General features: G+C 36.7%; 1 protein-coding gene across 1 annotated transcript; it reads left to right on the top strand.

Annotated features, from left to right (window-relative positions):
- Positions 1–31,356: 31,356 nt before the first annotated feature.
- On the top strand, positions 31,357–44,717 carry DSEL (dermatan sulfate epimerase like). The gene is made up of 2 exons (XM_003914466.5): positions 31,357–31,464; positions 32,318–44,717. The coding sequence occupies exon 2, from the start codon at positions 33,173–33,175 to the stop codon at positions 36,839–36,841; it is 3,669 nt and encodes a 1,222-aa protein (XP_003914515.2). The 5' UTR covers positions 31,357–31,464; positions 32,318–33,172; the 3' UTR covers positions 36,842–44,717.
- The last annotated feature ends 27,372 nt before the right edge of the window (positions 44,718–72,089 follow it).

Here is a 72,089-nt window from a genome sequence, read left to right as displayed (position 1 = left end):
GTTCAATCTTTTCTTTAGATAGTATAGATTATACAGAGTAGTTACAAGTTGACTGATAAAAAGAAATAAAGTTTAGCTGCTGTTACCCTTGAGCACATCCAAGGGAAGGGACCGTAACAGCAGAATCTGTGGGAGTGAAGTACATGATGGAACATAATTGTTCATTTGACCTTATTTAAGAAAAAATAAATAAAACATCCAGAAATGTATGCGTCTATCCTTAGCTTGGCACTAACTACCCCAATAGCCTTTAGGCCCTTATCTACAAACGTAGGTAAAGCAGAAAACTGCTTTAGCCATCTATCTTTCTAAATTCATTTTCCTCTAATTCTGTCCAAGTTTTTAACCTTAATGTTCTATATCTGTACATGATTTAACACAATTTGGATGTGAAAGATGAAAATGCATCATTAATTTTGGTCCTAGGTAAATAATGATAACCAAGTAATGGAGACTTTGAGGGACGATGGTGAGCCCTGTGAATTCTGAATCATACATCATCACCAATGTACAGAAGTACATCCAGAGAATTCCACACACATCTGCTGAAAACACAAGATTCCAAGCTACATATCATCTTATCTGATGATGGAACTGGAATTCAGACACCAAAAATATTGCCTCCAAGTTCAGTAACTAATAAGCAGTACACTACTGAGGGTGCATCATTGTGGACTAAGCTAGTGTACGTGAGAGGGAATCTATAAAGTCTATAAAGGGATTTTAGAAAGTTCACTGGATTAGGCCGGGCGCGGTGGCTCACCCCTGTAATCCCAGCACTTTGGGAGGCTGAGGCAGGTAGATCACTTGAGGTCAGGAGTTTGAGACCAGCCTGACCAACATGGAGAAACCCTGTCTCTACTAAAAATACAAAATAAGCCGGGCATAGTGGTGCATGCCTGTAATTCCAGCTACTCGGGAGTCTGAAGCAGGAGAATCGCTTGAACCTGGGAGGTGGAGGTTGCGGTGAGCCGAGATCGGGCCATTGCACTGCAGCCTGGGCAACAAGAGCTAAACTCCATCTCAAAAAAATGAAGAAAGAAAGAAAGAGAGAAAGAGAGAAAGAGAGAAAGAGAGAAAGAGAGAAAGAGAGAAAGAGAGAAAGAGAGAAAGAGAGAAAGAAAGAAAGAAAGAAAGAAAGAAAGAAAGAAAGAAAGAAAGAAAGAAAGAAAGAAAGGAAGGAAGGAAGGAAGGAAGGAAGGAAGGAAGGAGAGAAAGAGAACTAGAGAGAGAAAGAGAGAAAGAACAAGAGAAAGAGAGAAAGAAAGAAAGAGAAAGGAAGGAAGGAAGGAAGGAAGGAAAAGAAAGTCATTTCACTGGATTGTTAAAGGACTGAAGGAATAGCTTTTCACCTGAAGTTTTAAGGGGGAAAAAAAGCCCATTCTACATAACTGCCCCTGGGGAAAAGACTGTGGCTGTCACTCACCTGGGAACGCTGCTGCCTCTGCCTCTCTGGAGGGTCTGTGGCTATCATCACCACCTCAGGAGCTTGCTATCTTTGATCATCTTCTTCATACCAGAAGAAGGATGCCTCATGCCCTATTTCCTCATAAACTTGCTAGCAAATCTGAGTTTTTTAAGGGAACATTGGTTTAGCATAATCGAAGTCACATGTGTAAATTCTGGTGACAAAGCAAATTGAGAAATGTAGTTTATTAGATTCTCTGCAGGATATGTATGGAAATTTCTCAGTAGAAAAAAGGATTGGAACATATTTTAAACATTCCAGCCTTTATAATCCCGTCACAAATTTCTCAATATGAACAAGCAGCCCTTTTCCATACTTGAATTTTCTAACAATGAAAATAATAGGCTCCACCTTCCCATCTCAGGAAAATACGATTTTACTTACAAATGTGAAAACAAGTTCACATTCTTGACAAATCAAAACATCCTCAAAATCATCAGCTTCTATCTCTGATATTTCTTCCTCATCTAGTTCAGTTATATAAGCACTTTGATATTCTGTAACATGAAAGTAATTTGAAATTTTATTTTGCCTGCGAGACTTCCCATATTGTATACTTTTAAATAATAACGGCATGGTTGATATTATTTGAAAGTACAAAATATGGGAAGTCTCAGGCAAAATAAACTTCACAAATACCATATGTAAAATAATTAGGGTGAGAAAGTGAGGTGGATGTTAATTAATGTACATAGGTAGACACATGATACAGAAAGCAATTAGAAAATATAAATAGTAACCACCATTCTGATTTCTCCAATGGGTTAGGAAATCACGCTTGTGATTTGTAATTTAACTCTTCCACCAATTATTCCATATTTCCACTCCCTGGATTCATTACCCCTAATATATTTTAGTGCATGATTGTCCAGTCTTTATAAGGTTATTGTAGTCTTACATTAACTGTTAGCATTGAACATAGCAAAACTGAGAAGCACCCTTAAAATTCCCTGATTTGATGGCATACTCTTTCCTATCCCAATTGCATAGCAGCAACCCTATTACTTTGCTTCAAGTTCCATGCAGCATTTCTGAGCAACTACAGATACCCCAGGCAACACTGGGGCTGCCAGTGTAAGTGGCCCAAGTGTCTATGCTGCTTATATTGCAGGTTGGACCAGCTTAAGAGTTGTCTCTTTCTCTTAGCCTTACTGATAGATAGGCTTAGTAATTTGGCAATAAATGGGTTGGAGTAGTACAATCAAATGCTGATATGTTTCTCTAAGATTTAGTGTGATATAGTTTGGATGTTTGTTCCCTCCAAATTTCTTGTTGAAATGTGATTCCCCAGTTTTGGAGGTGGGGTCAGGTATTTGGGTCATAGGGGGTAGATCCTTCCTGAATGGCTTGGTGCCCTCCCCATGGTAATGAGTGAATTCTCACTCTGCTAGTTCATGCAAGATCTGCCTGGTGAAAGAGTATGGGACATCCCCCGTTTCCCTCTTTTTCTCCCTCTCTCATATGCTGGTTCCCCCTTGGGCTTCTGCCATGATTATAATCTTTCTGAGGCCTTCACCAGAAGCAGATGCTGTCAGTATGCTTCATGTACAGCCTGCAGAACTGTAAATCAAATATATTTCTTTACACATTACCCAGTCTCAGGTGTTGCTTTATAGTAACTCAAATGGACAATCACACAGTGTGACCTGCCAGTCTTCATGCATCATTATAAGTGGTGAGAATCATAAGGATTTGCACTTTGTCTTTAACTTTGGAGGGCAGATCCTGAATAGGTTCCTGAAATTTCATGTTTCATGCACTCCATATCAAGATGATATACTGTAGTGGGTACATATAAGATTCTGTAGGATGCTGAGAAAACAAGTCCCTGCATACTCAATAATGGCATGACCAGTGAGTCACAGCTCTTTTCTACAGGAGTAAAATTGCTACCAAATGGACATAAGAAACATTTTATCTTCTTAGTCAAGATGTCAGTGTTATCAAAAAGCAAGTTGATTATAATAATGTTTTACCTATATGGTTTTTGCATTTCAACACTGATTTTTATTTTCTAAATCAGTAAAGGGCAAGTCAAAACAGTTATAATACTTTTTTTTATTAGATCACTGCTTTGATCTTAGTGGGATATGTAAGATTAATATATTGCAATCTCTATCTTCTATTCAAAGTCTATCAAGTATATATCTTGTTTAAGTAGTACATTAATTTTAAAATTAATATTTATAATCCTGGTTGTAAAATAAATGTCCTGTCACAGTGAATTGAATAAATAATGTCTGTATACATTATGAATATGCATTTTAAATACAAAACTGGCTATTCTGATTTTCAAAGATAGTTTTCAAATTAAATTTGTCTTGTAAGTCAAAATTGGTCTACACATTTTTATTCAATTCATTTAAGTCTTATTTTAGAAAGTGTTAAATCAATATAAAAGTTAGCCATTGGACATAACTTGTCTATGGTGTTTCTGAAACATCAGAAAACAATCAATAATGCAATAGTTAGATTGAGTAGTAGTTATAATTGAAAATTTAATAAAATATGCTATATATATAAAATCTAATTTATGTCACTTGTTATGCATGATTGAATGGTTAGAATTACTTAATTCAAAATCCTTTCCATTCAACAATGAAAACAATTCAGACAGATTGGTAGTTTAAATTAATGAATCAATTTAGTCAAGGTAAGTGAAGCCCATCTAGAATAAAGTTGGAGTATCCAGCTTCCATGAAACTTTCTGGATGTTTTTATCAAGTGGTTCAGCACTTCAAGTTCAATATCTTCAAACATGGGTAATTTTATACACCAGCCCAACACTAAAGACACCTAGTAGATGCTTAATAGATATTGATGGAAATTAAGACTAATACATGTACCTTTTACCTTTGGCATCCTAAAGAGAAAAAAAAAATTCACAGAGCATCTATAGCATATTTCTGAATCTTATGGGCATAAAAATAAATGTTTTACAAACTGTTATAAAAATTTTTAAAGCTATAAAATGATTCATAGGAATGTATGAAGTGAAGATATATCTAATCTTCTAATCAAAGTTCTGTATATTTCTGCAACGTGACAATTCTTTTTTGGAGATTGTGTTTTATTTTTATTATTCGCAGTTAATTACTCCCTATCAAATGCAATCTTGTTTTTTAAAAATACCAGTGTTTAGATCAGTAGATATTAAATTTTTAGCCACAGAATCACCTCACATACATGATTATCCAACCGTGGAGAAATTCTAGTTTAGACATTGTTAGTGGTGTGCTTCAGGTCCTTGCCAACTTCCATAGCTGCAATATTATCTCTTTCTCACAATTACTGCTTGGTCAAAAACCACTCAACCTAGATATCTACAAATACTGAATAAGAGATAGTATTCTTAGGAAAAAAATAAAAATAATAATTAGGATAAAATCAGTAATTCTAATTAAATAGCAATTCTCTCTTTCACTCCGTCTTTGTCTATCAAGAGAAAGCTACTATTTCTCTGTAACTTTCAAGATACACAAATGGCCAAGAAACATATGAAAACATGCTCAACATCACTAATTACCAGGGATGTGCAAATCAAAACCACAAAGTGATACCACTTTACTCAGGAAAGAATGACCATAATCAAAAAACTACAAAATAATAGATGTTGGTGAGGATGCAGTGAAAAGGGAACACTTTCACGCTGTGGATGGGAATATAAACTAGTACAACCACCGTGGAAAACAGTGGGGAGATTCCTTAAAGAACTAAAAGTAGAGCTGTCATTTGATCCAGCAATCACACTACTGGGTATCTACCCAGAAGAAAAGAAATCATTATACAAAAGAGATACTTGCACACACGTTTATAGCAGCACAATTTGCAATTGCAAAAAAAAATATTGAACCAGCTCAAATGTCCATCAATCAATGAGTGGATAAAGAAATTGTGGTGTATATACACACACATATATACACACACACATATGTGTATATATACATGTGTATATATGTATATATACACGTGTATAGTATATATAGGCATATACATGTTTATATATGTATATATACATATATACATATATAGTATGTGCCTATATATACATATATAGTATATATAGTATATGCACATATATAGTATATATGTGTATATATGTATATATGCATCTATATAAATATATGTGTGTATATATGGTGCATATATATGTGTATATATGTGTGTGTATATATATACACACATACTATTCAGCCATAAAAAGGAACTAAATAATGGCATTTGCAGCAACCTGGATGGAATTGTAAACCATTATTCTAAGTGAAGCAACCCAGGAATGGAAAACCAAATATTGTATGTTCCCATTCACAAGTGGGAGCTCAGTTGTGAGGATGCAAAGGCATAAGAATAATACAAAGGACTTTGGGGACTTGGGGAAAAGGGTGGGAGGGGGATGAGTGATAAAAGACTACAAATTGGGTACAGGGTATACTGCTCGGGTGATGGGTGCACCAAAATCTCACAAATCACCACTAAACTTATGCATGTAACAAAACAGAACCTGTTTCCCAAAAACCTATGGAAATAAAAAAAAATTAAATTAAAAAAAAAGATGCTAGGCTGGTCTTAGATCCTGTTCTCTCTGTGTATGTCCATCGTAGTGCATCTCTGCTTTGGTATCACCTCCTTTTTCCTGTTTCCTCCCTTGGTGACTTCCTCTCTCTCTCATCTGGTGATTCAAGCTGATTCTTTTCCTGTTCTTAATTTTTTCATATCTAAGTTTGTTACCTTCTCAATCCCTAGTGTCTCTGAGTCAGCTCTGAGATGTTCACAAAAACAAGCTTCTCTAGTATAAGCATTGTAATTTACTTTTAGACCTCAATAATTCAACGAATCTCAAAGATCTATGTGTAAACAAAAACAATTATGACTCATTTTGAAGATGTAATTTAAGAATAAACATTAAACATTTTTATTTCCATTCTGCTTTAACATTCTGTGGAAATCACATCAAGAAAAAATACTCTGTCAGAAAAATTAAATTATGTAAGCTGTGTTAGAGACAAGATAGAAATTTTATCTAAGGAGAGCAGCTGGCTGCACCATGGTCCCGAGTCTTATTCTCAGTTTTGCGGATCCAGCAAACCAATGTACCAGAAGACAGAAATCAGGAAAACTGAATCATACTCTTTCAGGAATCGTTTTGGTCATACACACACACACACACATACACACAGACACACACACACAGACAGACACACACAGACAGACATACACACACAGACACACACACAGACACACACACACACAGACACACACACACACACTCACATATAGAGGCACATGGTGTTTGGAATTACTCTACCCTAGCCATCTACTCAGCACTAATATGCATATTAAATTTGTTAAAGACTAGATGTTTAAGGACTGATTTACTAGCATTTTGATAAGCAATGACAGTAAGTATGTATTTTTGAATCCTTCAGAATCTATGACCTCATATTTCTTTACCACAATATAGGGGGAGAAGAGAGAGGGAGAGATCACTGTTCATTTCTTTCTGACATGTCCACAGGGGACTGATACCCTTAATGTTTTCACAACCTTGATATATTTTGTACGAAACGAGTAAAATAGGAGTGGTCCAATAACACAGCAAACCAAAGGACCAAAGTAGCTTTCAGCAATTTCTACCTCCCCGCTTTATCACATCCATTAGACCTACTTTTGAGGAATTGCTGGGAAGTTACCATTTATGGACATAAAAGCACACACCAATAGTACTAAATCTGCCTCTTAACCTGTGCTTTTTTTCCTCCCAGACTTCGACATCACAGTTTAGCAACGTTACTGGGCTCAATAATGTACTGTTTTTCGTCAATAATATATTTTATCTGATTTGATTATCTGATACACACAAACACACCCAAAATGCTCACTGATTTTTTTTCCAAAATAAATAAATAAATAGGCAGCATGGATTATTTCTTTCCTCTGAATATAAGCACCCAATCTAGATACTTTATACACTTTTTAAAATTGAAAAAGTATTTTAATTTACATGTTTTCATCTATATAATCAACCTTTTCATATATTATCAGCAAACTAAATTTTTATTTTTCCTCAGAAATCAGCTCTTCCTCTAAAATTACTTTCTTCACTTAATAGTCATGATCCGTTGCTTTGTTATCTTTGTCAGAATTCTAGAATTTTGACTTGCACCATTTCTCTCCCTGGGAAGAAATCACCGTTCTTAAGTTTTTCTTGAATATATGTCCCCACTGTACCACGGATGGCTCTTTACCACACGAAAGACCTTACCACTAAGGACTCTAGAATTCTAGCACTCTATGAGTGTCTTGGGCCTCCTAAAAGTCTCTATCCAGGCAAATCTTTTTCTCTTCAACATTAATCTCCACCCTAAAGGCAGAAAAATAATTTCTAGAACACTGATAGTCAAAACAATTTAACTTATACAAAATAGCACACCTTTGTTTCACTGCAGTGTGTTTCTGGGTTGATTTGTTTTATTTTTTCAACACATATTTAATCTGAGTCTCAAGCCTGAGTCTTCGTAACATCATCCTATAAAGAGGTAAGTGAAAGGCTCAGTGCAAGCATAGGAACAGGATGAGCAAAGATAAGCTCTCAGGTAAATCACCGGTATAGTTGGAAGCCTGGTGCCTATGGGTAGATGTGGATAGAGACTGGAGGGCATCGCTAATCCACGCTTGTAAATTTCCTTCCCGTGAAGAAACAATTATCCTTTCTCAGTGTTCCTGAAGTATGTGTGCACACTCAAAATAGATGTTTCCCCCACATATTGTATTAGTTGTTGTTAGCATCTGACTTCCCAGTTAGGCTAAGAACAATTTGAAAAGCTGGTCCACTTTTACATAGTTCATTAGCTCCCCAAATCACCCAGTTCCTAGTATATTGTACAGTAAACATTTATTGAATGGATGTGTGAAGCAATGTGCTTTCAAATTTCCGAAAACAACAACAAAAAAATCATTGTCGTGTATTTCTACCGTTGTGAATACCTGCAAAATAATTTCATCCATAATCCAATTATTAACGTATGTAAAATCATTGCCACCATACCAAATTTTAACATAAATAACAGAAACTTATAATACTTTTAGAAAACTGGTTGACAGGGACATATTAATTATTTCGTCTTCAATGAAGCCAAGAAGCATTTTGACTCACTGCAGAACTGAATTAAACTGGGTGGGGTTTTGTTGTTGTTCTATTCTATAGATGTCTTTTTTCAAAATGCCATTTCCCATTTGCTGAGGCAATTTGATGAACACAAGGTTTCAACTAACCTTTCTTAAATACCTCATCAACATCCTAAATAATTCATCCTCCTCATCTTGAAACTCATTTCCATTCCCTCCCGAATCTGGTGGCTCAGATTCCTTGGTATTTTCAGGACACTGCACTGTAATCATATGTTTTCAATTTTTCCACTGACAAATACTTAACAGCTTTCTCAGCTATGGTAAGTCATTTATTTTCTATATTTCAAAATTTGGGTTTTTTTCTTACATTTTCTTCAGTTCTTCTGCTCTTGTGGTTTTAAAAATCCCATTTCTAAACTCCAATAAAATATCAGGTGGGAACAAATAAGACATTTGTATTTAATCTGATACCTTACTTGGTATTCCCTGTGATAGTCTTTCAACACACAATCTAACATTATTGTAAACATTCCTATGGAAGCCAGACTTCAACTTTTCCTAAAACACATTGAACTAGTCCATACCAATGTCTCCTATTTCATTATTGCCATTGATAAAGCTAAGTGGAATCTCTGCATATGGCGTTGTGTCAGAGTTTATTTTATAACATTTATAGTATTTAAATTTTTTAATTCTGTTATCAGAATATAAGAACTGCCAGCTCACTGGCAAAATATTGCCATCTAGTTTGGCCAGCAGGGTATTTGAAAAGAATACAAGATTATGGGATATTTGCTCTTAGCACTTAGAACATTTACTTATCTGGCCCCTGGAAGTGAAGTCTCTAAAGAGGTTTATCAAGAATGAAAAAAATGAATTAGTGAATAAATCATGCTTAGTCAACTGCTTTCTGTCCCAAAATAATAATTTTTGATCATTTTTTTCCTTTTATCTATACATTACTTTGGCTAACTCACATTCTGTCCTGAAGAATGTGTTACTTAATTTTCTCTAACAGCAATTATAGATGTTATCTGTTCATATCTTGAAAATGCAGAAAAGTTACTACTAATTTCAGTGTTTGCATTTACTATCTTTGTATCCTTACACATGTACAATAATACCTATATTCAGTCCCTAAACACAATGATTAACTCAACACTTCAAGTTCTAGCTTTCTAACATAACACCATTGCCACATATTGTAATTATTTCTCTTTCCTCAATAGATAGTGACTTTTTCAAGGACAGTAACCGTGACTTACTCATTTTGCAAAATCTTGCCTCTAAATCTATTAATAACAAATTTACAATGTTATTTAGAGCATCTTAGGCCTATAATAAAAATTCGTTAAATCAACTCAGTCAACTGCCCTTGTGCCACCCTAACAGACATTTGCAGACTGTAGTTTTGTTTTTACTGATCTGACTAGAATACACAGTTATATAGATAGTTTCTCTAGAATGCAAAAACGTTTGGTCAATTTGGTGGGAAAAAACAAAAAAAGTTGCCATTGTGGATGCAAAATTGTCAGTGTCTTCTTCCTTTTTGTCTCTTTTCGAAAGGTAGTTCTGGTATGATAAAAATAAAAATAAATACTGGTGTGTCAATCAGATGACAATTTCTTCTTTAATCTCACACAGCAAATTGATTTGCCTTGCTCGGAAATGGATCTGCTGTAAAAAAAAGTCACCACCTTCACAATGATTCTGGAATTTCATATATAGTAATAATCAACATAACCTCATTTTATAATTCAATTCACTACAAAGGAGCAATTTTCTATAATAGATTTGCCTTTATTATCCCTAATAACATTAACCATGAAAGATGTCATAGTTAGTTCATGGTTTTTTCCATCAGCACGCTTGCTTTGACTTAAGGATAGATGAGATATGAGAGGGTCTGGTGTAAGATTCCTTCTCTTAAAGAGTCCTTTTCTCCTTTTCTGCTCTTACCATCCCAGTGATCTGTGATGTGCTATTTACATGGTATAGGTACTGATTCTCCCTAATCCCTAATAGTTGCTTAGCTAAAAGTTTACTGTTGGCTATTATTCCTGAAGTTTTCTATTTTTCACAATTTTTTAATCCTTTATATTTTAAGGGGAGCCCTTGGAATAATAATAGTTCAGAATTTTTGAATTCGATGAGAAGATTAAAATCAGTAAGTGAAACAATGATCTTTTCTCCAGGACAAAATGAGGAGTTAGTTTACATTACCACTAAGGTCCTTTCCTGTTCTAAATTTGAGGATCAAGAATCAGCAAGAGTGCTAGGGCTACTGTATAACCCAAGTCCTGGAAGGGAAGGGACTCACACATACAGGCCTGTCTTAAGGGGGGTCTTCAAACAAATTATAGCGCTTTGACCAATTAGAACCTTGCCCAGTTGGCTACAGCTGACTGGCCAGCAGAATTAAAGTAAGACTTTCATTAGGGCAGTGGCTACAAGACCTCCCATACAGAATGATTCAATTAAATTCGGGGCTTGGGGAGTTTCCTATGAGCCATTACAGAAGGACTAAGTGAGTTGCTAACATTAAGAATAACCAGTAAGTGGAGGTGAGAGTTGTCCAAATATGTAAGTACCAGATCTTCAGAGTATCTTAAACATAATTTCAATTTTCTGTGGAACTGATAAAATAGTTTCTGAACTTCTGGATTTTTATATATATACTATAACTAAGGTCATAGCAATTGAGGTAATTTGAATATGTCAATTTTTAAAATGAAGTAAAGATTCAAATAGATATATAAAACTATCAATTTTTAAACTATCCTTATATTATGTAAATTATGTAACAATACATAGAATATAAAATATTTATGGATGCTTAATTTTTATTTTTGATTAGGTAAAGAATAACATTTGGATGACTCATATTTACTAAATTTGATTTTAGATGGCTTTCCTTTTAATTTCATTATCTGTACCCTTTTGAAAGGAATAGTGATAGAATTCCAACCAAATAGCAGAATTACACAAAAGCACGTTTAAAAAATCAAATTTATTAACACAAAGAATCTATATAGTTGCAGAATACATCAACAGTCTTAAAAATAATGAATTTTGCTTAATTTTAAAAAAATATGTATGGGTATAATTTTCTTCAAGGGTTTCTGAATATTTCTTTAATTTGTTTTAAACTCACCTAACTTTCAAATCTATTTTAATCCCACTGAAATCCAAAACTCATAGATCTCACAAGAGCAAGTGATATAATTAAATCAACAATATAACCGTATCAAGGTTATTTAAGTCAGTTAGATTACAGATTAGCAAGCCTTTTATATAGGAAAATATATATATGTATAAAAAATGGGCAAATTATTTTCCCCCTTTGCTGAAGTCTTGATAATTTTATCATACTAAATGTTTTAAATTTTAAATAGCAATTAAAGAAGCCAGAATAAAATATTTGAAGCTGTGAACTATACCGAGTTTGAGGCTTTAAAAATAATATGTACTTAGGGAGGAAAATCGAGTCCAAATTAAAAGCACATTGAATAATACTATTCATAGCAGTATGAAATGCAAAGATAAAAGTAACTGGAATGAATAATGGAAATTAAGTTCATTAGATGAATGTAAAAGAAATGATTATTTGGATCTGTTTTTAAATTCCCCTAAGCATTTTTTAAGTTATATATTTGACACATTTTTAATTCATAATTTTAAATTACTTTCTAACACAGAAAGGACAGTTTAAAGGACGACGGATAAGACTAACAAATTTTACCTTCATTTTAAGAACTGCCTTTTTTTTTTCGGTCATGAGGCACAGGAAGTCTGTAATTAATAGTATAATTCACAAGAAATGGTCCTCTGTTAGTGTAAAGTTCTTGCCACTTGGTAAGTGTTCTTTACTTTTCCACAAAAAATAAGAGAGGTTTTGTAAGTTGCCAAAAAGAGAACAACAAAAAGAGATACATAAAAAATAATTTCAAAATGTAGAATTCACATGTGACCTTTTGTTTCCTCTTGTGGACCACATGATCCAGAATTTCTCATCAGCAAGCACTGGAAGCTACCATCAGCACTGCCTGGGCATAATGTGAACCCTTAAGTCCTGGCAATGGCGTTAATGATAATTCACTGCAGGGAAAGGTGACCTGGTGACTTCCTTTTCACAAGTAAACTTTGGTGGTCTTCGTATTTTTTTGGTTAAAACTGATATTTCCATCCCTTTTGACGGTATATGCAAAATATTTAAATGACATTAAGAACAGTATTAAAATTGATTTTAAGGGAACAATAAAAGCTAATCTACATGAGTTTGAGATCCATTTTTTAAAAGCAACTTTTTTTACTAAAGAAAAGCAGTTATTAAACCTATGTATCTTTTTAAAAAAACAGAAGTGAATTAAATTTTTGATGTTTCAAATCTAATGATTAATATGTGCCACACTTATTATCAAAGATTTCTTTTAAAATTAATACGTAATATTTTCTACATTTATGGGGTATTTATTACATGCATAAAATGTTTAATGATTAAATCAGGGTAGTTGGAGTATCCATTACCTGAAGTACATGTCATTTCTGTGAACTAAGAACATTTCAAGTCCTCTCTTCTAGCCACTTTGAAATATATAATACATCATTGCTAACTACAGTCACTGTACTCTGCTATGAACATTGGAACTTATGTCTTCTATCTAACTGTAGTTTTGTACAAATTAACCAACCTTTCTTCTTGCCCACTTCCCAACCACACACCCTCTGGTATCTATCATTCTATATCACACGACTATGAGATCAACTTTTTTAGCTCCCATGTGAATGAGAACATGTGATATATGTCTTTCTGTGCCTGGTTTATTTCACCGAACTCAATGACTTCCAATTCCATCTGCACTGCTGCAGATGACAGGATTCCATTCTTTTTTTATGTCTGAATACTATTCTCTTGTGTGTGTACATGTTTTCTTTATTCATTTGTCCAATGATAAACACTTAGCTTGATTGTGAATTATGCTACAATAAACATGTCGATGAAGGTATGCCTTTGATATACTAAATTCTTTTCCTTTGTATAAATACTCAGTAGTGGTATTACTAGATCATGTGGCAGTTCTATTTTAGGTTTTTTGAGAAGGCTCCATACTGTTTTCCATAGTGGTTGTACTAATTTACATCCACACCAATAGTGTATAAGAGTTTTCTTTACATCTTCACTAGTATCTGTGATTTGTTGTCTTATTAATAATAGTCATTCTAACTAGGATAAGATAATATCCATTGTCATTTGGTTTGCATTTCCTTGATGATTAGCAATGTGGAGCATTTTCCATAAACCTGTTGGACATTTTTATGTCTTTTTAAGTAAATGTCTTTCCATGTCCTTTTTGATGGAGTAATTTGATTTTTTACTGTTGAGTTGTTTGAGTTTCTTGTACATTCTAGATATTAGTCCCTTTTCAGATGAATAATTGGCAAATAGTTTCTCTCATTCAACAGGTTGTTTTCTCATTCTGTTGCTTGTTTCCTTTGCTGTGCAGAAGCTTCTTCATTTAACATACTCCCATTTGTCTATTTTTGTTTTTGAGCTCTTGGGGTATTGCCTATTCAACTCTATCACATTCTGTCCCTCATGGTTTTCATTAGGGACCTCACCATGATTCCTCCTTACGGGTGAAATACTCCCACCCAATTCCTGCACAGTTCTGTGTTGGTGAACCTTTCACAGCCTCTCAGCTCCTTGAACACCACATTCCAATGAATTTATCCTCTACTCCACCTCTGGTCATGCTCTGGACCTTTTCATCATGCAAAATTACTAATTTCTACATCCTGCTCAGATTTTCCTGATGCCACTCTTTTTTCACCATAGCTTATTCTTCACTTAGTTGTCAGAGAAATATTTTTGAAATAATTCGTATCTTGCTGGTCCTCTGCTCAAAGCACTCTAGTAACTTCCTAACACACTGAGGACACAATTTAGTATCCTTACCAAGGGATTATGCAGGCTATGCATTATCTGGTCCTTAGTTACTTCTCCAAATCCTCAACCCCACATCCTCCAAATGCTTTCCAGGTGCACTGGCTTTCTTGCTTTTCCTCAGTCTCACCAAGCACTTCTCTCTCCAGGCCTGTGTCTCAGCTGATGTATCAATTGAAATTCTCTCGCCTTATTCTGACATTTCTTTTGGTCCTGGTTCAAATATCACCCCCCAAGAAGGATCTCTAAATTAGCATTTCAGTGTCTCTTTTGGTTCTTAATTTGCTTTATTAACTTTCTGTTATTTGTTGCTATAAAATCTTATACTTTTGTATGTGTAGGTATTGTATGTATTGTATGTAGGTATTAGCTGTGCATGAAGGTAAGCCTCCCGGGCATCAAGGGATTTAGTGCTCTGGTTCACTGGTCTATTTTTAGCACTGAGTCTGACTAGAAATATAAAACTGTGAATGCAAGAAAAATAAGAAACAGAAAGAATCGTGACGTGATTAGGCTTCCAGTCCCCACTCAGATCTCATATTGAATTTAACCCCCGTAATCCCCATAATCTCCATGTGTCAAGGGAGAGACCAGGTGGAGGTGACTGAATCATGGTGTGGTTTCTCCCATGCTGTTCTCATGACAGGTGAGTTCTCATGAGATCTGAAGAAGGTGCCTTGTTTCCTCTTGGCCTTCTTGCATAATTGTAAGTTGCCTGATGCCTCCCCAGCCATGCCGAACTGTGAGTCAATTAAATCTCTTTCCTTTATGAATTATTCAGTCTCGGGCCGTTCTTTATAGCAGTATAAAAATGGACTAATACACTTGTTTTCTCAAAACACCTCCTCTTTCTGCAGCTTACTTGTACAGCTCTTTCTCTAAGACCATTTGTCAGCCGCATCAGAAATTCATTACAAAAGCTTGCCATATCCATAGTTCCTTCTGTATATAGCTAGATTCGTGGAACATCATTTCAGTAGCACTGCTGCAAATACCACAGTCTCCTTGTACTGTGTCCAAGTTGAAACCTAATCTTGAATTGACTTTATAATCTGCTTTCTCCATGATTATACCCACACAATTCATTGCTACTGCAGAAAATCAGAGAGTACAGCAAATACCACTCTTTTAAATATTTAGAGAATAGGACTAGCAGAACTTCATGAAAGATAAACTATGAGATACTGGAAGCATAAAAGATTCTGGCATTCTGGCTATGTGACTAGATGTATGTGACACTTCTCAAAATACAAGGGAATGGAAATGGATCAGGTTTAGAGTAGGAGGAATTAGCACATTTGAGTTTGGCCATTTGAGTTTTGGGGTTGATTTTTGAGACATTCCATTGGTATTACTAAAAAGACATTTGATTACCTGGATTTCGAGATATAAATGTAAAAAATTTATCTATGGTTGGCTGTTAAAGACGTGGTCATATATAAGATTGTACAGTGAGAAGAAAGAGTGAGAAGGGAAGACAGTCCAGGAGCCTGGAGGCTTTTTGAGGCTCCAACAGGTAAGGACTGCAAAGGAGGTAGAGGTGAAAATTAGGAAAGTTACTTTTCAGAGGCCAATGTAAATAACAGTTTCAAAGATGTACAGTGAACAACAATATCATGTGCTGATGAGAGGTCGAGTAAGATGAGAATTGGAATAGCCCTATTGAATTCAATGACATAGATGTCATTGATGTCCTCAGAAGAAGTCCTTTCAGGAAATGGTGAGCGGAGACACCAGAATGCTTTGGGTTAAAAGGATAGTGAGAAGTGATAAAATCTGGGAATCGAGTGCTGTGCAGAGATGAGAAGATAATTTCTAGGATCCAAATCAGAGGAAGATTTATTGACTTTAGGTAAAAAGAGAGATACCTCCCATATTGTAATCTGAGAAGAAAAGAAGCTTTGTGCAGATGTAGGTAGACTTGCAGGCTTGATAGCTGGACAATGAGGGAATTCCTGTCTATTGATTTTAGTTTTCAAGGAAAAAGAACAATTTCTCCTCTAGAGATTAAGTACAAACATGTCTGGATGTGCAAGTGGGGTCCTAGCTTTTAAGAGAATGTAAAGGGCATTTACTAGTCATGGAGAGTGTAACATCAGTTTAGGAGAGGTTCATGGAAGGACTACAGTGCAGAGTTGACAGTCCATTTCTCCAGCTAGGTCTCATCCATCCATCTTCACTGCCATCAATCTCATTCAAGCACCATATCTTGCCAGAACTACAGCAATAGACTAGTCTCTTTAGAAGTGCCCTGGCAATTTATTCTATGTAGTATAGCCAGGGAGATATGTGCAAAACACAAATCTGATATTCATGTTAATTTATATTTAAAATCCTTATCAGCTTCTTACTGTTAAGACAAAGACCAAAATCTTTAACATATATAACATGATTATAAAATGTATCATCCCCACCAAGAAATGTTTGAGATTGGCAGGAAGCACTACCAATACTTAAGATGGGAAACTTAACGTAACCCCATACTACCCTGGGCAAAATGGGATTGATTATAAACCTATGTATTAGATCTTACTTGGTTGAATATCTTAAGTCTTCCATCATGTCACATTATCCTAAGCTGCTTCTATCCAGATACAATGGGAAAGCTAATATAACCCCATACTATATAAACCTATGTATTAGTTCTTACATGGTTGAACATCTTTAGTCTTCCATCACATCACATTATCCTAAGCTTCCTTCTATCTAGATAACCAATTATTTTTGTTTTTCTTCTGAGCCTGCCTCCCTCCCACTACAGGCATTTGCCCTTCCTACTCCATCCACATGAACTTATACTTCTCTCCACCTCTTGCTGGGAAAACACACCACAGGTTCAATTTTTAAAAACCAAAAGTGTCTCAAGTAGAATAGTTGCACACTAGGAACCATTGGTGGTCAAGGTCTGGACCACCACACTAAGTATCCCAACCCACAGAAAGAGAAATTTCCATCAACATGTGAGTACAACCAGAACTCTCTCCCATATTTTCCTTGTGTCCAGCAGGGAAGGTGGCAACCCATGACTCTCAGGAGGCAATAGTGTCATTCCACAAACTCACTGAGGGTGGGAGAAATGGACCTTGTGATTATAAGCTAGTAAATGTCAAACTAATTATTTTATAGAACTTCTGATAACATATATTGAAAGAGGCCACAATATTTGTCCAGCAAAATATTCACATTTTTTAAAAAGGCTATTAATGAGACAGGGGATTAAAATATTAACAATATTTAAAAGGATAACATTATTTGCCTGAGGTAGCAAAACATTCAGAATCACTTTGTAAGTTAAAATTGCTTAACTTTTAGAAAATATGATATAAAGTTCAATGGATTACGGAAGGTCTGAGTTTTTTCAACCCCTTCCCACAGTTTAGCTCAAGGACCAATTGCCACTTTCTCCAACAAGCCTTCTCTAACTATTCCTCCACATTTCCTGTCTACTATAAAGTGGTATAATTTTTTTTCATTTTAACACAGCTTTTATTTATATATATATTAGTGTCAATATGTCAATGGAACTTTTTCCTGCACTACGCCATAAACTCAATGAGAGCTGCAACCCTGTTCTTCTTTTTACTATTGTATACCCATTGCTTACCACTGAGATTGCCACATACTAGGAACTGTAATAAAACCTGTTGAATAAATGAATGAATAAATATAAAAATATGTTTAACTACATAATTTTGCATATTGTTTTATTACATGGCTGATTAATTAATTTATTTATTTTCAGATGAAATCTCACTCCATTGCCCAGGCTGGACTGCAGTGGCATGATCTCAGCTCACTGCAACCTCCGCTTCCCAGGTTTAAGTGATTCTCCTTCCTCAACCTCCCAAGTAGCTGGGATTACAGGCACATGCCACCACACCCAGGTAGTTTTTGTACTTTTAATAGAGACAGGGTTTTGCCACGTTGGTCAGGCAGGCCTCAAATGCCTTACCTCATATGATCTGCCTTTCTTGGCCTCCCAAAATGCGGTGATTACAGGTGTGAGCCACTACACCCAGCCCGGTTTTATATAGTGATAATTGATTATGTTATTCTAGAATTTACCTAATGATCACATAGGAAATTAATGAAAAGAAATGACCTTTGTTTTCTTCAACCATGACTTTTTAATATCAAAAAATAATGAAACTGTAACGACCAAAATAAATAAAAAATAAATTGAATGTTTTTTTCTTCCCTCCAATCAGCATTATCTGAATCCTAATCTGGAAGAAAATATCTTCGCCAACTCTTTTTTGAGAGGATAGTGCCCATCATGCTGGGGTGACTTAACATATGTGTGCTGGACTAAATGTCTTGCTTCTGAGGAACAGAGTAATGTGGAAGTAAAAGGTTGTGACTTCCGAGACAAGGCCAGCGAAGGAATATAGCTTTCTCCTTGCTTTCTCTTTCAAAAGGCTAATTCTGGAGGACTTCAGGGGTCATACCGTGAGGACACTCAAGCCGCCTTAGGGGGTGGTCCATGTGAAGAAGAACAGAGGCTTCATGCCTCCAGCCACTGGTTGAACCCTATAGAAAGCAGTTGCTTCAACCCCACTCAAGACCTAAGAAAACTGTAGGCCTGGCAAGCTGTGATATAGTTTTTAAAATGCTATCTGAACCATTTTGAGACCCTAGCTAGTGTCCTGTCAGTTGTTCTTGAGAGAGTAAGTCCAAATCCCAAACAACTCCCTTCTTTGGCTCTCACAATCTGGGCCACTATACCCCAACCCTAATCACTCAAGGCCAAGTAACAGGAAACCACTATACCCCAACCCTAATCACTCAGGGTCAAGTACCAGGAAATCAGGGACAGTCCCTCTGACCAGAGCCCATTGAACATACTCAAGCCGGCTGATCACAAGCCTGCTTACCCTGCCTTGCCTGCTCCATCCTGCAGAAAGAACAATAAGGACTTTTGCCCACCAATCCCCTTTCTCCCTCTGCCTCATGACCAATGCCCAGTGCTTTCCGTGAACCGCATTGCATGGCCTACTATTTCTCCCCAGTGAGCTGTGAGTATAGCACAACTGTAGGACTCCTTCCAGTTTCTCCCTCTGTCTTTCTAAATTATTATTATTATTATTATTATTATTATTATTATTATTATTATCATCATCATTTTTAGAGATTGTCTCACTCTGTTGGCCAGGCTGGAGTGCATTGACCTGATCATAGCTAACTATAGCCTCAACTTCTGGGCTCAAGGGATCTCCCCACCTCAGCTTCCTCAGTAGCTGGCGCTACAGGTGCACACTACCATGACCAGATAATTTTTTAAAAATGTTTCTTATGGATGAGGTTTCACTACGTTGCACAGGCTGGTCTTGAACTCCTGGGCTCATACAATCCTCCCACCTCAGCCTCCCAAAGTGTTCACGCCTGATCCATCATGCTCAGCCATTTCTCTTTTTCGATCTACACCTGACCTTGCCATACCCCACACAAGGTAATACAGTTAAAATACAGACATCTTGGCTATAACCCTCTGAGCCACCCAGATCAGAACCATTCAGTTAATTAAGCTGCTTTTATTGTCAATGATCAGAAATTGTGTCAAAAAATAAACTTTTGTTTCTTTTCAGCTGGCAAGTTTGGTGATAATTTGCTATGCAGCAATAGATGACTAGTATCCAAGATAACATTCTTCAAAATTGGCCTGAAAGCTGATTTTCTCCTCTCTCTATCTCTCTTTGTCTTTTATGTATAATACATATGTGAAGCAGGTATCAAATTTCACAAGTATCATATATACATATATTTGCCAGGCAGACAGATATATCTGACAGGATAATTATGCTTGTAATTCAAAGTAAATTATAAATACTATATCTTTGAAAATGATTTGTCTATACATGTGCTTCATAGATTTTTATATAATTAAAACATTTGACCTTAATTTGATTCCACCACTGTTCAATTCAATGAGTTAACTGAGTGGAAAGTATGTCCCTAAAATTCTGGCTGGAACTGATGGGAAGAAAAAAAGAAGGACAGTGCCCAATTTCTGTCTCCAAGGACAGAATGGTTTAATTAGCTCATTCTTAATCTTGTATTGGTAAACCTGATAAAAATGCAAATTTTCGTGCCCCGATCAAAACTCTATTTCAGAAAGGATCTGTAATGGATATATAGATACTTGGCCTTTAAAAATGCTGCCAGAAAAATTTGGGGCCCTAGAAAATTATTTGAAAAACTGCTCTAATATAAGCTGCATATAGAATTGTTACTTTATGAGGTTTTTGTTTGTTTATTTGTTTGTATGTTTTTTGGAGACACAGTCTCCCTCAGTCGCCCAGGCTAGAGTGCAGTGGTGCGATCCCGGCTCACTGCAACCTCTGCCTCTCGGGTTCATGCCATTCTCCTGCCTCAGCCTCCCGAGTAGCTGGGACTACAGGCGCCCGCCACCATGCCCAGCTAATTTTGTGTGTGTGTATTTTTAGTAGAGACGGGGTTTCACCATGTTAGCCAGGATGGTCTCTATCTCCTGATCTCGTGATCCACCCGTCTTGGCCTCCCAAAGTGCTAGGATTACAGGCGTGAGCCACCACGCCCAGCCACTTTATGAGGTTTTTTTTAAGATCTAAAGAAACAACTTAATATATCACTGAATATGCCTAAAAACAAATAGCATCATCTACAATGTAGTGGCATGGCTGCAGATGGGTAGTAAAGAAACCTGTGTTCTGGTCCAGCAGGCCTTTTGTTGCTCTCACACATCGAGCTCAGATTCTTCACCAGTAAAGTGAAGGAACTGCACTACATGTTTCTTTCAAATATTCTCAGTCTTTAAAATTAGACAAGTTCAGAAAGCAAGTTGGTAGACATTGGAATACTATTTTTGTCACACTGTCTTAAGTTATGGTATTTTCTATTCCAAATTTCTCTTTCTCAGTTCTTTGGTACACAAAATTGAGTTAATCACATATCATTCACATGATTGTTAAAAAGACTAAATGAAATAAAGTATGTAAAATTGTTTTTAAAGTGTAACAATCCTTAAAGCTCTGTACTGAGAAACGCTACCTGCCTGTTCTCATTTAAGCTTCTCAACTACCCTATACAGTTAGTTATATTGTAAATCCATTTTACAGAGGAGGGCATCTATATTCAGAAAAGGTAAGTAACTGGCCCAATACCTCCCAGAAACTTACAACATAATCTCAGAGCTTGGATCCAACCTCAGGATCATCTCACCCCAAAATCCAGCGTGTAACCATAAACCTATGAGAATTGACCAGAAGTAAGCCCAGGACAACACACAGTAGGTAACTTAGAGTAATGCCATTACAGGGAGGGAATCATCCTTTATCCTTCAACTTCAGTATTTCCTAAGCTTCTCTGCTGATATTAACCACTCAATGTACCTGCTAAGAACATCAAATTCTAGACTTGATCCCAGGCCAAGCAGTCTGCATTTCCAGCTCAGGAATTACTAAGATTTTGTGATTTTTAGCATCAGGACTTTGGAAAACATGGTTCTGTTCACTTCTTTTCCATGTATTATTCTTAAAATGGTTATCAAAGAGAGATGACTTTCATCTTGCATTTTGAGTTTGATTGAATCCCATGACAAAAAGCTTTGGCCCACAGTGACGCATATACCAATGGCATGCCCTGTTATTTCATACTGATCCTTTTCAGTGGCCTGCTTTGCAGCCAGCTGCAGGAAAATGGCTCAGTCTCATCCCCAAGGGCTCCTAGAGAAATAGCCAACCTACTACATTCTTTGTTTTTGAATTTCCTCATTGTCTATAGGAAGTCTCTGGCTAGCTGTGCTGGAAACTCTGGAAACAGCTCAGCAAGAGAGGTTCCAGCATTCCTTTCTGCAGCAGTCAGCCAACTTGCTTTGTGCCTGGCTGGGCTCCACGTATTAGAACAGAAAGAGTGCACCTCTGACAAAATGCAGACATCCTAGTGATTTCTTACAACATTTGGGTTTTTACCTGTTTTCCCAGCTTCTGAGTCACTACCAATCTTCCATCCTCATCAAATTAGACGTGCTCTTGAAAATAATGGAATCAGTATATAGATGAACCTTCAAAGCCCTTTAAATATGATGAAGTAATGATTAAAATACAGAAAAAATTAAGTAATAATTCATGCCTTTTGTGCCTCTTCTATCCAAAGATTGTAAGTTCCATTTGGCGAAGAATATTTTTTCCCCTTGAGGTTTTTCAGTGTCTGGCACAGTGCATTATTGAGCACTCAGTGAATATTTATTGAATTAAGGAAATAAAACTTAATACACAACTGCAGGAATAAGTAAGATTGCTTGAATACATCAGCAGTCTTTGACTGCTCCAGACTGGGAGGAGTTATAGTAGTAGATAACTTAAAAGAAAGGACAGTATTTTTTTTCCCAGCATTAAAATGGGAAGTTGAATTCCTGGGGTGTTGAACTAGCATAAGCAAAATCAGGAAATGTATTTTCATGCATCCAGCTCACAATCAGAAGTCAAAACTTTACAGTTTATGATTTGAAGCCATTTTATTTGGCATTCACAGAGTTTTCAAAACAAGTTAAGCCATTATAAAAATCAGATAATTTCCCACACAAGTTCAGATTTCTTACTTTCTTTGCAAGATCAGGTTATCTCATGACATGGTTCCTTACGTTCCACATGGCAACAAGCACCTGGCTGGCTTCACCCACATAAATTACCTAGCGGGAAAGTGTGTGCTGCCTCCCACCTCTATCAAACTTTACTCTTTGAATCTGAAACAAAATTATGTTCTATTTTAAGTAGGTAGCCAATTATTATTATTATTATTGTTATTATTGTTATTTTAATTGACAGGTAAGGCCAGGCACACTGGTTCACACCTGTAATCCCAGAACTTTGGGAGGCCGAGGCAGGCAGATTACCTGAGGTCAGGAGTTGGAGACCAGCCTGGCCAACATGACAAAATCCTGTCTCTATTAAAAATACAAAACTTAGCCAAGTGTGGTGGCACGTACCTATAGTCCCAGCTACTGGGGAGGCTGAGGCAGAGAATCACTTGAACCTGGGAGGCAGAGGTTGCAGTGAGCTGAGATTGTGCCGTTGCTCTCCAGCCCAGGCAACAGTGTGAGACTCTGTCTCAAAAAAATAAATAAATAAAATAGAATAATAAAATAAAAGAAATTGACAGGTAAAATTGTAAGCATCATGTAAAATATCATGTTTTGAAGTATATGTAGATTACAGTTTGACTAAATCTAATTAACCTATGCATCACATATAGTTATTATTTCTGTGATGATATCATGTCAAAGAGACACTGATATATGTCTCTGCACTGCCATGTTCATTACAGCTCTATTCACAATAGCCAAGCTATGGACTCAACCTAAGTGTCCATCAGTAGATGAGTGGATAAAGAAAATGTGGTGCATATACACAGTGGAATATTATTTAGCCATTTGCAACAATATCTATGAATTTGGAGGACATTATGTTAAGTGAAATAAGCCAGGTACAGAAAGACAGCTACTGCATGAACTCACTCACGTGTGGATGTTTTAAAAATTGATCTCATACAACTAGAATGTGGCAGTGATCAGGGGCTCGGGTGTTGGTGGGGGCAGCAGGTTTAGGGAGGGAGATGCTGGTAGCTGGTAATATTTTAAAAGGTTATCTAATGGTGATTTGATAATTTTGCAGGACCATAATGGAATTTTTAAAATACAGGCTTCTTATATTTCCTTCCTCACTCTACCTTCAAGTAGGGTTTTGGATCTCATATTTCGTACTTTTAACAAGTAATTCTAGGTGATTCTTCTAATTAGGTAAATTTAATACATTCTACAAAAGGAATAATTTTCAGGGGATAAGAAAGAGGAGTCAGCCTGTTTACATCAAGTGTGGGCATTTTTGAACCTTTCCTTCCACCCAGCCTTTCACTATCCCACCATACCTCAACCTCCAACACCTCAACTACTCACCACCAAATACACTGCTTTTATATGCTTCCCCGGGGGTGCACGGCTCTCCGGTTTATGTCATTTTATAACAGATATAAGGTATAAGCCAGCTCTCTCTCCCTAAGATGATTGATATCCCGACCCCACGAATGTCAGCCCCTGTAGCAATATTTGAACTGTACGACCCTGAACTGCTTTCCATTGCTGCTGGAGTCACGATGAAACTCTTGACTCTGCTATGAAAACACCTTTTCTGAGAATTTGGATTTGAGGTTCAAAAAGGACAATTAATTTCTGCCTGATGGTAGAGTCAAAGCGATATAAACTTGTGCTGAAGGATAGCCATGTTGTATCACCAGGAAGGAGCAGGTGAAATTGATTCTCAGAAAAAGAGAAGGAAGCAAATGCTCAGGAGCAGACGGAGAAGTCTCCCTGCCTCGGATGGGTGGATGGAAAGAGGAATCTTTCAGTGGCTTTCCAGAAAGGAAGCCTACTCAGGAAATATGATACTGGCTAGATCTGAGTAAGATACGGGTGCTGATGGAGGGTTAGTGGTCAACACTCTACAGAGGAACCTGTCACTTCTGCTCTACAGCTAAAGTCTCACTGTTTTCTGGGCAATAATCTCCTCTGCTAACTGCCATTTAATCAACTAGCCCCCAAAAATGCAACTTTCATTGTTTCTAGGTTGTATTCACTTTTTTCTCTTTTCTGTTTTATACATCTTATTTGCCTTTATTGCTTGACTCTAATATCTCACTTCCTCACATGTTAATAAATAATTGAAACATAAGACTATTAAACTAGCTACAAAATAGCTACATACATGTTTCTGAGTTATTCTGCAACACCAGTTCCTAACCCTAGTCAGTCCTTACGCTTCTGCCAGCCTGAGAATGTTTCTGTTACGTAGCCAAAGAAGCCCTCAGACACAGGTGTGTGTGGCAAGGAGAAAAGAATGAGAATTACGTTCGAACAGTGACTCTTAAAATGTGTTAGGCACTTGAGGAACATTTTAAGGTACAGAATACCAGGTTACACACTGAGATTCTTAATTCATAAGGCTGAGACAGATTTGATCATTGACATTTTTAACGGCACCATGAACTTTCTGATACTGGTAGTCTAAGAATTGTAATTTGAAAAACACTGTTCCAGTGGAAATAAATCAGATAGTAAAGGTAATTGGGGTGCATGATATGTACAGGGATTTGGGGTAAAGGGACATTCTCTTATTAACATCAACATCAGAAGGGCATTTCTGATAACCCAAAAAAACACATCATTCCAAATATTATTTGGTAGTAATTAGTTTACTGCCAATTATGCCTGTAGGCACAGCTCAAGTTTTTATAAGAGGTGAGACAGCTGGGTTTAGAAGTGTCTTAGGTCAAATGAAGAAAAATGGACCCAGTACCTGGTAAACAACAAAAAGTCATCTGTGAATAAATTAGTAAGAGCTAGTATCTTAGTCTGTCCTTGCTGCTATCACAAAATACCATAGATAAAGTAATTTATACAGAGCAGAAATTTATTTCTCAGAGTTCTCAAGGCAGGAAATTCCAGGATCAAGGTGCCAGCAGATGCTGTGTCTGGGGAGGGCTTACTCTCTGCTTCCAAGATGATATCTCTTGCTGCATCCTCACACAGTGGAAGAGGAAATAAAGAAATGAACACTGTGTCCTCATGTGGAGGAAGAGATGGACGGTGCGGTGGTCTCAACGTGTTCCCCAAAGTCCAAGTGCTGGAAACGTATCCCCAATGCAACAGTGTTGGGAGGTGTGGCCAAATGAGAAAGCTGTTTAGTTCACGAAGAATGGATTAATGCTCCATAAAAAGGGCTTTTGAGAGTGGGTTTTCTGCCATGTGAAGATATAATGTCCTTCCTCTCTGGAGGCTGCCGCATTCAGGTGCCATCTTTGCAGCAGAAAGACTGGGCCCTAATCTGCCAGCACCTTGACCTTGGCCTTCCCAGCCTCCAAAACTTTGAGGAAATAAATTTCCATTCATTATAAATTACCCAGGGTCAGGTATTGTTACAGGAGCACAAAATGGACTGAGACCAAAAGGCCAAAAAGAGACCAAAGCACTATCTTCAACCTCTTTTATAAGGCACTAATGTCATTCATGAGAAAAGGACTTCCCAAATGGCTCCACCTCTTAATACTACCACATTGGTTCCAACATATAAATTTTGGAGGGACACGTACATTTTAGCCATAATGGCTGGCTCTAGAACAAACTGCAAATAGGTAATTGGCAAGTCAGGTGGACAATTTAGAAATTGATTTGAACTACCAACAATTTGCACATAATCAATTTTTAGAGCCAGTGGGATGGGTCAGAGTTTCTCATTCTCAGCAACTGACTTTCCAGGCTGGATAATTCTTTGTTTTGTGAGACAAGAGGGGAGGGGAAGTTGTCCTGTGCATTGCAGGATATTTAGTAGCATCCTGATGTCTATTCACTAGATTCCAGCAGTCCCTCCCACTATCCAAGACCAATACTGAAATTGCTCCAGATATTGCCAAATGTCCTGTTGAGAAACACTGGAGTAAGGACATCAGGCCAGGAGAAACGGAGGGTGGAAGAGCCCTGGAGAAACCATCGTATGATCCCTTTGCAAGTTTTACTTTGTTTAAAATTTTCTTTCATATCAAAAGCTAAACTGTATGTAAGCAAATATGGTAGCAATAAAGCTTCTCATTTATGAATTCAAGACTTTAGTAGACTTATGAGGAAACTTTTTTCCCCCGAATTTGGCTTTGGTATTTTTAAGTTTTAATAAATCTAGTTACTGTCATACTGACTCTTGTGCAGCTGGATAAACAAACTCAAGAAACACTCTCAGCCACATCTTCATTAGCAACTCTGCAGGCAAAATCCCTGTCATTTTGAGATGTTTTGTATTCAAAGCAATTGCGGGGGAAAAAAGAAAAAAAAAAAGCGTATTTCCAGACTCTACTGCCTGCTTTAAATTTGTGGTTTTGTCTTTATTATTGGTGTGGCCTATTACTGCTGGCCAATTGGGCAATAAAATTTGCAGCTTAACTTTGGTATCTGTTTCTAAACAGTCACAGCTGCTATATCCCTAACCTCTGGGGCAGACACTAGTTCTAATATTGCTAGTGGATCGATATAATATACATCTGGCCCTGGTAAGTGGTTCGAGAAATCTGCATCTGAGCTTTCACGGGCAAAGCCATAGCAAAGAAGGGTTATGCTATGAGAAGAATAACAAAGCCATCTCCATATTCAAATGGCTATACTGCGTGAAAGCCCAGGTATTGGAGACCTGCGCATATGAGTTGCTGAATGCACAGCAACTAGTTCTTGAATGTCTTGGCCCCATTTATTTAAAAACCACCAGAATAACAGATCATGGACAAATGTGATTTTAGATCAGGGACTTTATGTAGTGTCTAGGCTTGTTTTATGGCTTGTACTTTATCGTTCTCAGGCCCAGAGCTTGAATTTGCCTATCTTGACATACGCAATTAATGCAGAAATTCTCTTGAAAATGTATGACTTTCCAGTTTCATGTTTCACTTGAACTAAGTCACCTCAAGGCATAGCTCCAATTACGGGTTGTGCGGTAAGAGGCTTCTCAGCACAGTCAGGAGAAAGAGTGTGTGACTCTGCTTAGAATGTAGTAACCTACTTTAGACCTTCATGACTTTTTCTCTTCTGTCATAAAATGGGGACGATAATTCATGTTTAACATTCACCAAACATTTAATAAAAAGTGCCAGGCTCTGGGATAGATGTTGGATAAGTAAAATTTTAAAAAGAAGAATAAAAAAAAAAAAAAAAGAGAGAGAGAGAGAAAGGAAGGAAGAAAGGAGGGGAAGGAGCACGAGAAAGGCTTCTATTCTGGAGAATCTGTTCTAGAAAGCACTGTTTCTGTTGTAAGATAGGTGGTTGCGGGTAGGTTGAAAGATAGGCAAATAAAGAAAACAGATTCTCATAAGTACTTTGAAATCACGGGGTAAAACCTCATGTAGATTTAAGATCCTTTTATATAGAAAGAAATCCCCAGAGCAATAGACTGCACTGTTCTTCACTTACATTAAAATAAGATGCTGCTCCAGGATTCTGAATTTAGCAGCTGTTGGTACATGTATCTCTTGCCACACTCATAAAGGTTTTTAATGTACAATAACATAGCATATAGCTCATCCCTTCTATGGTCGGATGCATTATTTATAATTAACTAACTTTGTACCATCTTCATGTGTGGAAGGAGCAATAATTGGAGCTATCCATTTTTAGTTCACAGGAAACAAGACTCTCTTCATTTTTAATAGTGCCATTTACCTACCACCCTTTCTGCCAATGATTTGAATTGTTCAGTTGTGGCTCTTGTTTTATTTTAATGCATTCATATTTTACCACTATGAAAAGATGTCTGTTCAAAATGAATTTGTCTGAAAGTTCATCTGAGAACGCTGGGAGGCTAGCTGCATCCCCACTGCTTCAGCATCTACAGATGCATGGGGCAGAGCTGAAAGGCCACAATGTCTGTACCTGAATTCATTCTTCTGTAAAGTGAAAATGATCATATTGATATTTCAGAATCGGAAAACAATATTGGAAGAATATTTGCCTGGCAGATGTTCGTGCATTAATTCTCTCTGACTCACCTTGCCCTTGCATCATGATATACTTTGGATCCATAGAAATAACCCTACCCACACACTTTGTTCTGAGAAATGTTCTGTACATCTACTAGCTGTGTTTACTAACCGTAAATTCTAGGGTCCCCTCTGCAAATAGATAGGAATCTCTGGAGTCAGCTCCCCCTCTCCCCCAACTCTACTCTCTCATAAATGAGGTTGGAAGCCATGGGTCCTCTTCCTCTATCAGGGACCACGTAGAGGCACAATCCAGATTTTACAGGAAGTTGTGTCAGAAGAGGATCCTTGTTTGGGAATGAACCTCAGTGGAGGAGACGAGGCTCTGTATCAGCCCAATTGTTAAAGGTTCAACTCATTTCAAAGGAGATATAGTACTTACAAAGGGGACTTGAGTGCTACTCATGACTCGAAGGAGTTTTGAATAGGGTACAGGAGTCAACCAGTTGAAACAGAAAGCAGAAAATATACAACCTAAAGGGTTGAATATTGGTACAAATGATATAGTTCTGGAGCAATACATTCTGGCTAGGGAAACTCAGGAGTTATTTACAGAAGAATGTAAACATCTGAATTGAGGCCAGGATGATCAGATAATTTCAAGAGTCAGAAAAATTGTAAGTAGTAAGTGGGGTGGTTGGGTAAAGGACACTGTGAGGGAAGGAATGGAATAAGCATAGTTACTGAAGCGCCCAAGCAAAAGCAAGCGTGGCCATTCGGACTGGGTTAGGGTTACTATGGGCCAAAGCAGAAGAGTGATGAGGAGTTAGAGGCCACATTTCACCTCAAAGTTAAATGATTTGAAATTTATTCTGCTAACAGTCGTCTACTGTTTGATTTTCACCAGTAAAGGATCTAAGCAAGACATTTATTTTTAAAATGTTAAAATAGATCTATTAAATATTACCAAAATAGTATGGGAAATGAAGAGACTGAACGAGTTACTAATCCCCAACTGGGAATGAAATTGTTCATTTGTGAAGCTTGATATTTCCCTGTATTTTTATTACTACTATTATTTTTGACATTTGAGGTCAGACCTTGGGTTGGTTTATGCCAAAGTGTCATCTCAGCTATCTGTGAGAAGTTCCATATGTGGAGTACAACAGGAGTCCCAGCCTGCTCTAGGATTTCCACGCCCTGGCCCTGCACTCACATGTCGCAGTAACCGGGGCACACTGCCTTCTCCTGTCTGCATGTAGGTCTTTACCGAATACCAGGTCCCATTTTTAAAAGAGGCTCCTTCTTGTTTGTTCCATGCTTCCCTTATTTATACTGCCTGACGAATTGTTTTCCATCAGTAAACCTGATTAGTCTTTTCTGTTTTCTCTTGATCTTTGTTAGCATCTGGGCTACAGAAGTTGTTCTCCCATATTAATCTGAGTATTTTGGTTTTGCTTTTCCAAAGGACAGCAAGCTCAGCCAAGCTGCCTCTCAGTTCCAAGGGACTGCTCGTTCCCTCCCTCCCCAGCCCTTGCTCTTTCCAAAAGGATGATTTCCGTCGTCCCAGGGCTTATCCCCTCCCACTCCAGCGCCTCCCATCATTTGAGTCAATCCCACAGCCCCCACTATGGCTCTATTATACAGTTGTCCTCTTCCGATAACCAAAAGGTTTTAATGCCAACCTGGCAGCGTCTTTAGACTCTCGCACTCCTAAACTGTCCCCTCCTCCAGTTCGACTCCTCAGGGAGCGCGCGGCCACCGCTGCAAGACCAGAACGCAAACGCCCAGAGCTTCCTCCGCTTAGAAACCCGCGGCGCTTGGCCCCGCCTCACCTGCTGTGGGCCCCGCCCCGCCCGCCGCCGGCCTGCTCACGGCCTCTCCCGTCCTCCCTGAAGCCCCGCCTCTGACCCCGCCCCGTCTTGTCTCCGTCCCGCCCCCCGCCCGCCAGCCCGCGTCTCTGTCTCTCGCCTTCCCTGAGGCCCCGCCTTCAGCCCCGCCCCGTCCTGTCTCCGCCCCGCCCCCGCCTGCCGGCCCGCGTCGCCGTCTCTCGCCGTCCCCGGGCCGCGCGGCCGGAGCTGGCATAGAGCATCGGCGGCCGCGGCGATACCACCGCCTGGGGACGTGGGCGCTGCGCTGGATACGGCGCCACCGAGAGCGCCCGCCGGCCGCTGGGCTCTGTCCTGCAATCCGGGGTTGCCCCCACGAGCGTCCAGCGTTTCCTGAGGGCGGGCGTGTCCGGGCGGTGCGGGGCGCGGGGACTGAGCGCGGCTGAGGAGACCGAGCTGGGGCAGCGCCTGTCGGAGCGCGGGGGACGGCGCGGAGGTCTCGCGGAGCCCCGCGGGAGCCTGGCCCTCCGTGCAGAGCAGTTTTCTGGAACTCTCCGCCTCCGCCTCCCCTGGGGCCCAGTGCGGCGCTGAGCCCCCGTCCGGATCTGCCTGAGGTAAGCGGACTTGGTGGCTCAGGGGTCTCTGGCCCTCCTGCCTCAGCCCCAGAGCGGGGAGCGGAGCATGGGGGTGGCGGGGTCGGAGGACGCCAGTGAAAAAATGCAACAGGCGGGGCGGATCAGGAAACTCCTAGCCTGAATGTTTCCTACAGAGGGGAGACTTGTCCAAGACTGAAACTTGCTTAGATTCTTCCAGCCGCGGACGGGCACGGAGAGGCGTCTTCCGACACCGGGGTCCGAGCTCCCTCTGGCGGCTCCGCCTGAGGACAGGGACGCAGCCACAGGTGAGCGCCAGGCACGGAGCTACCGCCCCTAGGCCTGGCGCCTGGTCACGATTCGCCGTTCCCCCACCGAGAAAAGTGACTGGTCCGAGTAGTTCTCATTAGGAAGATACCTTATGATCCCACGAAAGCTAAACCTTCCGCCAGAATTTAAAATAAAGGTCTTTTCAACTTTTAGTTTTTTGTCCCTCGGTCCTTGGGAACAAGGAATAACAAGGATAGTAGGACTCATCTTTCTGTAAACTGCATTTGAATAGAAACATTTTTTTAAGTGACTAAAGACACTTTGGTGGCGTTAAACTATAGATATTGTCGGGAGAATTCAATCTTGTATATTTTGTATTATTAGTTGCTTGTCGTTTGCTGATGGTCATTGGGTTCCAAATAAGTGCATTTAAATGGATAAGAAAAAAATCCCTTGCCCTAGCTTAGGTTGCAGATAATATGAGATTTCACTGTGATTCTAAAATTTCTATCAAGTGATTGCAGAATGTTTAAGCTATCAGTTTATGTTCACTCTCAGCATACCTGGAGCCTCAGAGAATTTTTGTTTTGTCCCCCACCCCCAGAAAAGAGTGTCATGAAAAAAGAACCGAAGAGAGACCTCACTGTTGCTGAAAGGGGAATTTTCTTTCCCAGTTGGCGGTTACTTCATGATTGGACGAGAAGTATCTAGGTGGCTGAAGAGATTGCATTTTTATGGTTATACACATGAAGCTGATAAAAGAAGATATGAACATGGTTTCTCTTTGTCATAATAGGCTGATGAGTAAGTAAGCCTGAAAAATATTTGAAATGAAGGCAGGAATTTTGAATTTTTTAAAACCAACTAAGACTTTGATCACTTATTGAGGATGTTTCTTTCTCATAAATGGAAGAAAAACATTCACAAGACAAGAAGTATAAAACGTTGAGAGGAATGACAACTGAGTCCACTCACTCGAAGAATATCAGTACTTTATCATCTTCTTTGGGCAAACATACACAAATGCATCATATATGTGTGGTGAACTTATCACCAGTGATGGTTTTCTATGTTAGAAATGACTCTTAATTTGAATTTTGGAGTGCTTTTTCTCTTTTTTTAACGATGTGTGTTCCAAGTCTTTGTGTTAAATAGATTTAAGTAAAGGAAGTAAATGCTAAATTCATAGTGTTTTTTAACTGTACCACTTCCCTGTGTATTATGGAAAAATTAGAAATTTTAACGTTCTTCGAAGTTTTACTGGAAGCAAAACTGTGCCAGGGACAGAGATACACAATTTAAGTTTTCTCTTTCTGGCAACTGCACTTGCTTAGAATGTACTGAATGTCAGCTGGATTTCACAGCATATCAGATTTACAGTCTTTGTTTTATCAAGGCCTTTACTGTATGTTTTATACTAACCAGATGGGAAACACATTCAGCATCATATCTGACATGTATGCCTAAGGGAGGAGCTCCCCCATGGATCATGGCGTTAATGTTTACAGGACATTTACTATTCTTAGTATTATTGATGTTTGCTTTATCTACTTTTGAGGAATCTGTGAGCAATTACTCTGAATGGGCAGTTTTCGCAGATGATATAGATCAGTTTAAAACACAGAAAGTGCAAGATTTCAGACCCAACCAAAAGCTGAAGAAAAGTATGCTTCATCCAAGTTTATATTTTGATGCTGGAGAAATCCAAGCAATGAGACAAAAGTCTCGCACAAGCCATTTGCATCTTTTTAGAGCTATCAGAAGTGCAGTGACAGTTATGCTGTCCAACCCAACGTACTACCTACCTCCACCAAAGCATGCTGATTTTGCTGCCAAGTGGAATGAAATTTATGGTAACAATCTTCCTCCTTTAGCATTGTACTGTTTGTTATGCCCAGAAGACAAAGTTGCCTTTGAATTTGTCTTGGAATATATGGACAGGATGGTTGGCTACAAAGACTGGCTAGTAGAGAATGCACCAGGAGATGAGGTTCCAATTGGCCATTCCTTAACAGGTTTTGCCACTGCCTTTGACTTTTTATGTAACTTATTAGATAATCATCGAAGACAAAAATACCTGGAAAAAATATGGGTTATTACTGAGGAAATGTATGAATATTCCAAGGTCCGCTCATGGGGCAAACAGCTTCTCCATAACCACCAAGCCACTAATATGATAGCATTACTCACAGGGGCCTTGGTAACTGGAGTAGATAAAGGATCTAAAGCAAATATATGGAAACAGGCTGTAGTGGATGTAATGGAAAAGACAATGTTTCTATTAAATCATATTGTTGATGGTTCTTTGGATGAAGGTGTGGCCTATGGAAGCTACACAGCTAAATCCATCACACAGTATGTTTTTCTGGCCCAGCGCCATTTTAATATCAACAACTTGGATAATAACTGGTTAAAGATGCACTTTTGGTTCTATTATGCCACCCTTTTACCTGGCTTCCAAAGAACTGTGGGTATAGCAGATTCCAATTATAATTGGTTTTATGGTCCAGAGAGCCAGCTAGTTTTCTTGGACAAGTTCATCTTAAAGAATGGAGCTGGAAATTGGTTAGCTCAGCAAATTAGAAAGCACCGACCTAAAGATGGACCGATGGTTCCTTCAACTGCCCAAAGGTGGAGTACTCTTCACACCGAATACATCTGGTATGATCCCCAGCTCACACCACAGCCGCCTGCTGAATATGGTACTGCAAAAATACACACATTTCCTAACTGGGGTGTGGTTACTTATGGGGCTGGGTTGCCAAACACACAGACCAATACCTTTGTGTCTTTTAAATCTGGGAAGTTGGGAGGACGAGCTGTGTATGACATAGTTCATTTTCAGCCATATTCCTGGATTGATGGGTGGAGAAGCTTTAACCCAGGACATGAGCATCCAGATCAGAACTCATTTACTTTTGCCCCCAATGGACAAGTATTTGTTTCTGAAGCTCTCTATGGACCCAAGTTGAGCCACCTTAACAATGTATTGGTGTTTGCTCCATCACCCTCAAGCCAGTGTAATAAGCCCTGGGAAGGTCAACTGGGAGAATGTGCACAGTGGCTTAAGTGGACTGGTGAGGAGGTTGGTGATGCAGCTGGGGAAATTATCACTGCCTCTCAACATGGGGAAATGATATTTGTGAGTGGGGAAGCTGTGTCTGCTTATTCTTCAGCGATGAGACTGAAAAGTGTATATCGTGCTTTGCTTCTCTTAAATTCCCAAACTCTGCTAGTTGTTGATCATATTGAGAGGCAAGAAGATTCCCCAATAAATTCTGTCAGTGCCTTCTTTCATAATTTGGATATTGATTTTAAATATATCCCATATAAGTTTATGAATAGGTATAATGGTGCCATGATGGATGTGTGGGATGCACACTACAAAATGTTTTGGTTTGATCATCATGGCAATAGTCCCATGGCCAGTATACAGGAAGCAGAGCAAGCCGCTGAATTTAAAAAACGGTGGACTCAATTTGTTAATGTTACTTTTCAGATGGAATCCACAATCACAAGAATTGCATATGTCTTTTATGGGCCATATATCAATGTTTCCAGCTGCAGATTTATTGAGAGTTCCGATTCTGGACTTCAGATTTCTCTCAATGTCAATAATACCGAACATGTTGTTTCTATTGTAACTGATTACCATAACCTGAAGACAAGATTCAATTATCTGGGATTCGGTGGCTTTGCCAGTGTGGCTGATCAAGGCCAAATAACCCGATTTGGTTTGGGCACTCAAGCAATAGTAAAGCCTGTAAGACATGATAGGATTATTTTCCCCTTTGGATTTAAATTTAATATAGCAGTTGGATTAATTTTGTGCATTAGCTTGGTGATTTTAACTTTCCAATGGCGTTTTTACCTTTCTTTTAGAAAACTAATGAGATGGATACTAATTCTGGTTATTGCCTTGTGGTTTATTGAGCTTCTGGATGTGTGGAGCACTTGTAGTCAGCCCATTTGTGCAAAATGGACAAGGACAGAGGCCGAGGGAAGCAAGAAGTCTTTGTCTTCTGAAGGGCACCACGTGGATCTTCCTGATGTTGTCATTACCTCACTTCCTGGTTCAGGAGCTGAAATTCTCAAACAGCTTTTTTTCAACAGTAGTGATTTTCTCTACATCAGGGTTCCTACGGCCTACATTGATATTCCTGAAACTGAGTTTGAAATCGACTCATTTGTAGATGCTTGTGAATGGAAGGTGTCAGATATCCGCAGTGGGCATTTTCGTTTACTCCGAGGCTGGTTGCAGTCTTTAGTCCAGGACACAAAATTACATTTGCAAAACATCCATCTGCATGAACCCAGTAGGGGTAAACTGGCCCAATATATTGCAATGAATAAGGACAAAAAAAGAAAATTTAAAAGGAGAGAGTCTTTGCCAGAACAAAGAAGTCAAATGAAAGGCGCCTTTGATAGAGATGCTGAATATATTAGGGCTTTGAGGAGACACCTGGTTTACTACCCAAGTGCACGTCCTGTGCTCAGTTTAAGCAGTGGGAGCTGGACGTTAAAGCTTCATTTTTTTCAAGAAGTTTTAGGAGCTTCGATGAGGGCATTGTACATAGTAAGAGACCCTCGGGCATGGATTTATTCAATGTTATACAATAGTAAACCAAGTCTTTATTCTTTGAAGAATGTACCAGAGCATTTAGCAAAATTGTTTAAAATAGAGGGAGGTAAAGGCAAATGTAACTTAAATTCGGGTTATGCTTTCGAGTATGAACCATTGAGGAAAGAATTATCAAAATCCAAATCAAATGCAGTGTCCCTGTTGTCTCACTTGTGGCTGGCAAATACAGCAGCAGCCTTGAGAATAAATACAGATTTGCTGCCTACTAGCTACCAGCTGGTCAAGTTTGAAGATATTGTGCATTTTCCTCAGAAAACTACTGAAAGGATTTTTGCCTTTCTTGGAATTCCTTTGTCTCCTGCTAGTTTAAACCAAATATTGTTTGCCACCTCTACAAACCTTTTTTACCTTCCCTATGAAGGGGAAATATCACCAACTAATACTAATGTTTGGAAACAGAACTTGCCTAGAGATGAAATTAAACTAATTGAAAACATCTGCTGGACACTAATGGATCGCCTAGGATATCCAAAGTTTATGGACTAAATGCTGCAGGTCAGCAGAAATTTGCACTAATAATACTTCCCAACCCACTTTGTGGATATGAATCAGAAGAGTTTGTTTATTCTTGTGTGTGTGTGTGCGTGTGTGTGTGTTCAGTGTTATTTGCACAGAGAGATTGTTTTAAAAAATGGCACCATATTTGGCCTAGCAGGATTTATTTTTATGCCATCACCTCCCTTGCCTTTGTTTCTGAAAATTTTGTCTGCTAAAAAGTTTCTGCTACAGAGTGGTAGATGAAGTTATATCATGGGGATCAGGGGAGATGGGGAACATTTTAAAGGTTTTTGTCTAACTCTCCTTCATCTGTAACTGTGCTAATCTATCTAGAGACCTCAAACACTGCTAAAGGCCTTGCAATTGCTGCTTTACCACGCATCTCTTGCTTTCAAGATGGACTACAAAAGTTCCTTATCCTTTTGAAAAGGTCTTCTGACACACCTTGCACAAAAAGAAAAGAATTTCTTTTACTGTGTATAATGTGCAGTGATATCACTGAGGAAATGGTGAAAGCTCCTATCAGAACTGTAGGATTTCTTCTGGGAAATACAGATGGAAATACAGAATGAATATGTTTTTCTGAGGTCAGAAACTGACTTTAAAAGCCTCCTTAAAGTTTTTTACTTAGAAATAATAAGGAATAAGTCTTTGAAAAATCTGGGTGCCAAGGGCTGGTAGATCATTTTAGACATGGTTGTATGTTTAAAACTCTTATTTCACTTTTTATCCTCCCTGAAGCTACAGCTGTTCACCATCACATCTCTCCTACCCTATCCTTTCTGTCACTGTCAAGCAAAACAATCAGTAGTTACTAATTGCTAAACTCCCAATATTGTGGGGCATTTTCCTCCCAGATGATTAATTTTGCAGTAAAGACTGACACAGACTTAGAATCAAATTTATTTTTCTGGAATTAACACTCTGTGACTCAAAGTGTTGCCACCGCAGTGTCTTTTTAAACTGGAAACAGAATTGGAAAACTGCCTGACTTATCTTGCATCCCTTTGAATGAGTTTACAGACTGCCAGTGTCTGCAAAAGTTGAAAGCAAATGGGAGATGATGTCAGAGGCATCTGTTTCCTTTACCATCTGCATCTTATTATAAATGTAGTCGTCATAAAGTGTGGTTTATTTTATTTTGGTAGGATCTGAAATCAAAATGCTTTGCCATTATAAGCCAGTGGAGTAATTACAATGTATTGGATGAAAACGTAAGGCAGTGTCGAGACTTGATGAAAATCTCTGTACAGATTGCAGTCTTCTTCCTGATGTTTCAAACCGTAGTTCCCTCAAGCTCTCTAACACTTGGGAGTCTGTCATTCTGACCTAGATAAAAGTGGTTCTTCCTCAGTAGTTTGTTATTATGGCAAAATGTGCCTCCAGAGTGATAAAGCTGTGGATATGTTACATTCCAGCTAAACCTAACTGGGCTGTCATTTTTCTTCCATTATAGTGTGAATGGAGGCTGCCCCCCTCCCCCACATCTTCCTTCCCATATCTCTCATGATCGTCCCTCCGTAATGTCAAAATGAGTGAAATTCATGTGAATGTAGGTTGAGAGGGCACCGAAGACCTGAATCTACACCATTATTCTCAAGAAAGATTATTCTTTCTATCTCAGAGTTACCAGCAAGCATATAAAATGCTACTTGGATGATATCTACATGAATATTGCATGCTACATGGGTGATAACACTATTTTCATTATTGGTCAGAGTCTCAGTGTTTACATTCAATTCCTAGGATATGTGATCTTGAATCAGATCACATATAAAAAGTCTGGATTGTTAGCAGTATTAGATCTGATCAAGGTAGGAATTACAATTGTGTGCAGGTAGCAAACAAGAAAGCAGAAACTACTGCTTCCTTTATTTTAACATTGTACAGACAATACAAAAGTGTACCTGTAGGCAGGAGAAGGCCAAATGGAGTATGTAGAGTAATAGGGGAAGAAGAGTAACAAAAAATGAAAAAAAATGAGTTACATTGAGAATGAATATGGGAACATGCCATTGAGAGCAAAATAAAGGTATAGGCTTACCAAAACGATCTTTACAATGTATCCTAGCTTTCACTCCCACGTGGCAATGCAGTTGTATTTGCCTGTTTCTCTATTCACCTACTCCCACCCTAAGGGAAAATTTTAGACATGAACCCTACTATTTAGTTAATTCTAAAATAGAAAGTTTGCTAGAGAAAGCGTCTACTCACAGATTGTCCTGTAAGGAATGTTATGTATGGGTGAGCGGGTGACACATCCATTGGATATGTATGCATGTGATGGTGCCTGAGATCCCTGCCTTAGAAACTGAATTCCCCAGGGGATTGATTGACTCTCCCAGCACATTCCCAGGTCCTGCACTCTTAGGGTGATCTAGGAAAATTTTAAGTAGCTTCTACTCTTATTTTTGTTCTTATCTTTAAAGTAATTAAAAGAGGGATTCTCACTATCTGACACTTCTGAAAGAAATAATTATAAAATTTCTCATCTGTAAAATCCATCTTTTTCTACATTAACTTCCCCATACATAGGCCTAATTGGGATAAATGCTTTTATTAAAATAATAGGATTGACATTTTAAAATTTTGAAAGGACTTATTAATTTTGCTGACAATAATAACAAATATAATGGTAATTGGCCTTTTAAATTTTCAGACAACATAGATTTACTCAGGATGAAATGAAAAGGCCATATTCAGAGTTTAATTTACTCTAATGAAAATTCAGAGGGAATAGGAAATAGGAAAATCTGCTCAGGAGAAAGCAGCTAAATCTGCATAAATTTAATTTGTAGAATTTAATTTAAAATTTAAATTTTAACAAAGAGATGATGCAAGAATATGTATGTTTAGGTATAAACACCAAAATATTAGACATTTGATTGTCCTTTTACATAGAGAATAACTAATAAATGCCTGACAAGAATGGGACAATCCTTCCTTGTATCAGAATTCCCAGGTCTTGCTACATTGCCCTCTGCAAATGTATTCAAAGAAGAACCTCCTCCACCACTTACTTTTGGTTGGCATCATTGTTCAGCAGTGATTTCTGTACATCACCAAATATCCTAGGCATTCTTGGTATACAAAGTGTATCACAATTATAAGTGAGTAAATATTAATGATAATTTTTGAATTGCTTCATTTGGCTTGATTAACTTTGATCAGAAATAAAAAAAGTTTTCATGTATTAATTTAGGAAAAAACATAAACAGAAGGCAGTATAACACCACTTCCAAAGGTAAGGGCACCGAACTTTTTTTTTTTTTTTTTTTTTTTTGGAGATGGAGTCTTACTCTGTCGCCCAGGCTGGAGTGCAGTGGTGCGATCTCGGCTCACTGCAACCTCCGCCTTCCGGGTTCAAGCGATTCTCCTACTTCAGACTCCTGAATAGCTGGGATTACAGGTGCACGCCACCATGCTTGGCTCATTTTTATATTTTCAGTAGAGACAGGGTTTCACCACATTGGTCAGGCTGGTCTCGAACTCCTGACCTCGTGATCTGCCCGCCGGGGCCTCCCAAAGTGCTGGGATTACAGGTGTGAGCCACCACGCCTGGCAAGGGTACCTGACATTCTAAGATTTCAAGACACTTAATATGTGGGCTATTAGCCACTTATTTAAATGTCGACCAAATTGTCTAATATATCTGATTAATCATGATTTCACTTCATTTTGGAAGAAAAATTATCCATGTAATTTTTAAAGATCCAGATGACTTTGGATTTTTGCATAGACGACGATAGACACTTTAAACAATAGATTCTAACATTCTCTGAAACACTTGAGATGTTTGAGCTACCATTTATATGGGTTTTTTGTATGTAGTCCAAGTAACGCATACATGTTTAATTGATTCTGTTTTCATGGATAGATTCAGCTAAGTCTTCCAAGCAATTAGTTTTTTTGTTCGTCGTTGTTTTTCTTTCACACATTATCCAGTTATGCAGCACTGGAAACAGAGTGAAGATCGTAAACCGGTTTTATCAGACCTATGTATAATAAGACTCCTGTTAATACAAAAATAAAAAGCTAAAAGCAACTTGTCTATGATTGGGATAATTTTATCATAACCCTTTTCCTTAGGTCTTTGAGTAACGCTGTTAAGATTTTGTATGGAGCTGAGGAACCAGCAGTTGGAAAATGCAGGGCAGATTGAATACTGATACCCAAATCCACAATTTTAGCAACTGAACTTGGTCCTTCTCCACCTCCCCAACCCCCGACTCTTGTGTCTCTGTTCCCCTAACTTAATTCCAGGCCCTGACTGCAACTTTCTAAATGGTAATGATGTACCTGTATCAAGCATCTGTATTCTACATCTGCCCCTCCTGCCACTGGTAAGATCTTCATTCAGGCATGATATCACTAAAAGAAGAAACTTCTTGCAAGTTGCTTGAGGTATACATCACTAATGTGATGCACAAGGTTAGCACATTGAAGATGCCTTTTATTTTTATTTTTATTTTTTTTAAATAGAAGAGATTTAACACTACTTCCAGAGGTAAGGTTCCCTAACATTCTAAGATATCAAGACAGTTAACATGTGGACTGTTAACTGCCTGTTTAAATGTTGACTGAATTGTCAATAATTGGTTTACTCTGGATAAGGATCTATCATGAATTGATCACTTAATATGTGCTGCATATTGAATCATAAGGTTTTTGTGTATCATTACAATCCTCAGAACAACTCTCTCAAGTAGTTATTTTACATATATGTTTGAAACTCAATGTCAAGTGATTTGTCCAAAGTAAATCAGCTGTTAAGTGGTTTGACCAAGATTTAGGCATATGTTTTTTCAATTCAAAAGTTTTTTGAAGGAATTTTGAATGGATTTATAATTCATTATTAATTTGACTGTTCACCATACTTTTGTTACTTTTGAATGAATGGATACTTTTGAATAAAAGGACCAATCAGTGTATCTACTGTCAAGGTACTGATTAGCATAAAGGAAGAACATAAAAGTCAATTGACTATGAATCTGCTCATTGAGGAATTAGCAGTCTATCTAGAGACTTTGAAAGTCTTAGGAATTCATCAGAAAGAGAAGGAGCGAGAGGAGGGGTATGCAAGGTAGTGATTACCACCCAAGGAAAAACCCCAGGAAGTGGTACCTGTTCTATAATAGACATGGCTTATTTATTTCTGAAACAGCGTGGTTATGAGGAAAAAGAAGAAACTTCTTGCAAGTTGCTTGAGGTATACGTCACTAAAGTAATGCACAAGGTTAGCACGTTGAAGATTTTTTTTTTTTTAAATAGAAGGGAATATAACACTACTTCCAGAGGTAAGATTCCCTAACATTCTAAGATATCAATTAATTAGGGGGAATTATGATAGGTAAATTTGAGTAGAGATCACCACTAGGTTTTGAGTATATACTTCTCATGGCACATCCCATCAATCTTCTAAAAGAGATTCTGTGTTATCCGTAAGTGCAAATAGAATAAAACCACTGAAACTCACTCTTGCAACTCCCACTCACTCAACTACCCCAAGTTTGGTCTGTATTTGAATATCAAGGAATGCCCTGGAGAGAGGGAGAGAAAGAGAGAGAAAGAGAAAGCCTGAGTGTGGTCTGACTGGCCTGTGTATAGACCATTGCTAGTAATGACGGTAAGATGGACAACTCAGTGTATTTGATTCAGGCTCTGTCAGGCTTTTCTTTTCCTTCTCTCCCCCTCCCTAAGAACCTCCAGATCCACAGTGCCAGGCACAGTTCTGAATCCTGGGAATGCAGTGGTGAACAAAGTATACATGGGCTGTACCTCCATGGAGCTGACAGTTAAGAGGGAACTAAAAAGAAACATTCCTTTTCCACTTTTCACAAATTTCCCAGCATAAGGGAGCCCACACCAAGTAGAAGTGAATGCTGTGAATTCTGTGACTAACAGTTGATCAAATATATTCAAATAGAGTTTGTTTTAGGGAAAAAACAACAATCTGTTATTCTTTTCCCTGTCTTGTGAATAATCACAGAAGAAAGGAAACAAAGGAGGGAGGGAAGGAGTGAAATGGGAAGAAAGGAGAAACCCTAAATCTGAACAACAGAAAATAAAGTACTCAAGGAGAATCATTCCAATAACAATGGTGTGTTAATTATTGTATAAACTATTTAAAAGACTGAAATATTAGGGAAGATGATACTTGGTAGAACAGAAAGACAAGTTATAATCTAAGCCGATACTGTTTCACAGTACATGGCAATTGCTCTTTCTATTTTATACTATTTCTTTAAATGATTTCTGTATTGCTGACTCTTGAAATGAATGTAATTTTTCTTTCAACTGTATTAACACTGATGTTGAATTTCACCTAATGTCTCAGGTTTTCAGATGTCCTAGATAAGCCAGTGTCCTCTAATATATTGTGTTCTGCTCTATTTTTGACCTCGGGATACATACATTATTCTTTACAGTTTAAAAAGGGAAATATTCATGGTCATGCAACATCTTTAATGCTCCTTGTTTCTCTTTTTGGAAGTCAGTTTGGCCCCTATTACTGTCACTTTTCTCATTTGCTAAATGAGAAACATAAACTATTCAATCCTTGCATTAAAATCTGACACCCCTCAATGAACAATAAGTATTTTTACCTTATTCATTGCATGATGTGAATAATGCTGCAAACCCTTGTACTATACTGAAAAATTACTGCCAAGTTTTATTGATTTTTGTTTGTTGTTTTTTGTTTGTTTGTTTGTTGTTTTAATGGTATGTTCATTCCTGCACTCTGTTCCAAAAGATTAGGTTTTCTCTAGATTTGTTTACATTGCTTGCAGCTTTAAAATATGGTTATTTTAACTTTATGAACCATTTAAATTTGATGCTTCAATGCAATATTTCACTTAACATTGAAGGGAGATTTATATGTATAAAAACACAATACAACCAAGAAATGATGAAATTGCTTTGAGGAAATACTCATTAAAATATAAGTTCATATAAAGGATATAGCTAATAAAAGTTAACCCCACATCAACAAAACGTAAAGTTTTTACTGTCTTTTTAAGCATTAATCTGAGCACCCTGGCTAGTTCAATGCTAACTGGAGCATAATATGCTTACAGTTGGCTTATGTACACCAACTAACTTCTGATTATCTCTCTAGATTTACCGAAGTAAACTGAAATGTACACATATCCAGTTGTTATTGTGACCTTTTCCTAACAGTAATTATAAAACCATCTAAAATATCCTGTTGTTGAACACATGAATAAAAAGATACATACTTGTATACACACACACAAACTTAAAATTTCATTACCTTAAGAAGCATAAGGTTTTCTCTTTACAACCAGCAGGTTGTACTGGTAGGTTTTTCACAAGCTTTGTTTTTAACTTCCCCCATTTCTATCCTAATTTGAAGGGGGACATTACCATTGAAAATGTAATATATACAAGTTTATATTTAATATGATCTTTGGAATTAGAAATAAGTACAAATACCCTACTAGCTCTGAGGTCTTAGGCATGTTTTTAAATTTTAAATCTTCATTTTTCTAGCAGTAAACTCCCTCAAAGTTGAAGCAAGAATTTTCAAAAAGTATGTAAATTAATTATAGTAATTATTTCCTCTTTGTGACCATCTCCAATATTCTCTTACTGATGAGAGAGAGAGAGAGGCAGTAGAGGTATATTTACTTTTATTCTCTTGTAAGTATATGCCCAAAGAGAAGAAACAATATAAAATGTGATGCATCTGTTTTTAAGTGAGAAAATATTAAAAATATTTTCAAATAATTTGGGCATATATAGTTAAGATATGTAGATATCTATACTAATCAGGCACCTATTTTGGTAATTACTGTATTAATTGAGTTGCACAAACTTGTAAAATAAAAATTACTCAATATGTTGATTTAGAAATACTGCCTTTTTAATGTTCATATTTCAGTAAACAATTTTATTCAGCCTTTCACTTCACCTTCAATATCTTCATTTTCAGAGCCTTATTTTGTCTTTTTCCAAAGTATATTTACTTCTGAGATATATTGAGATATAAACATTTCTGAATTCAAGTCTGATGCTGTCATTCCGTTTTATTCCACGTCACAAGTCTTTTTTAAATTTTTTTTAGACAGAGTCCCGCTCTGTCACCCAGGCTGGAGGAGTGCAGTGGTGTGATATCAGCTCACTGCAACCTCCACCTCCCAGGTTCAAGCGATTCTTGTGCCTCAGCCTCTGGAGTAGCTGGGATTACAGGCAGCCACCACCACATCCAGCTAATTTTTTTGTATTAGTAGAGATGGGGTTTTGCCTGTTGGCCAGGCTGGTCTCAAACTCTTGAATTCAGGTAAACCACCCCCTCATCCTTCCAAAGTGCTGGGATTATAGGCATGAGCCACCCTGCCCGGCCATAGGTGCCATTTGCATAATTAAGCATAACTGCATTCATACCTTCTTTTGATAGACATATATTTGTGATTGTCTGCATTATTGTATTTTTCCATTTCAATTTTTTCCACTTAAGTATACATAAAGCTCAACATGTTTTAGAACATTACATTTACTCCACTGACTGTGATAGAATAAACTGAAACCAGTTGGAGGAAGTATATTCAAATTACATATCAATGTATATGTATATATTACTTTAACACCATACATAACAGAGGATTGTATCAATATAGAACTATTACATCTACGTAGAATGAACTTTTCTGTTAAGTCACAGGCTATTCACACATATTTTTGGGGTTGCGGTAAAATTCTACAGTATCTCATCTTTTGGTTGGTGCTTTGTAAGTTTGAATGCTTGCTTTTTCGTGGCTTGTACGTTGGGACCAAGGAGCAAATTCCAGAGCCTCCAGTCAGAAACTCAACCTTTCAGTGAGGAGAGTGGGAGAGTGCACCTCTGAAGTAGGGCTGAGTGTCATAGTACTATGCTAATGGGGCACGTACCCTCAATAGAGAGTCAGTCCTTGTGTGTGATTGTTTATTGTTGGATATTGCTGCCACATCCTTGCATTACTTGTCTCTAGGCAGTTATATACCACTATTGTGTTGATTCTTTTATATATGAGCTTTATTGCCCCTCTCTGTTGAACTGTAGGCATTTGGATATGCAAAATAGATTGCACTAATATGTTGACAATGAAAAAAATGCATTGACCCTAGCTGGGAATTTGGAAGCCCTCCCTTATGATATTGATACGTTGTTGTGGCCAGAACTGGGATTTAGATTTAGAATTCATATACTCACACATTCTACAAAATGTTATGAAACATACGTAATATGAAAGATAGTAGTAAAACGAACATGAGTATACACACCAACCACTCTAAGAAATACATAGTTAATATTAGTAGTTAAGCCCTCCATCTGACTTGCCATTTTCACATCGTCTGCTCCCACCAACCATCCCAGAGGTAACTTCTGTCCTGGATTTTGTGTTTATCATTTCCTTGTTCTTCTTTATAGCTCCACTATATGTAGCTGTATCTTCATCAACATACTGTATGATTTTGCATGTTTGTAAACTTTATTTTAATACTAACTCTATTCGTCAGGGTTCTCCAGAGGGACAAAACCAGTAAGATAAGTTTATTAGGGAGAATTGGCTTATAGGATTACAAGGGGAAGTTCCACAGTAGGTCATCTGCCAGCTGGGGAAAGAGAAGCTGGTAGCATTGCTCAGTCCAATTCCAAAAGCCTCGAAACCACGGAAGTCAACAGTGCAGCACTCAGTCTGAGACTGAAGGCCTGAGAACCCTTGACATGCTGCTGGTTCAAGTCCAAATGCTGAAGAACCTGGAGTCTGATATCCAAGGGCAGGAGGAGAGGAAGCTGAGTATGTGACATGGCAGGGAAAGAAAGAGAGCAAGCCAACTCAGCAAGCAACCTGTCTATCCCAGTTCTTCTGCCTGCTTTGTTCTAGCCTTGCTGGCAGCCTATTAGATGGTGTCCACCCCCACACTGAAGGTGGGTTTTCCTCTCCCAGTCCACTGCCTCAAATGCCAATCTCCTCTAGCAGCACCTTCACAGACACACCCAGGAGAAATGCTTCATCAGCCATCTAGGAATCCCTCAGTCTAGTCAAGTTGACACCTAATACTAACCATCACAGTAACACATTGTACCTTTTAGTATCCAACTTGCTTTTATTTTTTGCTCAAAATTTTGTCTAATACATGTGATGTTTGTAGGTGGAGATCACATATTTTCACCATGGTAGTGGTTCATTACATGAATATGCCATTGTGGGAACATGCCATACCTTATTTATCTTTTAGCTGCTTGATAGATTTTAGGTATATTTCTAATTTTTGCAAATTCACGTAATTTTTTGTTAAAATTCTTAAGTATGTTCCATAATGTACATGCGCAGGAATTTAGTATTTTTGTTTGTTTGTACTAAGAACCTTCCCTCCCACACCCGATATTCCTTTTCAGCATATATATCTAGAACTGAAAGGTTCTGGATTAATATGATATGTACATCCTCAACTATTATAGACAATGCCAAATTATTTTTTAGATTGTCTGTATAAATTAAGACTCTAGTTTCTGTGCTAGATTCTCTTCTGCACTTGACATTTACAGAATTTTTAATATTTTCCTGTCTAGTGGGATAAAAGAATGTTACATTATGGTTTTCATTTACATTCCTCTGATTAGTAATGACTTAGAACATACACACAAGTGTGTGTGCACATGTACACATATACACCCACCCATCCAAACCCACACACCCACCCAAATTCGCACATATAGTCTTTACTTTTACCATGTGTGTTTCTTCTCTGGAGTGAAATTGAGGTCATTTCTTTTACCCCTTTTTCTATTCAGTTATTTTTTATTAACTTGCTGAAGTTTACTATATATTATGAATACTAATCCTATTTTGGTTATATGTATTGTCAATAACTTTTTGGCTTATATTTTCTTGATTTTTGTATAGTGACCATTGTGATAGCTTTAGATATACAAGTGTTATTAATTTGAAAGTAATCAAATATGTCAGTGTTTTCCTTTATTATGTATACTGTTACCATATCTTACTAAAAATTTTTCCCCAAGAGATTTGGCCCTAAAAATGTTCTCCTATGTTTTCTCATAAGCATTTTTTAAAATTATGTATTGCTGCCTAACAATATTACCAGAAACCCAGTGGCTTGAAACAATGTACATTGATTATCCCACAGTTTCTGTAGGTCAACTCATGACTTAGTTGAGTACTCTGCTTTAGGGTCTTTCACAAGGCTGCAATTAAGTTGCTGGCTAGGGCTGCAATCTCATCTGAGACTCAACTGGGGAAGCATATGCTTCCAAGCTCACTGATTGTTGGCAGGATTCAGTACCTTGTAGATTGTTGGACCTAAAGCTTCAGTACTTTTCTGATTGTTGCCTGGGGTCTGCCTTTAGTAGCTTCCATGTGGACCTCTCCATATAGGAGCTTGCTTCATTAAAGCTAGGAAGAGAATCAATAGAGAAACTCTGCCAACAATGTAGCATAAATTATGAAAGTGGCAACCATCATAGTTGCTGCATTCTAATGGTTGAAAGAAAGTCATAGGTCCCATCTGTACTCAGAAGGAGGGGGCTACACAAGGGCATAAGCACCAGGAGATGGGGATAATTTGGGGGGCATATTACAGTCCCTCTGCCACATATTTTGTCTTTCATTTATAAGTATTTAATCTACTTTATATTAATTGTTGTGTCTATTCTGACTTTTTTTTTTTTGGTAAGAATAACCTATTGCCCTAAACTAAAAAGATTGAATAATCGTTTTTTCCCCCCACTAACCTTTAATGCCATCTCTACCAAATATCAAGTCTCTGTATTTTGTAGGAGTCTACTTTGGACTTTCTCTTCTATCCCACTGGCAAATTTGTTTACGTCGATGACAATACCACACTTCTTTATTATTACAGTCTTATTGTTAGCCTTGAAATCTGGCAAGATGAGTCTTTATTTTCCTTCTCATTGTTGTCTTGGATTTTCTTAAGCCTTTCTTCTTACATATGCATTTTAGAATTAGTTTGCACATTTACTCAAAACAAACAAAGAACAATGCATTTTAATTTTAAATTCATTGTATCAGTTTTGGGAGAGTTGACTTCTTTACAGTGATTAGTCACTATTCATGGGCATGGTATTCGTCTCCTTTTATTTAATACTTGGTAATCCTTTGGTAGATTTAAGTCAGAGCACTTTATATATTGTTACTACTGTGGATTATATTTGTTGTTAATTATATGTTCTAACTCTTGCTAGTATATAGAAAATGCAGATTATTTTTGTGTATTTATATTGTATCAGGGACCTTATTAAATCTTACTAATTCAACAATTTGCCTGTAAACTCTTTGGAGATATTTATGTATACGGTTTGGTAACATGTAATTACTGAGAGTATATTTTCTTTCTAATTTTATAACTTTTTAATATTACTGCATTTGTTAGTACCCCCTGTGAAATACTGAATAGATACAGTAATAGCTGTAATGGGTATTGTGCTATTTATAATGTTAATGGAGTGCTTCTAATATTTCACTACTTTCCAAAATGGATCTTGTGTGTATTTCATAGGTTCATTTTATCAGGATGTGATATTCCCTTCTATTCCTAGTTTGATAAGTGACATCTTATGAATGCATGATGAATTTATTGAATGTTTTTCCTCCATCTTATGAAGATTCTCATGGGTTTCTTGCCTTTATCTGTTAATGTAATGCATTATGTGAAAATCTTTTCTTATTTGAGATTAAATCCAACTTTGTTTGCTATGATAAAATGAGCCTGGGAGTGATTCATTATATTTGTATAGTTTGCTGAATATTCTTTGTTAATGATTAGTTTAAGATGTTTATAGCCACAATTGTAATTGTGATTTGCCTGTAATTGTCTTTTCTCATATTGTACTTGCCTAATTTTGAAGTCAACATGATATTTGTCACATAAAATAAGTTGGAAATCTTTCATTTTTATATTCTTTAGAAGAGTTTGCATAAGATTGAAATGATTTAATACTAGAATGTTCGTTAGAACCTATCTGTAAAGCCGTCTGACCATTGTATTTTGTTTGTGGGAAGCTTTTTAACAAAGTGTAAAATTGTATTTTGTGCTTATAGGCTTATTCTATTTAGCTCACATAGTTATTTTGTAAGTCTGTTTTGGCAAGTTGTAGTTTTAAGAATTTGTCTTTTTGGTCTCATTCTGTTACCTAGGCTGCATTGCGTGGGGTGACCTTGACCTCCTGGGCGCAAGCGTTCCCCCACTTCACCCTCCCAAATAACTGGAACTACTGCTGCACACCACCACACCGGCTAGATTTTTTTAAAAAATTATTTTTGTAGAGATGGGGTCTTACTCTATTTACCAGTCTGTCCTTTTCCACATTTATTGACCTAAATTTACTCAAAATGCATATTTGTTGCCTCTCTATTCACCCCTACATATTTTTTTCTATCCTTAATATTGAACATGTGTGCCTTATTTCCTTTTATTATTTAATTGGAGTTTCCCTTTTATAATGTAAGTCTTTTCGAAGATTAACTTTTAGTTTTACTTTGTTTCTAACTTCTATTTTGTGTACATTTGCTGTTGCATTAACTTTGGCTTCTGTTTTTGTGTACATTTGCTGTTGCATTAACTCTGACATCTGATTTTACCTATTTCATTCTATTTTATTTTTTTCTAATTTGCTTTTGATGTTGTGTTTTGTATCTTCTTTAATTAGGTAATTAGATATATGATCCTTTTTTTTTTTTTTTTTTTTTTTTTTGGTCAGTGTCCTCCTGCGAAAACCCACCAGGAATAAGCTGGATTTATTGCTTCTTGTAGTGAGAGATATTTAAGAAGTGTGGCGTTTCTCTGGATTAGCTACTCTCAGGAAGTGGGGGTAGTACTATGATTGGGTATATGAATAAATCTTATGTGGAAGGAGACATGAGTACAGAGAGGCTAAAGCTGTAATTGATGAAAAAGTAGCCATTGCTTATATTAACCGGGAGACAGGAATGTGCACTATTTTGTGGTTTAGAAAATGTTTATACTTTTTCTGTATTCAAACATGATTATGGTGTAGTTTTGTTTTTGTCTTGATCACTGTGGTGACAGAGTGGCTTTGTTCTGTGAAATGTTCATGTTTAACAAGAGGATATTGGGGCCTGGCTGATGGTAACAGGCCAGCTCCTCAATGTCAGGAGCTATTTTTTTTTATTCTCATTTTAAAATTATTATTTTTTACTATACAAATTTAAGGCTATTAATTTACTTTTTAAATCATATTGCTTATCTTCCACACATTTTGATATGTAGTTTATCCATTAAACCTTCTAAGTGTTTTCTGAATTCCAGTGAAACTCATGGTTGAGTTATTCTTAAATTTATATAGTACTATTTATCTCTTGTTATTACTTTTTATCTTCAGTATGTTGGGACTTTGTTTACTATTGGTTTGAGATGTAATTTTTCATTTTGATATTATCAAACATTTCGTGGCCTGATGTTTTTAATATACATACTGTAAATAGAAGATAGCTGGATTTTTACTGACATTCTAATAATCATTGTCTTTTATCTGGAGTGTTTATTGATATGCATGGATTTATTTATAATTAGTATGTACTTTCTGTCTATACTTCTTTTAACTATTAATATATTCTTTTTCAGTTTACTTCTTTTTTAAATTATTTTGAGATGATTAATGCCTCCCTTCCTTTTATTAAAAGCAATGCATCCTATATCTATTATTTCAGGGCTTATTATAGAAAAATGAAAAGTGATTATTACTCTTTTATACATCCAGTATTTGTATATTTATTCATATGTTTATGTTTTTCTTTCTGTACCATCATACTGCTCAAGCCTTTATTCTGTGCTCATTTTTTTTCTGCCTTAAATGCATCTTTAATATTTTCTCAATTTTTGTTTGCCTAAAATGTGTCTTTTTACGACATTCATTCTTGCAAGGTAAGTTGGCTGTACCTACAGTCCTAGGTTTACAGCATTTTGAATATATTATTCTACTTATCTCTTTTTACTACTTCTGTTTCCTCAATGAAATAGGAAGCAGAATCAATAGATGAGAAAAAAGATGGGGGAAGAGGTCTTGGAGGCTAGAGAAGAGAAAAGGAGGTATAAAATAGTCATCTAGGAGAGTAAGAGAGTAAAAGGTATGGAGAGGGGAAATTTTGTACCATTGCCAGACAGTTCTAATGGCCTTCTTGAAGGTAATGGCTGTTCACTTAATGTAAGAAAACTGCTTTACCCCAGCTCTGTTCAGCTGCACACATGCAAGTGTAGAAAAACGGAAAGCTAGATTAGCCAGATTGTGTTTTCCCTAGGAGTGAGTGAGATGACAGAAGAAAAAAAAAAAAGATAAGGTTGCATGCAAGGGACTGATTATAGAGGGTAAAGTGGCTATGAGAATATGAGGCTTAGGAAACACTGTAAAAGAGATTTTACATCGTGGCATCCAACATTGTTGGAATTGAGGTACTAGCTGGTAAGATAAATTAAATAAACTAGTTTTTGTCATTTTCAAGATTGCCTCATGAGCAAGGAAGGCTAGTAGAGCTGAAATCATCACTGCTGCATTCCAGGAAGCTGGAAGGAAGGAGAGAAGAGCAACATCCCAGATGATGTTCTCTTCTGAAAAGAGCCTTTCAATCAACAACTTCCATTTTCTTGAGGTATAATTTTGTAGAAAAGAAAAATTTCTGGAATTACTTGAGATTTCAAAACCATCAAAGCAGAGACCTCCACAGATTCAGATTTCCGTGGCTTGGGGGTGGCGGGGGTAAAATGGGTAACCAGCATCTGCATTTTTTAAATGCTCAATCCAGGGGATTCCACTGTGTAGTGGAGGGAAATCCACTGCATTAGGCAGGTAGTAGTCCAATCGCAGTTGTTTCTTGTTTTCTGCAGTACTTATGTCATATTGTTGCAGACACTGAATTAGTGAACATTGCTCCTGGGGAAGTACAGGGTTAGGGTCGTGGAAGCCTTTGATCACTAAATTTTTATCAATCAGTCAATAAGCTTGGTTCATGAGTGTTTCTGTTTAAAGACACCTTATATAATAAATATTGTTGATTGATTTTTGACATTGAACTCACAGCCTACAGCACTGTAACTCATACCTGAATGAAGCTTATCTAACACTTGTATTTTCTTTGCAAGGCATATCATAGCCTTCTGTAGCCTAGGAATGCTAGACAGCCCTGCAACACTACACTTTGGGGCCAATTCAAACGGCAAACTCACCAAAAAAAATCACACAAAGAAGTGTGAAAAATGTGGCATTAAATAAACCCTTAAAAGTGCACTTGTTCATAGCATGAAAGTGGAAACAAACAGGAAAAGCACTACCTTGTTCAACCTCAGCTGGGAATGTGCTCTCTCTCCAGGTAACACATTTTTTGCCACTCTGCATATATCTGCAAATGACCATTGACAGTGATTATTGATTTTTGAAGTAACATACATTGTAGCAAGAAGACAAACTTACAAATGCAAATCTGCACACAATGAGGATCAACTGCTTCTGAAGTTCTTTGCTTTCCATATGTAGCTCTGGTTTTTCAGAGATCTCTGCTTGAACAACAGCTCCCACAACAGCTCCCACGGGTGCATTTCTGTGCACGTGTGCTCTCTCTGTCCCACTTTAACAACAAGAATTTTTCTGTCTCTTTCAACCATTTGCAAAAAGTTTTGTTTTAATCTTACCCTTTTACTCATTTTCAGCATTTTTTAAAGTGATATTCTTTGTTCTCATTATAGTACAGTATTGTGGAAGGAGAAAATTTAGAAAAGTCCTTTTTTTGTATTAAAAAAAAGGTATGTTTTGAAGAATGTCTTTAAAAATACAGAGAAATATGAGGGGCACCCCAAAAGCCCTCTCTGAGAAATATCTACCAGCATTTTTCTTAATGTTCTTTCACCTTTAGGTTTAGAAAGGTACATGAATAGATAAGTGATCTGAATTGAGATTAAAAGTATAATCTACTTTTCAATAATAAGGTAAATGTAGATCCAATAATATTAATTCTCACACAACTATTGAGCTAATTTCTAATTTATTTGGATATATTTCAAGTTTATTCTTAATAGCTTTCTAAAATACCTTATAGTATCTCCAATGCAATAATTAATGGGTGAAACATACACATTAAGAACTAATCTTATTTTTCTCACATACCCTAAAATGTATTTCAAGTGGATTTATGGCATATATGTAATCACAGACATTTCAAATTACTATGAGGAAATAATTGCTTGTATGATATTGAGGGTAAAAGAGGTAGGACTAACTAATCATTAGACCAAAGCCAGGAACCATGTAAGAAAATATTGAAATGTTTATATACATATTTTTATGTCTTCCCTATATCCGAAAAACAAAAACAATAATAGTAATGACATTAAAAAAAGAGCACCAAATTAGAAAACACGATTGTACCATAAACTGGTAAAGATTTAATATTTTTGGCTGGGTGCAGTGGCTCACATCTGTAATCCCAGCACTTTGGGAGGCCAAGGTGGGCAGATCACGAAGTCAGGAGATTGAGACCATCCTGGCTAACATGGTGAAACCCCATCTCTACTAAAAATAAAAAAAAATTGGCCGCACTTGGTGGCAGGAGCCTAAAGTCCCAGCTACTGGGGAGGCTGAGGCAGGAGAATGGCGTGAACCCTGAAGGCGGAGCTTGCAGTGAGCCGAGATCGAGCCACTGCACTCCAGCCTGGGCGACGGAGGGAGACTCCGCCTGGAAAAAAAAAAAAAAAAAGATTTAATATTTTTAACATAGAAAAAGGTTTATATATCTTTAAGTAAAAAAGATACTTTTCAACCTAAAAAGAGAGAAATCAAAGTGATAAAATATATTTAAAACAATCTGTTTTACCAGTTCAGGTATGTGTACTGTTACTTATCTTCCATTTTATAATTATTTCTACTTAAGGTCTTCCTCATGCTATGACGTAAATGGGGGAGAAAGACATACAGGAAAAAAAAGTCTAAAATTTCTTGGAATTTAATCAAAAGTTTTCAGGACTAATTCCAAACACAAAATGAAAAACAGCCTAAAATCCCATGTGGCCGAAACTTTCACTGCTTCTCACTGGTGTAAAGTATCACTATAGAGGACAGGTTCTGCTTACCTAAACAAATGACAATTGTGTGAGGGCCAAAATTGCATGCTTATACCATTTTGTGCAGTTGACATTGGTGGTCATGCCAAAAGGCCAGTTCATTTTAGTTCATCTTTTTGCTTAGTTTGTTGTTTTTTAAAAGACAACCTACTGGATCACTGTTACTAGATCTAGAAGAGCTGCCTACATTAGGTATACATTACACAGAAATCAGCCATCGTCCCATACCCCAACCCCTTAAAAACCATTAGGAACTTCTATTGAACTTAAATTACCAGCCTCAAATTTCCTCTCAAGATAATTTTATTTCAGGCATTTTCCTGTTCTTTCCTACACACTGAATTGCTTTGAGGTCATGCTTTCCAACTTTCAAGGCCTCTCTACATTCAACTTTTGAAAAAAAAAAAAAGGTGGAGGGGGATTGGTTAAAAGTCACTTGAGTTTCAAAAATGGCCTGGGCTCCTTCAGTGATCAGTGGTCATTACAGTGACCAGCTTGGCATCTCAAGCCATAAATGAGAGATTCATTTTTCTCAACCCTCAAAACATTTCTTGTCTCAAACCAAAAGGCACCAACTTATGTTAAAGCTAAGGTTACATTAAAGCTGTGTTTCTTTTATTTGTCTCTTGCTTTAGACAGTAGGGGAGAAGTAACATGGCCAGAGAATAGCTAGACCTAACCCCTGGCCAAAGTAAAAGTCAAAAATAAGCACTTAACATCAAACTTAGAAAAAGCACTCTTGTTTGTTTCTATGTTTTTAAGGTATTATGAATGAAAAAATGTAGTATATCAAAATATAGGTTATCAGCTATTGTCATTCTTGATTTCATATTTTATGTTTTGGATAGAATTATTCTACTATCCTAGCTTTCCATTTAGGGTGATGGCAATGACCATGACAATGATGGGAGTGAATACTCTTCAAGTATATCCTGTTTACTTCTGAGTGCTCTGTTTCAGATGCTTTTAACAAGGGTACACTGTGACAGACCTACACATGGCTAGTGCTGACCGCTCTTAGCCTCTTACATTTTCTGTTTTCTTCAAGAACTAAAGCAGGCCCACATGCCTAGTTCCTTGAATAGTTCACCAGAAGAGGGACATTCTTTCTCATTGTGATATTTACTTTAAAGCTGGCTCAGTAGAAGTGATGGTGTTTAGGATTTGGATTTCAAAACCCTAAGAAAGTTTCCTTAACTTTCTAATAGATTTGCCTAAGGTCATAAAGTGAGGAACCAAGAAAAAATCCAAAAGTAGTTGTTTCACAAGGCATTCCTTGTTTTCTTCATTTTACACTTCCATTTACCTCTAAATTAAAGAAAGGGTAAAGAGAGAAAGAACAAAATGGACACATTCTCAGCCAGCTTCTGGGTTGTTAGTAATCGGCCTCATTAGAAAATCCAAGTGTTTTACGGTCAGAAATAGAAATAGTATTAGGAAATCATTAGTATGTAGCTGATGGGTTAAACTAGTACTGGAATGCTATCACTCAAGAAGAATAGATAGCATGGAAAAAATTATAAATAAGATATATATATTTAAGGGGAAGTCAGAAGTTTAAAAAGGTGACTGAAGAGAAGCAATGCTTTAATTGCATCCTGTAAGTTTTAATATATGATATTTTCACTGTTCAGATTATTTTCTATTTTTATTGTTATTTTTATGCATGCTTTAAATTTATCACTCTTAATTTCCAGATAATAGAGATTAGTAGTTATGTTTATTTGATAGCACATTGATAAAATATTGTGTATTATTTTAATACTTGGAGATTTTTTGAAACTCACTTTATGGTTCTGCATATGGTCAATAATTGGAAATTATTAATGTGTCCTTGAAAACAAAGTACATTCTGAAATGTTTGGGCATAGTGTTTTCTATATGTCCACTAATAGGTGACATTGTTTAAATTGTGTAAGTCGTCAACAACACATGTGTGAGTGTGCACACACACACTTTTTTCTAACTCAGAGAGATGCTTTAAAATCTAAGATGGCTTTGTCTGTTTCCTAGTTTTATCAATTTTTGTTCTATGTATATATCTGCTATTAAATTTACTTCTCTCATTCATATAGGGTAAATACCTATGAGTAGAATGTCAGGGTTGTGTGTTACGTGTGTGTTGGATTTTTAACATCCATCTTTTTTTTTTTTTTTTTTTTTGAGATGGAGTCTCGCGCTGTGTCACCCAGGCTGGAGTGCAGTGGCGTGATCTCGGCTCACTGCAAGCTCCGCCTCCCAGGTTCACGCCATTCTCCTGCCTCAGCCTCCGAGTAGCTGGGACTACAGGCGCCGCCACCACCACGCCCGGCTAGTTTTTTGTATTTTTAGTAGAGACGGGGTTTCACCATGTTAGCCAGGATGGTCTCGATCTCCTGACCTCGTGATCCACCCGCCTCGGCCTCCCAAAGTGCTGGGATTACAGGCTTGAGCATCCATCTTCATTAATTTAAACCTAAAAGCGCACATGACGGTGTTGTTAATTAGAGGTAGATCTTATCATATATGTCACTGTAGGTAATAAGTATGCTCCTCCCTTTGCCTTAGTCCTTACCCTTCGAACAATGTGATAAGAAGTAGGCCAATTGTCCTATACAAGTATCTGGACAGCCCAATAGCTAGAATAAAGAAAAAAATAATTTTTCTCTGCTTATAAAGGGAGAGGAGGCAGCCGTATCCAACCCTTCTTGAAAGGGACTCCTTACTCCAGCCTTTCAGCATGCATGTATATGAAATCTCTCTCACAGCCAGCTATCCCCCTGTGACCCAGTTTTTATGGAGATATGTCCAGGTTCCTGGAACTGATTCGCCTTTGATATGTAAATACCTAGGAAAGTAGCTGCTATTATATTTTCTTGCACCTTGGAGTCTTAACCCAGAACCTAGTACAACTGTAACCATTTTACATAGAAGTTTGACTATCTCATTGGGTCAGAACAATTAAGAAGACAAATGGCTACAGATCTACTTAAGATCTCTAATGGTTTGTGAAAATATTTCTAGGAAGAGAGGGCTTTTCACAGAAACAGTGAAAAATCTTGGCAAGTTTTATTTCCATCTATGTGGTATGTTTGACTTCTTAAGAAACTGAAAAAGCACTTTTCAAAAGTTTTTATACAATTTTACATTTCTACCAGCAGTGTGTGTGAGTTCTAGTTTCTCCAAATCCTTCCTGTAATTGATGGCAATCATACTTTGCGAATACAGGAATTTTCACATGAAATTTGTTTTTAAGTACTGGCTTGGCTTTACCTCACAAATTTTTATATATCTCATTTTTATTTCATTCAATTGAATATATATTTGTATCTACCTTATGATATATTATTCAACCATAGGATATGTGCAACTGCATGTTGTTTTAAAACATTTAGAGTTTTATCTCCTATCCTTCTATTAATTTTTTAGTTTGTCATGGCTAAGAAGATGCTTTGTGTGATTTCAATTACTGAGCATTCTTTGATGCGCAGAATACGGTCTATAAATGTACTATACCATGATAAATGTACACAAGCATTTAGAAAGAATGTATATACTGATATTTTTGTATGTAGCACTTTATAATTTTCATTTAGGCAAGCCAGGTGACAATGTGTATATCTTATTAATTTTTCTTCAACTGAGAGATTTTCTTTAAAATTTCTGTAGTGCAGGTCTGCTGACAAGACATTATTTCCCTCTCACACAAATAGATGCACTCTCTAGGAAGCATTTAGAATGCATATACTGATATTTTTATGTGTAGCACTTTATAATTTTTGATTAAGTCAAGCTAGTTGACAATGTGTATATCATTATTAATTTTCCTTCAACTAGAAGATTTTCTTTAAAATTTCTGTAGTACAGATCTGCTAAGACATTATATCCCTCTCACACTAATAGACATACTCTCTCATTGGAAAATATTTTCATTTTGCTTTAAATTTTTGAAAGATGTTTTCACTGGAAATGGAAATCTTAAGTTGAAAATGTTCTTAGCTTTTGAAATATTATTACACTGTCTTCTGGTTTTTATTGTTTCTGATGAAAGTCAGCAGACATTAATATTATTCCTCCCATGTATGTAAAGTGTTCCTTTTGTATTTCTACTTTGAAGACTTTCTTCTAAGGTTTGAATCAACGATTTGATTATGATGTGTCTAGCTGTGATTTTCTTTGTATTTATTCTGCTGTTGTTAGAACCCCCAAATTTGGGTTTGAATATCCAGTGCGGAGTAAGCCAAACAATGTCACATCAGTGCATAGGAGCAGAGAAAGATTTATTTGATTTGGCCAAAGCGGGAGAGTGGGAGAGACAAACTCTGAAGTCCGACCTACTTTTGAACCTAACTGGGTGATTTCATGAATAAGGAAGGTGTGTGTGAGGTGAGAACCTTCCATGATCAAAGTTGTTTGCCTCCCTCCTCAGATTGAACTTCTAGATGCCATCAAAGAACTCTGTGTGACCTAAGGATTATTGTTCTTTAAAAGAAAAACAAGTTTATTAATCTTTCAGGCAACCCCCGGTGGGTTAGAATATGAAGTTAATCAATTATTAGTGACTACTGTCTCCTGAGATAATTACATGCAATCAATCATGCATGGAGGAAGAAAAGGACAAAGAAAAGTTAAACACCTTATGATTTTTATAATATAGGATCAGTTACACTAATTAAGATTGATGATCTTAAATTTGTAAACTTATGCCTTTCATCAACTTGGGGAAATTTTTGTCCATTAATTCTTCAAATATATTTCTGCTCCATATATTCCCTCCTTTTCTTCTAGAATGGTATTTATATGATGTTTAACCTTTTGTTTTAGAAGTTTAGCATGGCTAAACACAAACTGCAAACGGAGTCCCCTATTGTTGACAGCAGCTGAGATGTTTTCAGATCTTTTAGCTTTGTAAGTAGTGCTTGGAATCTGTTGCATGCAAGTCCAATTCCTGGATTTGCCAGAGATTGAGTCAGAGTTTATGTGCAGAATTCGGTGCTGCCCTTGTATGGTTTTCTTTTTTCCAAACTTCCCCCTTTTTGAATTTTGTAACTTCAGTGGTAGTCCTGACATCTGTCTTCTCATTCTTTAAGAGAGTAAGATTACAGGTTTCTGACTATTTTAGCTGCTCCATGTTAAGCCAACTTGCTGAGAAGCCCACAAAAGTTTTCAAAGATAAAATATTTCTTAAGTCGCATGATGAGGACACACTCTCTGAGTGTTGATTTTCCATTTATATTTTTTGTGTGTATTTATTTGTATATGTTTACACTAAGGACTTTTTAATTTATTAGACAATAGTAGATACCAGACAATCTTCAAGAAGAAAGAACTTTTGTTATCACCTAGTCTGGATATGCAGAATATTATACCTAGATAACATAAGTGACCTTTCTTATTGGCACATTGTTAATGAGAAAATTAGTATGGGAAAACCTCCTGAAAGTTACTCCAAAGCTTACTGTTAAACAAAGACATGAATATCTTAAATGGTTTTGGATTTATTTTATATTACATTATTCTATTTTAGACAACAATTTTGTGTTTAAAGTTTAGGTATTTCTTGAACATAAGAGCTTAGTACTGCAAAATGATAGGCATTCATTGTGAAGTGGAATATTGGAAATGTACAATTTATAGTCAAACGTAGAAAAAGAAGTTGACTATTCTGTCAAAATTTATTCTCACTAGCAACAGACTCGAAAAAATGTTTCTTTATCATTATTTCTCAAGTTTCTTGAAACGACGGGGTTGTCTTACTAGCAGTGCCCCCTGGATATTATTCATCAGTTTTTCATTTGACTGTACTCCTGTGATACTTCAATAACCTTGAAATAAAACTCAGATCCCAAGATACACTTCTTACCAACCGCTTCCAAACAGAGAAAACCTGCAGATAAAAGAAAATAAAAACTCCCAAAGACACTTTGGAAGGCTTTTGATATGCTAATGTGACTATTCACAGCTTTTAGAGACCATTCAGCATAGAGACTCATACCCATTCAAACAGACTGCAGTTAAACAAGCATCCTTGAAATTACTGTCACTATCAGTAAATAACTGGAACACTTAATGTAAAAGAGGAGGATGGATTGCAGTTCTCATCATTAACTTTGCCCTTGTTTTCTCGTTCTTTTTTATCTTTCATAGAAATATAAAAGGTAATGCTCAAATTGAGTACCAGAGGCTTCATGATGTGTGCATTTGCTCCTCAGCATAGGTCATTGTTGATCAAATCATATTTTGTTTGAATTGTCCATGTAAATAAAGCTTGGTTACTTGCTATTGCTGATTTTAATATCTCTTATGGTCACTGAAACAATCATTTTTATAAGGCATGGTAGTTATGCAGTTTACTTTTCAGATAGCGATATAAGAGACTATTAAAACCAGATTGACCTTTTGCAACAAGTGGCAAAAATACTAGCTTTTTCTTATGAAATAAAATTGATTTTGTACTAAAAGTTAAGAATTTTTGGAAAAATGAATATTTGAGAACTCATTAGGGTAAACCTCTTCTAGTTAGAATTATCTAATTACTTTGGAAACTTGTCCTCAACATGGGTATAGGATAAGGCTTTCTAACTTTGACAAAATTTACATGCTTGGGTTTCACTCCTAGTAAGGGACAAGTTAGCTTCCATTGAATCAACTTCCCACAGATAGTAGCTATAAACTCTAGAGAAAATACAAAAATGAACAGCCACTGGAAGTCACTGAGGAATGATCAAAATGTAGCAGAAACTGGCAAGTAAACCACCATTGGCAAAAAGGAATTGCGGGAGTGATTTTCTCATTTTCATTGCTTCTAGCCTGAGGCCAGCCCTTGTCTGCACCACACATGGAAGCAAAAATACATAAAAATTTTAAAAAATATTAAATCTTCACTGGGAAGTGAAAGAAGAAACAAGAAAAGGAGAGTACCTGGGACTGGAGGCACAAATTATCTGCATTTACTCTGCCTAGCTCTCAGGCTGACCACAAATGCTAAAGACAAGAGTCTTAATAGGCAACATAAGGATAGAATAACTCAACTAAGATTTGGCCTGCTACTTAAGACCACAATTGCAATTGGAGAAAAACCCAATGAAAGAAATCTTGACACATTTGACTGCATAAACCTTTAAGAAGAGAGTAATTGAATAGGAAAAAGACACCAAAACGAAGTCAAGAGACAAATGGAAAATGGGAGAATATATACCACTGTATCACTGATCAAGGACTGATACCTTAATAATAAGAAACTCATAATTATGAGAGAAAAAGTCACAAAGGCTCATGACAATGGATTAAAAAAACAATCTATCGAAAACGTATGTAAAACCTCCGAGCATATGGAAAGATGTTTAGCCTCTCTGATAATCAAAAGACGCACATAAAAGCCATCATATTATCAGAATTATCAGAATGGCAAAAATTAAGATGCATAATAATACACTCTGCTAACAAGAGTATATAATATACTCTCCTTGCAAGAGTATGTAGAAACAATAACTTTCTTACATATTTAGTAGGAATGCAAACTGGTAAAATCCTTCATGAGGGAATTTGGAAATACCTCAAAAAAAAAAAAAAAAAACTAGATATATGTTAACCTTTTCATCTATAGTCCAAATTCTAGGAATTTACTCTGAAGATCCAACTCATTCAGTACAACAGTATGTATATATTTTATAAACATTTCACACATTGATGTCTTATTTAATATCAAATATTTCATAAATATTTCATTTTCTATATTTTCGTATTTAAAAATAAAATCGAACAAACAAATACCTATGCATAAATTTGAGGATAGACTTAAGTGAAGGAAAATAGCCCTCAAAAATAAACTTCTAATTGTGATTCTGTCTTCTCTTTATAACATGACCAGCATTTATTTTTTTCAACAGAATGATCACACTATGAATTATTTCCTATTGAGAAATTTCTTTTTCTAAAACTTCGTTTGAACACCGTTGTCTCTACATACTTCTCTTTGTTTTCATGCAACTCTTCTTTGGAGGCAATGTGGACTTTAGGTCTCCGGGAAAGGGCATACCAAAGGATTTTACTGGCCTTTGTGACAGATAAGTGTTGTCAGAATATTTGGTGGCTGTGTGTCAGGGGCTTGGTCCTCTCTGTTATGAAAGTGTGTCATTCTGAGGCTCTCTACTTGAGGGAATGCTTGTTTACATTTTTAATCAACCTGGAAGAAGGTGAATCCTCCCTCTCAAAGGGTTATAGAAAATACTTCCTAGGCCTGTTGGGCCGTGGAGTGCTTCTGAAGATGTCTGCACATTCCTTAAGCAGCTGGCTCTGAGGAAGGTCTCAGCTTTAAGATACTGAGGCTGGTTTCCCTTTCTTTTCCCACAGACCTTCAGTATAGTCTTGTTAAAGTTCTGTCCAGGATACCATTGCGCTTTGAGGAACGAAGGGGGCCTGCCCGTGTTCCAGATGGAGTAGTTGTGTGCTCTGCCTGAAGATGAAGCAGGGGCATCTCAGTGGTCAGCATGCCGCAGACAGTGTCCCTAGCACATCGGCAATGTTCCTAAAGTGGTCAGCAGGGGATGCAACACTGAGGCATTCTGGTGAAGACGCAGGCGAGGAAGGGGGTGAGGGATGAGTAAGGAGAACACATGAAACCACCTTCAGGAATTTGAGGAATTTACTGGGACTAATTTAGGGCACTTTGGCCACCATATCCAAATAAAGCCAATAATATGGATATAAAATGGAGTGCAATATTACTGTTATTTTCATTTTAGAAATCCGGAAATGGAGGCATGAGGCACATTACTTGGAGGTGCCTACTACATACTCCAAATTTCTTTAAAACCTCATTGTAAAATGAAGTAAACGTCATACACTATTCCATAATATAGACAGCTGCATTTTAATAGTAAGCTATTATGATTAATATGAACATTGTCATGATACAATTTCTCCTCAAACATTTTTAGTTAAACTTGAGAGGCTGAAAAATGAAGGCTGCTTCTTGTGTGGCTTTCTATGCTGCCCGCTTCCCTTTCAAACATAGACTCAAACTGCTGCCTACCTACGTGGAAAGGGTTTTGTTTTGCTTTGTTTTGTTTCTTCAAAGAAAAGGGAAGGCAAAAGGAAAAGAGAAAAGGGGAAAAAAAAATCCAGAGAAAAGAATGGGGGGACTTAGCTTCTCAGGAGTAAAGACAGACAGACTTCAATCCCAACACCAGGGAGAGTAGGGGAAACCAACTTGGCCCAGAGCTGTCACTCTCGCTCTCCTCTTGCTTGAACAGCTGCCAGTACCCAGAATCAGCCTGTCCTGTTGCCCACTGAGCTTCATGCTTGCAGAGAAACACTCACAACTGTGCCAAAAACCTTTTGCCCAGCTCTGACACTTCCGCTTTGAATCCCATGGCTCTTCTTGATTGTACCACTGAAGGTCCAGGACACAAAAAGCCTCAGGTCATTTGATTTAGGATTTGAACAATGGAGAGATGATCATGATCAGAAGAAAAATTCTTTATACTTGACAAAGGTAGAAATAAAAATCCAGTTTGAAATTGACTTTTGAGCCTGGAGAATAATGGGATACTTCACCCATGTTAACTTGTCTTTTGCAAACAAAGTGTCTTTCTGTGTTAGAATTTTCAGGAGCCTCATCCCACTAATCATAAAGTATTTGCACATGCAATCAAAATTTCTGAATTTTTCTTTTTAAGGAACTACTCCAAAAAGCTTTCCTTTTTTTTTGAAAGTATACCACTGAGTTTTGTAAAGTACCAGACTTTTGCTTGAGTTCCATAAAATGTTGTCTGAGTTTCTATGCAGTATGACAGATGGTCAAAACCACTTTTTCTCTTGATTTTGTGTCTGTTGAGTTAGTTATCACTCCTAGCTTGCTGCCATCTACAAATCTTAAAAACATGTCCTTTATCTCTTTTCCTCCTGGTTATTAATTAAAATTTTAACAAGACAGGGCTAAGAGCCAGCCCACTATAGGGCTTTAGTAAAGACTACAGCACTTTGCAGTTTGATGTTTATTAACATTCTTTAGGCACCTCACTACAATATAACCCAATTTTCTGTGAAAAACTATTAATCATTCTATTTTTCCTTATTATGAGATAAATTTTATAGCACTATTTCTCATACCATTTATTGTGAGGTACAGTTTTGCTTTTTAATTTCTAATTGTCAGAGACCTATGCTTTTGTAAAATACAATTAAAAACAAACATAAAAATAAAAGAGAAATGAAATAAGAATGATTTTATTATTAGATTTACCAGATCCAATATTATTCCAATACTCAGATCAATGTGCAATAAGATAGGGTTGCAAAAAATGCACACTTTTTTATTAAAATCATTTACATAGGTACTTTATATAAAAATACTATTACAGTTGCAACTTTCTGTTGTTTCTCAACTATGACCAAACAAAGGTTACAAGTGAAGTAGCAGTCCCAACACTAAACTGCTATGTGTGCATTTTGAATCAATCACGTGTATGCCAATGAAGTTTTTAATGTGATAAGTTTGCATTTTGGTTGTTAATTTATATAATCTAGGTTGGATAAATGACAATGCCACTCATAGGGGATAGTGTTGATCTTAAATGTTAGTGTGTTGATTTCATAACACTCAGTGGAGAAGCCAGTCTCAGAGAGGCGTGGTGCTAGACTGGAAGAAAAGAATTTGCAATGATTACAGTAAGCTGACGGAATTCACTTTTATCTATTTTTATAAAGCAAGTGATTTTGTATTTTTAAAATTTCTCTTCAATTCTACATCAATAGCTACTTTTAATCATTAACTTTATAAATTTAATCATATTTCAATTATATTTTAATAGAAAGAATGGATTTCATGTTTTTCTGTTGTTGATCTTTGATAAGAAAATAAAATTTAAAATATTCTGTTAAATTTGGAGGTGTCATGATAATTTTTCACAGATGTATAATATCAAGATCCATTGTAGTGTGTGTGTGTGTATGTGCATGTGTGTATTTGTGTGTGTGTGTGTGTCTGTCTTCCAGGCATGAAAGTATTAAAATAATTTACTAAAGACATTAGACTTCCTGTTTATTTTGTGTATTTTTAAGTTAGGATCACATCAGTTTTTTATATTACAGAAAGTTCTTGCAGAGTGGTTCATTCAGGAATTCAAACATTGTCAATAGAACTTATTTTAAAACTAGAATATATACTGCATTTCAGCATGCCATAAGAGTTGTTTATGAAGAACTTCCATATTAAAACATAATGAGAATAATATAGGAAGAATAATACATATTACTTTTTATGTAGTATCGAAGTTTTACAATGTCACCAAATAAACTGATTTTATTTTTTCATTCATAGTATGTGTTTCTGATGAGTGAAGCAGTGATTAACAATCTGATATGATACAAACTTCTTTATCTGTGTAACATTTCCAAAATGTTTTCTTGTCTTTAAAATCATGCCATCAGAACACATTCCTAAAAAATTTAAAATTCAAAACACAAATACAGACTTCGTGATGAAAACACAAACTTTCATAGTTTTATACAATTTAGAGCTAGTTGTATTTTTTACAATAATGAAGCTGTACACACAAATTATTTCTTTATAACATCATTTTCACATAACAACATGTAAGCAAATAGTGGCATCATTAGCAATAACTAATAACTAATACCTAATACAAAAACTGCATTTGTGAAGTTCCAAGAAAAACTACTTAGCTAAATGTGTATGTACTATGAGCTGGTCTTTAGTATTATCTCCATTTCCTGAGTAGAGTGAGCTCTGATGTCTTTGGCCATTTGTATTTAATCTACTTATTTTGTTTCTTATATACTGCAAGAAAAAAAGTATACTATTAATACACATATATGTTTGTTTTAGTAACCTAAGGTGCTAGATTATAAGATGCAAGCAAACCACTAGTGCTCACATGTCAAAACTGAGTATTTGTTACTGTTGGATTTTAATTTACTATACATTTTATCAATTATTTACTTTATTATTTGCAGTCAGTATTATTGAAATATAACATACTGTTAAACTTGCACTTTATAGTGTCTAGTTCTATAAGTCTTAAATTCATACAATTTTGTAAATAGTTTTACTGTCCACATATAGAACAATTTCATTGTCCTTCAGAATTTCCTTTTTTTTCTTTTGTAGTCAATGTCCCTACCCCCTCCATTTCTCAGGTGCCAGCAAATACTGATGTGTTTTCCAAGCCTATAATATTGTCTTTTTCAGAAATCCATGTAAATTGAACAATTCAGTATATAGCCTTTTGAATTTGCTTTTCTCACTTACCATAATGATTTGAAATTCATTCATGTTGTTTGCATCAATACTTCTTTTTACAGCTCACTAATACTCCATGGTATGGAAGAACCACCATTTTACTGGTTGTAGGACACTTGGATTGTTTTTGGGTTTAGTGATTGTGAATTGAAAATTATAAACCTTCATCCACAGAACTTCCTGTGATTAAGAAAGTTCATTTTTCTTGTATAAATACCTGGAACTGAGATTTCTTGATCATATGATAAATGTATGTTTAATAATTGTGAAAATATTCTTCAAAGGAAATGTACAGTTTTGTTTTCCCACTACCAGTGTATGAGCATCTCTGTTGCTCTGTATCCTTGTCAACACTTAGTATTGCCAGTTTTATTTTTAATTTTAGTATTGCCATTCTAATACTTGTATAATGGAATCTTATTGAGGATTGTATTTGCATTTCTCTAATAACTAATGATCTTGAGCATAGATTCATGTGGGATTTGCCGTTTATGTATCTTCTTTGGCAAATGTTGTTTGAAATATTTTGCTTTTGTTTATTTAGCTGATTTCTTAAAGTTTTGATAGTTCTTTAAGTATTATGGTTATAATTCTGTGCTCAAATATGTGTTTTGAGAATACTGTGTTCTAGACTGTGGCTTTACTTTCTATTCTCTTTTGTCTTTAAAAAAGTAGAGGTTCTTAGTTTAGATAATATATAATTTCTCTGTTTTTTTTTCTGTTTAAGGTTTTACATTTAGGTATATGTTCTGTTTTGTGTTAAGTTCTGTATATGATATGAGGTTTGGATTGAGGTATACGTGTATATGTGTGTGTATATATATATGAGTGTCTCATATTCCAATACTGTGTGTTGGAGATTGTTTTTTCTCCATTGAATTAACTTTGCACTTTGTCAGAAATGATTCACCATAAGCATATGGTCTTATTTCTGCACTCTCTATTCTGTTATATTGATTTACATTTCTGCTTTCATTGATGCAACACTGTCTTGATTATCGTAGCTTTAGAGTTAGTATTAAAATTATATAGTTTTAATCCTTCAAATTTTTAGCTTTCTGAGATTTAGTTTCTTTGCCTTTCCAAATGAATTTTAAAGTTCATGTGAATTTCTCCAAAAAGTCCTGTTGCGATTTAAAAAGTCCTGTTGTGATTTAGTTAAAATTGCGTCATATTTTCAGATCAATTTAGGGAGAAATGACAGTAACATTCCACTATAAACGGAAATAACTCCATTTACTTAGGTGTTCTCTGATATCTTTCATTAGTGTTTTATAATTTTCAGCATTCTGACCCTCTATATTTCTTTTAGATTTATACTTAATAACTTAATGATGTTTGATATTGTAAATGGTACTTTTAATATAATTTTTTTTTTTGAGACGGAGTCTCGCTTTGTTGCCCAGGCTGGACTGCAGTGGCACGATCTGGGCTTACTGCAAGCTCACACCATTCCCTGGCTTCAGCCTCCTTAGTAGCTGGGACCACAGGTGCCTGCCACCACACCCGGCTAATTTTTTTTTTTTCTTTTTTTTTTTTTGTATTTTTGGTAGAGACGGGGTTTCACCATGTTAGCCAGGATGGTCTCCATCTTCTGACCTCGTGATCCGCCCACCTCGGCCTCCCAAAGTGCTAGGATTACAGGCGTGAGCCACCACGTCTGGCCTAATATAAATTTTTAATCGGCTTTGCTGTCATGTAAAAATGGAGTTGAATATTTGTAGTAGCCTTGTATCATGTGATTTTGCTAAAATCAATTATTAGTTACAGTGCCTTTTTGTGGATTTTGTGGAAATTTCTACATAGCTAATTATGTCACCTGTGAATACTGAAATGCACTTCTTTCCTTCCAAACACTATAAATTTTATTTCCTCCATATCGTGTGTGTACTATAGATAGGTTTGAAATGATTTTTCTTAAGGTGTATTTTTCTCATAAAATCTTTATTTCTCCTTTGTTCTTGATATTTTTTCTGGGTATACTATTTTCAAGACACGATGAGATGCATTGAATGAAGAAGGGTGAATGTTCTGTGGTTCTAATAGAAATACTTCAATTGAGGATAATTCAAGAAATGAAATTATCTGCTATGATAACACAGTATAACATAATATAGTATCTCGTAAAGGCAATGAGAATAAAAGCTATGGGACCACAATGGAGAGATGGATTTAAATGGCTAATCTGAGATTTCGTAAACGAAAAATCATTTATTTGGAACTAGATCAAACAGATGAATAAGTTATTGCCTAGTAGAAAAAGTGAGGAAGAGTCTTTAATACTCAGAAAACTATGTTTGTTACAGAAAAAAAGACAAAGAAAACAACTTATTCTTTTGAGGAAACGCACTGAGCAATGTAGCTTGAGTGTAGGGTACATGTGGGGGTTGATGGGAGATTAGGACCAGATTGCTGTACTTCTGCCAAATTGTGGAATTTGGTTTTTAGTCTATATAAAAGGTAAATGATTTAAGGTTTCTAATATGGGAAAAGACATAGTCAAATATGAATCAAATGAATAAATACAGCAGCAGCATGTATAAAAACAAGGCATGTGCAATGATTAATTTTATCTGCTTGACTGGGTGCCCAGATATTTGGTCAAACATTATTACAGATGTGTCTGTGAAGGGTTTTGGGGTAAGATTAATATTTGAATTGGTAGATGGAATAACACAGATTGTCCTCCATAATATGAATGGCCCTCATCCAATCAGTTGAAGGCCTGAACAGAACAAAAAATCTGAGTAAGCAGGAACTGCCCCTGTCTGACTGGTTTGAGCTGGGACTTTGATCTTTCCCTGCTTTGGGACATGAACTAAAACATCGGCTCTTGGGTTTTTGCCCTGCCAGCTTTTGGACTGGAATGTTCACCATGGACTTCCCTGGTTCTCAGAACTTTGGACTTAGACTGGAATTGCATGATCATCAGCTCCGATGGGTCTCCAGCATGCCGAATGCAGATATTGGGACTTTGCAGCCTCCACAATCATGTGAGCAAATTTCGTATATACACACGTACTGTTGATTCTGTTTCTCTGAATGTTCCTGACTAATACAGAGATTTTGGATTGATAGATCCTGTAGGTATCCACTGGAATATTACTAGCAGGAAATAGTGCTGATCTGAATGCGAGTGATAGCATATATATGTCATTTTTTTGTTTTCCCCTCTTCCCTAGTAGCAAAAACTATCCTAAGAAGGTGGTTTTCTTTTGACAATTAAAAAAATAAACTTTAGCGTCATTGAAACATTAGAAAACATGTCTGCACAAATGAATAACTTAAAAATATATTATTACTGAAATGGAGATAAACACCGTAACAGCTTGGCCTGTGTACTTCTAGAATTTTATCTGAGTAATTACCATACCTCCCCGCAAAAGACTATGCATTAGGTTATATAAAATTATTTTTTGTAATCTATGTATTTCACATAACAATGTATAATGAACATCTTCTTCTGATACTAAAATATCTACTTCAGCATTTAAATATGCAGAAGTATTTTTTTATTCTTCAAGTCCTTGGTACTAAATAACTACTATTCACTCAGTTTCCCCTTCATAGCTTACCGAGAAAGGATTGTATACAGCAAGTCATACCTTTCAGTAGGTACAGAACATAGAAAAACATGTTTGAATTGCATAATTATACTAAGATAGAAGTTACAAATCTTGGACATTGATAGACATTTACTCATATTAACTTGGCCTGTGTACTTATAGAAGCAAAATAAGATAATACCTGTCAACACATTTCAGGCAAATTTCTACGTTATCAATAAATCCAAAATGTGATCACCATTAGTACCACTGCTTCAAACCATGCAAAGGAATGATTGTAAACTTACGATATTTAGATACTATTTTAGCCAAATATGTTATATTTGGTTTTATGTTTTGAATAGTGGTCTGTTCTATCACATGCTGATCTGTCACTGGTCCATAGAAAACCTTTGTGCAATCGAGGAAAAGATGTCCTTTCTGGATGGATAAAGCTCTGCAAAGTGCCTGACTTGACAAGTTGACACTCATTCCTCCATATGGAGCAGGCATAGCCCCAGGCCAGCCCCAGTTTAGTGAGTGGACCTCAGGCTGAATTTCTGCTCCTACTTTTCCTGTCAAAACTGTATGTGTTGCCCTGAAAGATGGAAATACTAATGAGAGATTCAAAATAAAATTAGTATTCCCTACTATATTGTCTTAACAAATGCAAAAATATGACTCTGCTAAGAAACATTATTTCAGTATTTCATATGCAGACATTTAAGCTGATTCTCAAACAAACATATCATTAATGTTTTTCAGTCTGTCTCTGCACTTTGAAGAGATAATCTCCAGGGTGCAAGCTGTCACAGGACTGAGTCACTAATGCAATTTGACTTTATGCTAGGAGAAACCACTTTACATCTGGTATTAAAAAGTGTTCATTTCTTGCTTCTTGTGACAGTTCTTGGCAGAGTTTGTTAAATCATAATGTTTGTTTAAACATGTTTTAAAAGATGTGCCCAAATGGCTTTTATGTCCTTGTAGTTTAATCATAACATTATGTGCCACTGAAGACCAGAAGATACATGATTTGCACAAATTATCCACATATAAATTGTTGGTTGGATGCGATGGCTCACACCTGTAATCCCAGCACTTTGAGGGGCCAAGACAGGAGGATTACTTGAGGCCAGGAGTTTGAGACTAGCCTGGGAAAGATAGCGAGACCCTATCTTTACAAAAAAAAGAAAAAGAGAAAGAGAAAGAAACTGAGCCAAATGTGGTGGTGCATGTCTGTGGTCCCAAATACTCAGGAGATTGAGGTGGGAAGATTGTTTGATCCCACGAGGTCGAGGCTGCAGTGAGCTGTGATCCTGTCACGGCACTC

This window comes from Papio anubis, chromosome 19, assembly GCF_008728515.1.
Source record: "Papio anubis isolate 15944 chromosome 19, Panubis1.0, whole genome shotgun sequence".
NCBI lineage: Eukaryota > Metazoa > Chordata > Mammalia > Primates > Cercopithecidae > Papio > Papio anubis.
Note: the sequence above shows the minus strand (reverse complement) of the source record. Positions and strands in the feature narration are given on the sequence as shown.

Excerpts from the sequence above, each read along its gene's own strand:
- DSEL (XM_003914466.5), top strand. The coding sequence starts at position 33,173 with ATGCCTAAGGGAGGAGCTCCCCCATGGATCATGGCGTTAATGTTTACA.